The 72,089-nt window shown below is 37.8% G+C and overlaps 1 non-coding gene across 1 annotated transcript; it reads left to right on the top strand.

Annotated features, from left to right (window-relative positions):
* Positions 1 to 23,525: 23,525 nt before the first annotated feature.
* On the top strand, positions 23,526 to 23,633 carry LOC112718981 (small nucleolar RNA R71). Its single transcript, XR_003161306.1, has one exon. It is a non-coding gene; the product is annotated as a small nucleolar RNA R71 (small nucleolar RNA).
* Positions 23,634 to 72,089: the final 48,456 nt, after the last annotated feature.

Below are 72,089 nucleotides of genomic sequence, written 5' to 3'. Positions count from 1 at the left end.
CTGACTTTAATCTGTGTTTCTGGGCCGAAAACTGGGTTAAAATGTAGCCCAGAATCTCTGCCAGCGACTTTTGTAATTCTGCAGATGGCGCCCGTCACGCGTCTGCGTTGTCCACGCGATCACGTCACTCAGGGTTTTTCGTACCACGCATGCGCGTCGTCCACGCATTCGCGTCGTTCATGCAGCTTCCAATCCGCGCGGTCGCGTCAAGCACGCGAACGCGTCCCTCTGATTTCTTCCATTTCGCGCGGTCGCGTGAGCCATGCGACCGCGTGACTTCTCGCTGGTCATCTCCTCAATTCCTTGTGTTCCTTCCATTTTTGCACGCTTCCTCTTCATTCTCTAAGCCATTCCTGCCCTATGAAGCCTGAAACACTTAACACACAGATCAAGGTATCGAATGGTAATAAGAGAGGGTTAAGATTAGCTAAATTAAGACCAAAGAAGCATGTTTTCAATCATAGAACTAAACTAGGAAGGAATTGTAAAGTCATGCAAATCCTATGAATAAGTGGGTGAAAAGCTTGATAAAACCACTCAATTAAATACAATATAAACTATAAAATAGTGGTTTATCACTCCGTTCCAAAATTGTTTCGATAAACTTGAATTCTAAGCAATTTATACACTTTCTTTAATTTATTCTTCAGTATCTGAATTGGACTTTTGGCCTTAATTGAATTGGGTTAAAGTTGCTCCGATGGGTTTCCTTGCTGTTGAGAGGAGCTTTGCTTGAGTGTGCCGAGTGCTGGTTCTTCACGTTGGAGTCCACGTTTGATAACCAACGTTGAATCAAATGTTTCTATTAAAATTCAGTTCTGCTTGCTGTCATCGATGTTTGACTCAACGTTGGAGTGCCAACGTTCTTCTACCCACGCGCACGCGTGCTTTGCGCGTCCGCGCACTTGGGGTAAAAATGCTCATCCACATGTACGCGTCATGTACGCGTGTGCGTGGATGCAGAGATCCTAAATTCCATTTTCAAAGCTTTAGATGAACGTTTCCATCAGTGTTGGACTGGCAATGTTCCCTCCAACGTTGGCTGATCCATGCGTGCGCGTGCTGTGCGCGTGCGCGTGCATGCTCGAAAAGCTAACTCGCGTGTGCGCGTCATTGCGCATTTTCAAAATCACAATTTTGAGCTCAGTATTGCACACGTTGGCCACTACATTAGAGGTGACGTTGTTGGTCCAATGTTACCCATCCACGCGTATGCGTTAGCTGCGCGTGCGCGTGGATTATCAGAATTCCCAATCCACGTGTGCGCGTATAGCACGCATGCGTGTCGTTACAAAGTTTCCAAATCTCCAGAAAGCACATTTAATCACCACGTTAAGGGTAACATTGGCTTGCCAACGTTGCCTCCAACGTATGTATCAGCAAATTATGCAGAGTATTGCTCTGCTCCCCTTTTCAACGTTGGAGGCAATGTTGGTGGTCCAACTTGGCCACCAACGTTGCTTCATGTTCCTCCTCTTCATGACCCTTCTTCAACCTCCTTCTTTGCATTTCCTTACCCGTCATCAGCCAACATATGCATCAAAGCATTGCTAAATCTGTGAGAATTAGCATCCTTCTTAGCACCCAAGTAATTATAGCATAATTCTCATGAAATTGCAGCAAATTAACCATGGTTGGATGAATCTATGCATATATGAATTTCTAACCCACTTTCTTACTTATAATGCAAGAAAGTGCATAAAACCTACTAAAAACAAAGAAAAAGGCTAGTGAAACTAGCCTAAGATGCTTTGGCATCACCAAGATGATAACTCCACCGACGGCAATAGCGATGACCTCCCCACACTTAGAATGAAGCATCGTCCTTGATGCTACTGCTCAGGCTCGAAATGGGGGTCAACAGTCGCATCTGGCTGCTGGGTCTCAGGCTGTGGCTCCTCAGGCGGCTGCTGCGCCTCCAGGGTGGCCTGTATCTATGGAGGTGCCTCTAGCTGAGCCTACTCCTCCTCGTGCTCTTCTTCAGATGAAGAAGGATCGGGAAGAGGGGGTAGCTCAACGCGCAGTGCCATGAACATTTGATCCACTCTATCAAGGTGTCGCATAATGCGGCACTCACTACGCTCCATGAAGCGGAACAGACGTTGTACCAGAAGATAAGTCGGCTGGGGTGCTAGTGGTGGTGCTAATGGTGCTGCTGGTGCTGAGGGTCCTGCTGCAGCTGATGAAGAGGAGGGTCCAGCTGGTGCTGCTCTGGCTTGAGCTCTAGATGCACGCCGGGATGGTGGCTTCTCGTGCACCCACGTACCCCACGGAATAACATCCTCCTTACCGTCGTCAGGGGCTAGTGGTGACACGTCATCGTCTCTCCATGGAGCACTTGCTAGCTCAGCCATCCTAGTGACCAGAGTGGGAAATGGAAGTATGCCACGAACATGTGCTCCCCACACGTATCTCCTGATCAACCGGGGGAAGTATACCTCCTTCCCCTCCATCACACAACTGACCCGGACGAGCATGTCCAGCGGAATTTCAGTAATATTGATAGTAGGCATGACATAGGTGGCAAAGATCTACTACCAAGTCCTAGCCTCTCTCGATAGGTGAGCAAACAATATCCCCTTGGGTTTCTTATTATTAGCATCCATCACCCAAGGGGCATCCGGGGTGGCAATAACACATCTCAGAGCCTCATAGTCAAAAGTCATGCAATACATCTCCATCTCTGCCTGCTCATAAGCATCTGTAGTACCTGTCTTAGGCAGACAATGGAGTGCAACCTCAATGGCAGCCTCTGTAACCAATATTTGTCCGCCTCACAGGTAAACCGAATCAAGGGTCGCTCTGAAGAAGTTACAGTAAAATTCCTTGACCCAAGATGTGTTTATCCAACCTAAATCCCTATTAACGAAACCTAGGCCTAGTCCCTCAATACGGGCCTCAATGGATCGCCTCAGGTCGGTGGGAATGGCCAGTTTCTTCTCAATGTTTAGATTCTTCTTCCGATAGGTCGGGAAGTGGAGCTCATAGTACAGGTTGGGAAACCTGTCTGTGTCAGTGGCAAGTAGCTATTGGTTCTCTTTGTCCTTTTCATTAAGTGGGTTCTTAGCATAATTGGCCAAAGGGAAAAGAGTGGAGGCTTGAGGTTTCTTCCACTTTCTAGAAGTAACATCGGGTTTCCCTCTATTAGCCATCCTGAAAATAGATATTACATTATATAAGCAATTAAGCCAAGTAGAGGAATAGAAAGCAAGGATTGACATATGCATGAAGTGAGTTAAAAGAAAATAACTCTTGGAAACTAGGCAACAAAAATTAGAATTCAAAACAAAGCCATAGACTAAGAATTCTCGCAATAGTAGCACAATGCTTGTTTATTAAGCTCAATAAGCTTCATACCCACAAGAATTGTGAAATGGTTAGTTTGAAAATAAAAAAGAAAAATTAGCATGTTAAGCAAGTTAGAAGTTAGAAAACTAGTTCAAACTTAGTGGTATGACGGTTATTTGCTTAATCAAGATAAATGCAGAGAATAAGGATAACAAGCACACTCACAATCACGAGGAAGATGCAGTCATTAATGATGAAATATGAAATTACAAAAAGAGCAATTAATTGAAAGCAAGTCATCAACAATATCATGGTCAATAACTGTGCAATAATTGGTGTTTGAAATATTGAAATATGCACTAGTGTAACCAAAAGCAAGTTGAACTATAACTTCTATGGTTATTCTAATTCTTGTTTTTCTGTCTCACGTATTTCCATCCAAATTTAGAGTTGCATGATCACTAGAAAAAAAAATTTAAGTCTTTATTTTTATTTTTATTTTTATTTTATGTCTTTTAATTTTTAGGATTACATAAGCATTAGTAGAAATTAATTAATTTTTATTTTTTCAATTAGCTATAAATTATTCCTCTTATCATCATTGAACATAAATAAAATAGTATATTTTTTTAAGAAGAAATAAAGGTACATAGATTTTTGAGCTTTCCAATAAGGAATAGTTACATTAATTTGATTGAGTTACATTGCTTTAGTTTTTCTGAATGAAAGAATAAACAGTGCATATTTGAACTTGAATTTTATGATGCTGGCTCTTGAAAGAATAAGGAAAAAGAAAAAATATTATTGATAATCTGAAAAATCTAAAAATTGATTCTTGAAGCAAGAAAAAGTAGCAAAAAAGAGAGAGAGAATACAGAAAAAGCAAAAAGAAGTAGAAAAAGGCAATAGCTCTTTAAACCAAAAGGTAAGATCAAAAGCCAATAACCCTTTAAACCAAAAGACAAGGGTGAAAAGGCCCAAGGCTTTGAGCATAAGTGGTTAGGAGGGCCCAAAGGAATGAAATCCTAGCCTAAGCGGCTAAACAAAGCTGTCCTTAACCATTTGCTTGTGGCATGAAGGTGTCAAGTGAAAAGCTTGAGACTAAGCGGTTAAAGTCATGGTCCAAAGCAAAAAAAGTGTGCTTAAGAACTCTGGACACCTCTATCTGGGGACTCTAGTAAAACTGAGTCACAATCTGAAAAGGTTCACCCAGTTAAAGTGTCTGTGGCATTATTGTATCCAGTGGTAATATTGGAAAACAAGGTACTTAAGGTCACGGCCAAGACTCTGAAAGCTGTGTTCAAGAATAAAAAAGAACTTAAATAGGAGAGTCAATAATATCATCTTGATTCTAAGTTTCTAAAGATGCCAGCCATTCTGAGCTTCAATGGAAAGTGAGATGCCAAGACTATTCAGAAACAAAAAACTACTGTATCCCGCTCATCTAATTGACTGAGCTTCTTTGGAAACTCAGAAGTTTATTGCATCCTAATCTTATTTTCATCCTATTTTATCTTAGGTTGCTTGAGGACAAGTAACAGTTTCAGTTTGGTGTTGTGATGAGCGGATATTTTATTCGCTTTTTTGCTTAGTTTTCATATAGTTTTTAATAGGTTTTACTTAGTTTTTATTACGCTTACAGGTTTTAGTGTTAAATTAACATTTTTGGATTCCACTTTGAGTTTGTATGTTTTTGTACCTTTTCAGGTATTTTCTGGCTGAATTTGAGGAGAGGGAGCAAAAGTCTGAGTTAGAGACAGAGAAACACTGCAGATGCTGTCCAGATCTGACCTCCCTGCACTCGGAAGAGATTTTCTAGAGCTACAGAAATCTAAATGGATCATTTTTAATGGCTATGGAAAGCTAATTTCTAGAGCTTTTCAGAAATGCATAATAGTTTATATCTTGTTTCGGATTAGAAGGCCCAAAACTGACATCCAATGCTAGCTTCCTGCCATTTTTTGGCATCCAGCGCCCAAGGAAGCATAGCCCAATGTCCAAACGCCCAGAGATGACTTCCAAGCTAGCATTCTACATCCAAGAGAGCTCATAGTACGTGGATCTCATCAAGCTCAACCCAAACACTTACCAAGTGGGCCCCATAAGTGAATTTTATCACTAAAAAGATTGTTGTACCCTTACTAGTTACTAGCTTAGTATTTAAAGTATTTTATTCATGTCATTCGGACAACTTACATCACTTTTTCTCATTATACACATTTATCGTTGTGTTTTACCTCAGTATGAGTTTCTAAACCTCATAGGTTGAGGGGAGGAGCCCTGCTGAGTCCTATGAATTAATAAAATTAATATTGTTTCTTCTTCGATCAGTGTTTGATCTATCTCAAAGATGTATATCCGATCTTCATCATTGTGAATAGGATGATCTAACCAATTAGCTCTCTTCATCACATTAAGATGGACGTGCCTGACAATGACCCGCGTCTACTTGGGTTCGTGTGAGTACTTGGAAGAAAAGCACAAGCCAACAGCTATGCTTATACATCTCTCAGACGGTTAATCCACGGCTTCATTGGAGACTTCTCGAGACACCTATTTAGCCGATTTCTGGGGAGATTAGGGTCTTCGTGATATAGGCTAGAATCCAAGAAGTAGCATTCTCTAATCTCGAAGATTCGACCTTGTTTGTGGCGTTTTGAGTAGGATCACCAAGAGAATGACTTGCTAAGCGCTTCACCCTCCGTTGGAATAAATGACGCGGGCCCTGGCATTCAATTTGTAGCAGAGGAGATCAAAGACCACGGGCAATGGCTTTGAGCACTTACAGCCTGCCATAGAAGAAGATCAATCACAAGCAAAGAAGATAGTAGTACCAGAGTTAATTCAGAAAGACAAAGCAACTCCGACTCTCAACTCTATTCCCAGCATATAATTCCTAATAGCTAATGCAATTGGTTTCGTCCCTTCCAAGCATTTATTACATATAATCAATCAACATACAATCAACAAACTTCTGATTCCACCTGACTAAGACCTGCAAGACAACCATAGCTTGCTTCAAGCTATAATCCTCATGGGATCGACCCTGACTTGCACAGGTATTACTTGGACGACCCAATGCACTTGCTGGTACTGCTGCTGTATGAAATAGTGTAGGTTTTATGTACACGCGCACCAGATATCCACAAAGAAATAGAAAAGAATAACGAGGGAGATTTTGAAAATTAAAGAGGAAAAAGGAATTTAAAAATTAATTTTTTTTTAAATTCAAAAATAATAATAAAAAAAGAATGAAAAAATAAATAAATAAATTTGAAAATAAAATAAAAAATAAAAAGAAAGGGATTTAATTTTTTTTGAAATTCAAAAAAGAAAGACAAACAATTAACTAACAAGATTTAAAAAGAAAGATACAAATTTGATTTTGAACATTTTAAAATTCAAAAAAAAAAGTCAAACAAAAAGGTTTGAACTTTGAATTTGAAAAGAAAGAAAATATTTAAAATTTAAAATTAAAAAAAAAGAGTCAAACTAAATAAACTAAATAAGATAAGATTTAAAAATTTAAAATTTAAAAGAATTGAAATTTAATTTTGAAATTTAAGATTTAAAGATTTGAAATTTAAAATTTAGAAGATTTGAAATTTAAATTTGAGATTTTGAAAATTAAAATTTAAAGATTTGAAATTCAAATTTAAAATTTTATAGATTAAGAATCTAGAAAGATAAGATTTGAAAAAGATTTAATTTTTAAATTTGAAATTAGAAAAGATAAGATAAGAATTTGAAAAGATTTGAAAAAGATTTTAAAAAGATAAGAATTAAAATTTGATTTTTGAAAAAAATTTAATTTTAAAATTTAAATTTTGAAAATTAAAATTGAATTAAGATAATTGTTCTTTTAGCTATTTAAATGCTTCTAATGTGCACGCACGGCGCCTTTGTATTAATTGGCATATGCCTGTATTAAAGGGGTAGTTATGTATAGTAGCTATTTAATCAATTATTCATTATTTACAAAAAAAAAAATTCCTATTTTTTGTGGTTGAAGGAAGCCATAAATTAGAAATGAAGGAGAACGAAATAAAAAAAAGAAAGGAAAAGAAGAATTGAAGATTAAGGAATATCTGATGTAGGTGTCAACTATGGAACCACGTCGTTCTAAAAAGGGACCACTAGTGGTTAAGTATAGCAAGCACCCGTTTCTTCAATTCTTCGTTATTATTATCCACACGAAAAGCTATTTTTGACAACCTGGACCCCCCACTTTCCATTCCTAGTCTCTTCATCTTTGACGTTTGACTCCCCACTATTACCCAACCTAATCATTAATCTTTATACTTGCACTCTGCCCCCTCTTATTTTATTTATTATCCAATTAATCCCCCTCATTCTTTTGTTTCTGTTGATGCTTTCCTTCGTTTAGCTAATCATGTACTAATGTACTATAAACAGCAAAATAATAGGAGAAAGTAAATAAATAAATTCATACATGACCGGACTGCTGGAGTTTTATCTTCTTGATATCATCAATGATATTGATGTTACAGATTTTCATTTTTGTCGTAATTCAAAATAGCTTCTGTATATTGTTTTGGCAGCGAGCTAATTAATTTATCTTCTGAGATCATATTTGGATTTTTCTTAATTTAAACATCTACTAAAGAGTTATTTAATATTGATTTAGATATCTTTATCTTTATAGTAATACAAATGAAAAGCTCATATGCTCATGTGGCGTTTATACGTTGAGTCTGAGAGTTTATTTGCTTAGGTGTCATCATTAAAAATTTTTAAATTTATATTTATAAATTATAAATTATTATTTGTTTAAATTGTTATTTTCAAATTTTAAATTATTTGTTTGGGTTGTTATATTTAGGTTGTTATTTTTTAAATTTTAAATTATTTTATTTGTTTGGATTGTTTTACTTAGGTTGTTATTTTTTAAATTTTAAATTATTTTACTTAAGTTGTTATTTTTTAAATGTTAACACTATTTTACGTTAATTGTACTTCGGTTGTTACATACTAATATTACTATAAAGATTTACGTTAATTTAGAGTTTTAAAAATTGTTAATATATTTATTTATTTTCTTTGCAAATTTAATTCAAATTTAAATTAAAGTCAATCAAATTTAAAAAATTTTAGTTATGAGTCAACTATAAAAATATAAGTTATGAGATATGTATAATATCACAATTTAAAGTACATCAATCCTTTTCTTTACATATATCCAAAATCTCTTAACTTATTCTAATGGCTGGTAATTGGAGCGACGGTAGTGACCGGTAGAAATATTGGAGATAAAGTGTACATTCCAAGAATGAACTTGATTCCTTCAGATTTAGGATTGTCATTTAACTTTCAACGGAGACAATTTTCATTAACAGTATGCTTTGTAATGACTATTAACAAGAGTCAGGATCAATCATTATCACATGTAGGGCTTTACTTGTCAGAATCAGTGTTCACCCATTGACAACTTTATGTTGCTTTGTCAAGAGTTGAGGGTCGCAGTGGCCTCAAGGTTTTAATTCTAGACGAAGATGGCAATCCAAAGTCAGCAATAACAAATGTCGTGTTCAAAGAAGTTTTTAATAATATTTAGGTAAGAATAATATTATTTTCATTTTAATAGCATGTTATGATTTACACATTTGTATAAATATTTACTATAGATATAACTAATTTATCTATAACTCTGTTTTTAGATTTGAGATGAAATGTGTAACAAGGAGCACATCATATGTCAATTGCTTTTCTAACGAAATTAGTAAGATATTAGGTTGTCGTTAAATTTTTATTAGCCTTTTGATATAAAATTTAGTGTAAAATTGACATGCTATTATTATAGTTATATATGTTCTTATTTTTTTTCATGTCTCTCTTTTTATGATTCAAGAATATTATAGACTCTATACTCTTCTATTTGCGTTTTACTTTGAATAAAGATAAAACAGCATATTCAGTACATTTATTATATAATGACGATGATCGTGTTATACTAAACTCAAAAAAATTATAATTTTTTAATTTAATTTGTCAAATTTAAATATAAGCCTATGCATCGCACGGGATAAAATAAAAAGGTTAATTTTTGTGTTTTTTTTTTTCAAATTAAATAGTATTCATGTCATAGTATTATTTTATTTTCCTACCTTGCTAATAAGAAATATACGTTTTTTTCCTTTGGTTCGTATAAAATTCACTTTTTTAAGACTAAAATATATATTTTTAATCAATCATATAAATTTATATCAAGTAACATAATTATATATTATAAAGTTATATTATCTTTTTAACTTTTTGTAAGTCGAACTTGTAACGAACTATTCAAAAAATATATTATCAAAATTTATTAATATTAAATTATTAAAATAATGTATGACTAAAATTTAAAATTTTAAGAAATTATAAAAATATTTGTATTTAGAAACATGTGAATAATAGAACTATAGAAGAGCAATTAGTGTATTTAAAACATATTGAAAATTTGAATTATAAAAAAGTGAGAAAATTTGGTGTAGGAATTAATTTTGTTCATGACATTTAATTTTAGAAATTAAAATAAATTGATTTGTGCAAAGTGAATCCTTTAGTATAAAATAAAAGACTAATTTAATACACCCACAATGATAACATGACAAATAACACGTAAACGATTGATATTATGACATGTGACACAAGTTAATATGTAAAAAAATAGTATTATAAGATATAATGCAACTGTCTATGTACATTTGAGTTTCATGTGTCACAAACTGATTTGTCATTCTATCTTTATATTTGGCCAAACTATAATATAGTACATATTTCTAACTGTTCATACCATCAAACTTCGTTAATATGTGTTAATCGAAAACAACTCAAAAACTAACATAGTACATTTTTGTTAATCTCATAAACAAATCTGTAAAACTCCAAATTTTTAAAAATTAAATAATAAGTTACTTACAATTTATATATTTATTTAAAATTATATTTTTAAATATTTTTATATATAAGTTGGGTAATTTCTTATTTATAATTTAAAATTTAATAATTAAAAAATAATGAGAATTTTATGTACTTTAATTTGAATATTAAACTTTTGAAACTTATTTTATAAATAAAAGAGAATTAATTTAATTATCTTCGATTTTCATTAAATTTGTATTTATTTGAAAATAAATTTACAAGTTGATAATAAAATAGTATTTTAAAGATAATTATTTTGTATTTAATTTGGTTTTAAATTAATACTGTATCTTTTTATTTTTATTAAAATTACTACACTACCTTAATCCCAAAATTTTCAAAACAAACGCTAATTTATACTCACTAACCTAAACCCTAACACACAACACCCACTCACTCTCTTTCTACTCCACACATGTCGTCACTCTCACTCTCCTCACCCCACCTTCACTCACGTCAGTCATCTCACACACACTCAAAGCATAGCGCGCGCACACACACACACAGAACCCATAGGCAGAGGAACAAGAAGAGAGAAGCAAGGGAAGGAGCTGCCGCCACCACGCCTCGCCACCAAGTCATCGTCGCCATTTCCCACGGTGGAGGAGGGAGAGAGAGCCAAATGCGAGGGTAGTGAGAGAGAGAGACAAATGCCAGAGAGAAAGAGACACGAAAGGAGGATCTGCCGTCGCTGTTTGTTGGGCTGTCAACGTAGGTCGCCGTTTTTCGTGTGTCGTCATCACCGCTGCCGCGTCCTCCATCAGCGTTGCTGCACACGAGCTGGAGGAGACGAAGTCGCCACTGCTCGCTGTTTAGAGCTCCTCCTGCTACTGTTGAGCTACAATGTCTTCGTCGTTGTTGTCTGGGTTGTCACTGGCGAAAGCCGTCACTGTTGGAGCTTACCAAAATCACCACCGGAGCTGTAGCTCTTTCATTCTTGGTTTCTTTTTATGCAGTAAGTTGTTTTGTTCCGAAAAACCTTTTAACTGGTATTCCATTATATGTTGTTGTGGTTCTTGTGGCGTTATTGCCATAGAATTGAGTTTTGGTTCTTGCATGTCATGTTTGGAGTCATTGTTGTTGTTGCGGAAGCGTTACGGAGTTGTGGTTGCGGCTGCCGCTATTGCAGACCGATAGGAAGAGAGTTTTGTCGCGTAGTCGAGTCGCAATCGAGGTAGGAATTTTTCTTAAACTCATTTTACTTTTAAGAATTGTTACAAGTCGATATTAGGGTAAAATATATACTTTTATGAATTTGCAAGTCTTATGGATTGAACTGAGTTGCATCGAATGAATGTAGTTACTTGCCTGGTTGGTATATTGATCGAGTGATATTGTTTAGTTGGGTTTTATGTTTGGTTTGAAGTTGTTAAGATAATGGTTGGATTGTGGTTGTTTCTGATTATTGAGATGGAATGTTTGCTGGAATTTTAGTTATGTTGATTCCTTTGATTTGGGCATTGGATTAAAAATAATTTGATATTTGGCAATAGTTTGATTAATGAAAATTATTTGATATTTGGAAATAGTTTAATTAACGAAAATGACTTGATATTTGTCCCTAATTTGATCCTAAATGTGAAAACATGCGATTTTATGCTTGAAATGAGCAATTTAATTCCACTTTTATTTCATTTGATGTCATGACATGTTTGTTGAGTAATCTCAGGTCATAGAGGCAAGAATGGATAGCCAAAAGTGGAAGAAAGCATGTACAAGGGAGAAAACATGAAGAAAATAAGGAAAAGCACACCCAGTAAAGTGTGTGTGTGCACGACCACCTGTGCGTACACACAGGTCAACTTTCAGCCAAGTGTGCGTACCACACATCTGTGCGTACGCATAGGTCCCTGCACGTGGTTGCATTAATGAATCACGTGTTGCGCATTTTTTGAGGGCTTTTGGCCCATTTTGGAAGGCTTGAAGGCTGAATTTGGATGCTATATGAAGGGGAATTTAAGACATATGAAGGCATTAGTTATTATTAGGTTGGCCTTACGTAGTAGTAGTGTAGGAAGCCTCCATAGGAGTTGGAGTAGTGTAGAGTAGAGAGCTCTCCTAGGGTTTATCAATTTCCATTGTAGCATTTTATAACAAGCTTTGATTTTGGATTTTTGCTTCTTTAATTGTAAGTACTCTCAATTTCCTCTTTAATTACATTATATTTACTTTAATTTCATTTCTTTTGGTTCAAGTTACTTTGTTCATATTTGTAATTTTAAGTTCTTGAAGTTTTGATTGATGAATTTCGTATCTTATGCTTCCTTTATGCTTGATTGCTTGCCTCTTATTCATATTGTTGATAGTTGGTTATAGTTTTCTAATTTTCCTTGCAATTTCTCATGTTTTGGTTTTATGCACACAAGGTGTTTGTGAAAATGCCAACTTTAGATTTTGAGTAGATTTTCCCACCTTGGCTTGGGATTTGAGTTCCTATGATACTAGAGCCATAATGTCTGACATTTAGTGGTAATTCTTGGGTAGTTAGTTGACTCTTGTCTCCATTGATGTTAGCTTTTTAACAACTAGTTTGGTAAGTTAGCTAAGACTTATGGATTAAGGTCAATTATGCTTGCTTGACTTACTCCTCGATGTTTGGGATTGACTAGGCGAGATTGACTCATCATAATTATCATAGTTGTGGTTATGGTAATGATAGGATTCCTTGGATCCTCATTTTTCAAGTCAAGGCTCTTTATTACATATCTTGCAATTTCACTATTTTTGACCTTACTTCCTTTTTACTTGCACTAATTACAATTTTGATCATTTCTTTGTTCTTTTAATTTCTTAAGTTCTTTTAATCTTTCGTTCTTTGATTTGGAAACCACCCCTTTTTGCCTCCACAACCAAGAGAGCAACACTTTCAATTGCATTCCAAGGGAGAACGACCCGAGGTTGAATTACTCTTGATCTCGATTTATATGTTTTATACTTGAATTAAACTTTGATGATTTGGGATTAAATTGCCGGGTTGGACTATAATCACAACGGAACTATTTTATCTAATTTCCGAACCGGTGCAAATCCTAAATTATCAAGTTTTTGGCGCCATTGCCGGGGAGTTGCAATGTTGTATATTGTTGGCTATTGTGCATATGTAAATAGTGTAAATAGCTTGTTTTGATTGATTGATTGTTTTTGCTTGTTCTAGAAGTTCATTTTTTTGTTCTTATTACCGTTGGTTTTTATTTTCTTTTTATCCTATGAATTCTCACCCATTGCATTGTGAGTTTTGTTGCTATTGTTCTATAGGAATTGGGAATTTCAAATGCTTGTTACCTAGATGGAATGAAAGGGATTCATAACAAGATTTGGGTGTACAAGCTTTGGAGTCTCAAAAGCCTTGGAAAATACAAGCTTGGGTGGAATTTCAAAGGGGTTTGATGAGAGCTCTCTATAAGTCCAACTTAAGGACATTAAACCAAAGTGTTAGGTGGGAGACACCCCACCATGGTAACACCTTTCTAACCCTCTCTTTGTACATAGTTTTAATTCATTGTATTTTGTCTCTTGTAGATAGCTTAGGCTTAGTTTAAATTCAAGCTTAATTTGATTAGATTTTAGCTTTGATCATGTGTTTTTGATGAATAATATGTTTTGGGGTTGAAAAGTTATTTTGGATATCAAGTTTGGTGCCTTAGAGCACTAAATTTTTTTTAGGAAAACAGAGCATGTGCGTGCGCACACACACAACCCCAATTTTCGAGTTCTGTGCGCGCGCACCCACCTGTGCGCGTGCACACCAGCTTGCACCCTTTCTACTAAGAGCGTTTGCACGCCTTGTGCGTCTACACCCTCTTCTTTTAGCCTCTTGTGCGTGCGCACGGACCTGTGTGCGCACGCACAGGAGGCAAAATAGCTGGCAGTTGTGGCGCTTCAGTTAAAAAAAAAGAAAAAGAAAAAAAAAAGATATGATGATAAGAATGTAAATAAGAGATGCATGTGTGGTTGTATTGAAAAGAAGCATGCATGAGTGAATGTGAGAATAGGGATAAACGGGTAGTTAGGTTGTTTTGTTATGTATATAAGATGATATAGGATTAGGTGGGATACTTGAGCTAATCAAAGATCCAATCTATTAGCCCACTTAACCAGGTTAATCCTACCCTTACCCTAGCCCTATAACAACCCACAAAAGACTTCATGATATTTGCATTTATTCATCAAATATTAGTTGATTGTTAGATGACTTGCAAATTTTTTAGAAACATGATTAAAGGAGGATTGAGTGATTAAGCCCTAAACACTGAGCGATTAGAGTGTAAACACATCCGGTTCAATTGCTCAATTTTATGTTTCCATTTCTTATCTTGTATCTTCTTGCGAGTTGCTTGTTAGTTTTTGAAAATTTCAAATCAAATCTTTGGATATTGATCATATTGCTATATTCTCTTTGCCTTGGCCCTAAAACTTGTTTTGGAATTGATTGAGATTCTTTTATTTATTTTTTTACCAAACTCCATAGGAACCATAGTATAGATAGAGATAGATAGTATTTAGTATATTTGCATTCATATAAGTAGTTGCATTGAATAAATTGTATACCCTTTGATCATTCTCATTTGATCGTGATTAGCATGAGGACATGCTATTATTTAAGTGTAGGAGAATTGATGAATGCATATTTGACGATATATTTTGGTTTGATTTAAGGGGCAAGTGCGGAGCGGATAACTGCTGAAAGCATCTAAGTAGTAAGCGCACCCCAAGATGAGTGCTCTTCTATTCCGACTTCCCCAGAGCCTCCGGTAGCATAGCCGAGACAGCGATGGGTTCTCTGCCCCGGCCGGGGATGGAGCGAAAGAAGCTTTGAGAATTCAAGAGAAGGTCACGGCGAGATGAGCCGTTTCTCATTAACGATAGGTGTTAAGTGGAAGTGCAGTGAGCTTAGTCTTACTTCACCTCCGAGAAACGAAAGAAAACTTCCATCTCCAAATTTAACTCAGACGTAGCTCGCTTCTTTTGGGGTGTGAAGCCATGTCAAACCAAACTACCCAATCATATAAACCCACATTTATTCATTCAAATAGCATACTTTTATATTCTCTCTCTAAATTGAGCTTAACTGTGAAAACATGCTGATTTGTGCTTAATTTAATCAATTTTATCTCACTTTCATCCCATTCGATGCCTTGATGATTTTGATGAGTAGTTTCTTGTGTAATAGGTTGGAATGGCTTGATAAGAGTGGAAGAAAAGCATGGAATTGGGAGAAAACATGAAGAAATCAAAGGAGAAGCACACACTGGCGTGTGCGTACGTACAACCTATTGTGCGTACGCACAAGGACCACAAAGCCATGTGTGCGTACGCACAACATCCTGTGCGTACGCACAAGAAACAAATCAGTAAGAGTGCGTACGCACACACCTATGCGTACGCACAGTTCCCAGCGTGACTCATTTAATGCAAATCGCTGAGGGCGATTTCTGGGCCTCCAGAGCCCAGTTTTTGGACTTTCTGATGCTGATTCTTCCAATATCTAAGAAGGCCTCACTCCATGTGAAGAGGGGGGAGAAATTAGGGTTAGTTTAGCATTATGTAGGTTATTTTCTAGAGAGAGAAACTCCCCCTTCTCTCTAGAAATTAGGGTTCTTAGTTTATTTTCTTTATAATTTTCCTTTTTAATTCTTGTATTAATCTAGTTTCTGCTACCTTTCCTTGTTTTCTTGTCTTAATTTCATTACTTTATCTTGTCGTTTTCTCCATTCTTACCATTTTTATGTATTTTCACTCTTGTTAGTTACTTTAATTTACATTTAATGCAATTTTATGTTTCATGCCTCTTTATTATTTAATTGAGTTGTAATCTTACTTTCCTTGCTTTTGGTAGTTGTAGAATTTATATTCCTTGTTATTTTACCATGTTTTATTTTCATGCCTCCCAAGTGTTCGATAAAATGCTTGGGTTGGTCTTAGGCTAGTTTGTTCTCACTCTTGGTTGGGAAATTGTGTGATTTGGGTGAACTTGAGTGGTGGATGTCCATTCTAAATTGTGTGAGGGTTATTAATTAATTTGGTTTCCCTTGACTCTAAGTGAGCCATAAATAGTGTTGACTTAGGACTTAGGGATTGAGATTAATTATGCCTAGTTGACTTATCCTCGATGTAAGGTTGAGTATTTGGGATTGATCCAAACACAATTACCATGTTTGTGGTCCACAACTATGATAGCAAGCCTTGATTACCGAATTCTCACCAAGAGGTCTTTTTACAATTTAAATTCCATTTTCATTGCCTTTACTTGCTTTTCATTTATTTTCTTGTATGCTTATTTACTTTCTTGTATTTTAATTTCTTGCATTTCCAATCCCACATTTCCCTCATAGCCAATAATAGACACTTAATTGCAACTTCTAGGGAAGATGACCCGAGGTTGTATGACTCTCGATTTATGTTTTGTATTTGAATATTGATGACACGTCATCTTATAACCATTTTTCTTAGCTAATTTCACTTGTTTCACTAGTTTTTATGAACTTTCTTGCTTTATAAGTAAGTAATTTAGAGTGGAATTGCATGTTTTATTTGAATCAATCAACCACCCTTTAATTGATGCTAAATCATGAGGTTCAAGCTAAATTTAATTGATATTTGAATGATTTATAAACCTTGTGAATTTGGTGATACTTTGATTGGTTGTTTTGATTATTTGTAGGTGAAGAAAGGAAGAAAATAAGAAAGCGTGGCCCAAGGAAAAGAAAAATGTGGCAAAGAAAACGAGGAAGCGTGGCGCATGGAAGGAGGAAGCCATAATGCTCTCTCCAAGAGCACAACAATGAACCAAGCATGCAAAGCTTCAATGCTCTGCCCCCCTTGAGAGCGGAGCACAATTTGGAACCAAGAAAACAAGGGAGGGAAGAACACTGCTCTGCTCTCCTTGAGAGCATTATCGGGCTCATCAAAGAAATAAATTCAAGGAAAAAGCTTACCAATGCTTGCCACAAGGTTCGAACTCATGAGCAAGGGGGAGTGGGGGAGCGCTACTTGGTGCGCGAAATTGTGAACAATACTTTTTCACAACTCTCATAATCCCCGGTAATGGCTCCAAGAACGTGGAAGCTCAGTACCATGGCATTACACAACTTCGCACAACTAACCAGCAAGTGCACTGGGTCGTCCAAGTAATAAACCTTACGTGAGTAAGGGTCGATCCCACGGAGATTGTTAGTATTGAAGCAAGCTATGGTCATCTTGTAAATCTTAGTCAGGCAAACTCAAATGATAATGGTGATGAACGAAAATAACACAAGGATAAAGATAGAGATACTTATGTAATTCACTGGTAGGAACTTCAGATAAGCGCATGAAGATGCCTTCCCTTCTGTCTCTCTGCTTTCCTACTGTCTTCATCCAATCCTTCTTACTCCTTTCCATGGCAAGCTTAAGCAAGGGTTTCACCGTTGTCAGTGGCTACCTCCCATCCTCTCAGTGAAAGCGATTGCATATGCTCTGTCACAGCATAGCGGAATTCATCTGTCGGTTCTCAATCAGGCCGGAATAGAATCTAGTGATTCTTTTGCGTCTGTCACTAACGCCCCGCCCTCAGGAGTTTGAAGCACGTCACAGTCATTCAGTCATTGAATCCTACTCAGAATACCACAGACAAGGTTAGACCTTCCGGATTCTCTTGAATGCCGCCATCAATTCTCGCCTATACCACGAAGACTCTGATCTCACAGAATGGTTGGCTCGGTTGTCAGGCGAGCACTCGGTTGTCAGGCGATCAACCATGCATCGTGCAATCAGGAATCCAAGAGATATTCACTATGGCCTTAGTTGCTTGTAGAACAAGAGTGGTTGTCAGTCACTTTGTTCATGGGTGAGAATGGTGATGGGCGTCAATCATCACCTTCATCAGATTGAAGAACAAGTGATATCTTGGACAAAGAACAAGCGGAATTGAATGGAAGAACAATAGTAATTGCATTAATACTCGAGGTACAGCAGAGCTCCACACCTTAATCTATGGTGTGTAGAAACTCCACCGTTGAAAATACATAAGCATAAGGTCTAGGCATGGCCGAATGGCCAGCCTCCCAAGGATCTAAGATAGCATACAAAATGAAGATAGCTACCAAAAAGTCTTCTAATACAATAGTAAAAGGTCCTACTTATAAGAACTAGTAGCCTAAGGTGTACAGAAATGAGTAAATGACATAAAAATCCTCTTCCGGGCCCACTTGGTGTGTGCTTGGGCTGAGCAATGAAGCAAATTTCGTGCAGAGACTCTTCTTGGAGTTAAACGCCAGCTTTAGTGCCAGTTTGGGCGTTTAACTCCCATTTGGGTGCCAGTTCCAGCGTTTAACGCTGGGATTTCTTGAGGTGACTTTGAACGCCGGTTTGGGCCATCAAATCTTGGGCAAAGTATGGACTATCATATATTGCTGGAAAGCCCAGGATGTCTACTTTCCAACGCCGTTGAGAGCGCGTCAATTGGGCTTCTGTAGCTCCAGAAAATCCACTTCGAGTGCAGGGAGGTCAGAATCCAACAGCATCTGCAGTCCTTTTTGGTCTCTAAATCAGATTTTTGCTCAGGTCCCTCAATTTCAGCCAGAAAATACCTGAAATCACAGAAAAACACACAAACTCATAGTAAAGTCCAGAAAAGAGAATTTTAACTAAAAACTAATAAAAATATACTAAAAACTAACTATATCATACCAAAAACATACTAAAAACAATGCCAAAAAGTATACAAATTATCCGCTCATCACAACACCAAACTTAAATTGTTGCTTGTCCCCAAGCAACTGAAAATCAAATAAGATAAAAAGAAGAGAATATGCAATGAATTCCAAAAACATCTATGAAGATCAGTATTAATTAGATGAGCGGGGCTTTTAACTTTTTGCTTCTGAATAGTTTTGGCATCTCACTCTATCCTTTGAAATTCAGAATGATTGGCTTCTTTAGGAACTTAGAATCCAGATAGTGTTAATGATTCTCCTAGTAAAGTATGATGATTCTTGAACATAGCTATTTATTGAGTCTTGGCTGTGGCCCAAAGCACTCTGTCTTCCAGTATTACCACCGGATACATACATGCCACAGACACATAATTGGGTGAACCTTTTCAGATTGTGACTCAGCTTTGCTAAAGTCCCCAATTAGAGGTGTCCAGGGTTCTTAAGCACACTCTTATTTGCCTTGGATCACAACTCTTTATTCTCTATTTTTTTTCGTTTTTCTTTTTCTTTTTCTTTTTTTTTTCGATTTTTTTTTGAATAGCTTTTTCTTGCTTCAAGAATCATTTTTATGATTTTTCAGATCCTCAGTAACATGTCTCCTTTTTCATCATTCTTTCAAGAGCCAACATTCATAAACCACAAATTTAAGATATATATATGCACTGTTTAAGCATACATTCAGAGAACAAAAATATTGCCACCACATCAAAATAATTAAACTGTTATAAAATTCAAAATTCATGCACTTCTTTTTCTTTTTCAATTAAACACATTTTTATTCAAGAAAGGTGATGGATTCATAGGACATTCATAACTTTAAGGCATAGACACTAAGACACTAATGATCACAAGACACAAACATGTATAAACATAAGCATAAAATTCGAAAAACAGAAGAATAAAGAACAAGGAAATCAAAGAACGGGTCCACCTTAGTGATGGCGGCTCTTTCTTGCTCTTGAAGATCCTATGGAGTGCTTGAGCTCCTCAATGTCTCTTCCTTGTCTTTGTTGCTCCTCCCTCATGATTCTTTGATCCTCTCTAATCTCATGAAGGATGATGGAGTGTTCTTGATGCTCCACCCTTAATTGTCCCATATTGGAACTCAACTCTCCTAGGGAGGTGTTTAGTTGCTCCCAATAGTTTTGTGGAGGAAAATTCATCCCTTGAGGAATCTCAGGGATCTCATGATGAGTGGGATCTCTTGTGTACTCCATCCTTTTCTTGGTGATGGGCTTGTCCTCATCAATGGGGATGTCTCCCTCTATGTCAACTCCAACTGAATAACAGAGGTGACAGATGAGATGAGGAAAGGCTAACCTTGCCAAGGTGGAGGTCTTATCCGCCACCTTATAGAGTTCTTGGGCTATAACCTCATGAACCTCTATTTCTTCTCCAATCATGATGCTATGGATCATGATAGCCCGGTCTATGGTAACTTCGGACCGGTTGCTAGTGGGAATGATTGAGCGTTGTATGAACTCTAACCATCCTCTAGCCACGGGCTTGAGGTCATGCCTTCTCAATTGAACCGGCTTTCCTCTTGAATCTTGCTTCCATTGTGCGCCCTCTTCACATATGACTGTGAGGACTTGGTCCAACCTTTGATCAAAGTTGACCCTTCTAGTGTAAGGATGCTCATCTCCTTGCATCATAGGCAAGTTGAACGCCACCCTCACACTCTCCGGACTAAAATCCAAGTATTTCCCCCGAACCATAGTAAGATAATTCTTTGGATTCGGGTTCACACTTTGGTCATGGTTCTTGGTGATCCATGCATTGGCATAGAACTCTTGAACCATCAAGATTCCGACTTGTTGAATGGGGTTGGTAAGAACTTCCCAACCTCTTCTTCGGATCTCATGTCGGATTTCCGGATATTCACCCTTTTTGAGTGAAAAGGGGACCTCGGGGATCACCTTCTTCAAGGCCACAACTTCATAGAAGTGGTCTTGATGCACCCTTGAGATGAATCTATCCATCTCCCATGACTCGGAGGTGGAAGCTTTTGCCTTTCCTTTCCTCTTTCTAGAGGTTTCTCCGGCCTTGGATGCCATAATGGTTATGGAAAAATGAAAAAGCAACGCTTTTACCACACCAAACTTAAAATGTTTGCTCGTCCTCGAGCAAAAGAAGAAAGAAGGGAGTAGAAGAAGAAGAAATGAGGAAGAGGGAGATGGTGGTGTTTTCGGCCAAAGAGGGGGAGAAGTGGTGTTTAGGTTGTGTGAAAATGAAGGGATTGAAGAAGGGTATATATAGGGGAGAGGGGGGTAAAAGGTTCGGCCATTTTGGGTGGGTTTGGGAGGGAAAGTGGTTTGAATTTGAAGGGTGAGGTTGGTGGGGAGTTATGAAGGATGGATGTGAGTGGTGAAGAGAAAGATGGGATTTGATAGGTGAAGGGTTTTTGGGGAAGAGGTGTTGAGGTGATTGGTGAATGGGGGAAGAAGAGAGAGAGTGATGGTAGGGTCCTGTGGGGTCCACAGATCCTGTGGTGTCAAGGAAAAGGCATCCTTGCACCAAATGGCATCAAAATCCACGTTTTGAGCCATTTCTGGCGTTAAACGCCGGGCTGATGCCCATTCCTGGCGTTTAACGCCAGGTTCTTGCCCTTTACTGGCGTTTAACGCCAGTCTGGTGCCCCTTTCTGGCGTTAAACGCCCAGAATGGTGCCAGACTGGGCGTTAAACGCCCAACTGCTAGGCTGACTGGCGTTTAAACGCCAGCAGCATCTTCCTCCAGGGTGTGCTGTTTTTCTTCCTGTTTTTCATTTTGTTTTTGCTTTTTTCATTGTTTTTGTGACTTCTTATGATCATCAACCTACAAAAAAAGGATAAAATAACAAAAGAAAATAATTAATTATAAAACATTGGGTTGCCTCCCAACAAGCGCTTCTTTATTTTCATTAGCTTGACAGAGGACTCTCATGGAGCCTCAGAAATGTTCAGAACCGTGTTGGAACCACCCAACACCAAACTTAGAGTTTGAATGTGGGGGTTCAACACCAAACTTAGAGTTTGGTTGTGGCCTCCCAACACCAAACTTAGAGTTTGACTGTGGGGGCTCTGTTTGGCTCTGTTTTGAGAGAAGCTCTTCATGCTTCCTCTCCATGATGACAGAAGGATATCCTTGGGCCTTAAACACCAAGGATTCTTCATTCACTTGAATGATCAACTCTCCTCTATCAACATCAATCACAGCCTTTGCTGTGGCTAGGAAGGGTCTGCCAAGGATGATGGATTCATCCATGCATTTCCCAGTCTCTAGGATTATGAAGTCAGTAGGGATGTAATGGTCTTCAACCTTAACCAGAACATCCTCTACAAGTCCATAGGCTTGTTTTCTTGAGTTGTCTGCCATCTCTAGTGAGATTTTTGCAGCTTGCACCTCAAAGATTCCTAATTTCTCCATTACAGAGAGGGGCATGAGGTTCACACTTGACCCTAAGTCACACAAGGCCTTCTTGAAGGTCATGGTGCCTATGGTACAAGGTATAGAAAACTTCCCAGGATCCTGCCTCTTTTGAGGCAATTGCTGCCTAGACAAGTTATCCAGTTCTTTGGTGAGCAAAGGGGGTTCATCCTCCCAAGTCTCATTTCCAAATAACTTGTCATTTAGCTTCATGATTGCTCCAAGGTATTTAGCAACTTGCTCCTCAGTGACATACGCATCCTCTTCAGAGGAAGAATACTCATCAGAGCTCATGAATGGCAGAAGTAAGTCCAATGGAATCTCTATGGTCTCATCTTGAGTCTCAGATTCCCATGGTTCCTCATTGAGGAACTCATTGGAGGTCAGTGGGCGTCCAGTGAGGCCTTCCTCAGTGGCGTTCACTGCCTCTCCTTCCTCCCAGAATTCGGCCATATTGATGGCCTTGCACTCTCCTTTTGGATTTTCTTCAGTATTGCTTGGGAGAGTGCTTGGAGGAAGTTCAGTAATTTTCTTGCTCAGCTGACCCACTTGTCCTTCCAAATTCCTAATGGAAGATCTAGTTTCAGTCATGAAACTTTGAGTGGTTTTGATTAGATCAGAGACCATGGTTGCCAAGTCAGAATTATTCTGCTTAGAACTCTCTGTCTGTTGCTGAGAAGATGATGGAAAAGGCTTGCTATTGCTAAACCTATTTCTTCCACCATTATTGTTATTGAAACCTTGTTGAGGTCTCTGTTGATCCTTCCATGAAAGATTTGGATGATTCCTTCATGAAGGATTGTAGGTGTTTCCATAGGATTCTCCCATGTAATTCACCTCTTCCATTGAAGGGTTCTCAGGATCATAAGCTTCTTCCTCAGATGAAGCTTCCTTAGTACTGCTTGGTGCATTTTGCATTCCAGACAGACTTTGAGAAATCATATTGACTTGTTGGGTCAATATTTTGTTCTGAGCCAATATGGCATTCAGAGTGTCAATCTCAAGAACTCCTTTCTTCTGACTAGTCCCATTGTTCACAGGATTTCTTTCAGAAGTGTACATGAATTGGTTATTTGCAACCATTCCAATCAGTTCTTGAGCTTCAGTAGGCGTCTTCTTCAGATGAAGAGATCCTCCAGAAGAGCTATCCAAAGACATCTTGGACAGTTCAGAGAGACCATCATAGAAAATACCTATGATGCTCCATTCAGAAAGCATATCAGTGGGACACTTTCTGATCAATTGTTTGTATCTTTCCCAAGCTTCATAGAGGGATTCTCCTTCCTTCTGTCTGAAGGTTTGGACTTCCACTCTAAGCTTACTCAATTTTTGAGGTGGAAAGAACTTTGCCAAGAAGGCATTGACTAGCTTTTCCCAAGAGTCCAGGCTTTCTTTAGGTTGAGAATCCAACCATGTTCTAGCTCTGTCTCTTACAGCAAAAGGGAATAGCATCAGTCTGTAGACCTCAGGGTCAACCCCATTAGTCTTGACTGTGTTACAGATTTGCAAGAACTCAGCTAAAAACTGATGAGGATCTTCCAGTGGAAGTCCATGGAACTTGCAATTCTGTTGCATTAGAGAAACTAATTGAGGCTTAAGCTCAAAGTTGTTTGCTCCAATGGCAGGGATAGAGATGCTTCTCCCATAGAAGTCGGGAGTAGGTGCAGTAAAGTCACCCAGCACCTTCCTTGCATTGTTGGCATTGTTGTTGTTTTCGGCTGCCATTTGTTCCTCTTCCTTGAAGAGTTCGTTCAAGTGCTCTAAAGAGAGTTGTGCCTTGGCTTCTCTTAGCTTTCTCTTTAAGGTCCTTTCAGGTTCAGGATCAGCCTCAACAAGAATGCCTTTGTCTTTGCTCCTGCTCATAAGAAAGAGAAGAGAACAAGAAAATATGGAATCCTCTATGTCACAGTATAGAGATTCCTTGAGGTGTCAGAGGAAGAAAAATGGAAGACAGAGGTAGAAAATTTGAACTTATCAAAGAAGATGGAGTTCGAATTTTGCATTAAGGAATAGTGTTAGTCCATAATTAGAAGGATGTGAGAAGGAGGGAAGTAATTTTCGAAAATTAAGTGAAAAATTTTGAAAACATTTTTGAAAAACATTACTTAATTTTCGAAAATGAAAATGGAAAAGAAATCAAGTGATTTTTGGAAAAGATTTTGAAATTAGAAATCAAAAGGATTTGATTGAAAACTATTTTGAAAAAGATGTGGTTAAGAAGATATGATTGATTTTTAAAAAAATGTGATTGAGAAGATATGATTTGAAAAACATTTTAAAAAGATTTGATTTGAAAATAATTTGAAAAGATATGATTTTAAAGATTAATGACTTGCCTAACAAGAAAAGATATGATTCAAACATAAAACCTTCCTCAACAGAAAAGGCAAGAAATGTTCAATCAAATCATTAATTGTTAGTAAGTATCTTTGAAAAAGAAAAGAAATTGATTTTGAAAACATTTGATTGAAAAGATATGATTTGAAAAAGATTTGATTTTGAAAAACTTTGAAAACTTAGAAAAAATTTGATTTGAAAACAAAATCTTCCCGTCTAGCCATCCTGGCGTTAAACGCCCAGAATGGTATCCATTCTGGCGTTTAACGCCCAAAATGCTACCCTTTTGGGCGTTAAACGCCCAACCAGGTACCCTGGCTGGCGTTTAAACGCCAGTTTGTCCTTCTTCACTGGGCGTTTTGAACGCCCAGCTTTTTCTGTGCAATTCCTCTGCTGTATGTTCTGAATCTTCAATTATCTGTATTATTGACTTGAAAAGACACAAATTAAAAAATTTTTTGGATTTTTAATAATAAGGAAAAATCAAAATGCAACAAGAATCAAATAACAATGCATGCAAGACACCAAACTTAGCAGTTTGTATACTACTGTCACTAACAAAATGAAAATGCATATGAGACACACAAAACAATCAAGTCAATAGAATTCAAAGATTAGAGCAAGTAAATCCTCAAGAACATCCTGAAGATCACCAAGATACATGAATGAATGCATGCAATTGACACCAAACTTAAGATGAGACACTAGACTCAAACAAGAAATATTTTCGGATTTTATGATTTTGTAAAATTTTTTTTGTGTTTTTCGAAAATTAAGTGGAAAAAGATATCAAAATTCTTAATGAGAATTCCAGGAATCAGTGCAATGCTAGTCTAAGACTCCGGTCCAGGAATTAGACATGGCTTCACAGCCAGCCAAGCTTTCAAAGAAAGCTTCGGTCCAAAACACTAGACATGGCCAGAGGCCAGCCAAGCCTTAGCAGATCACTGCTCCAAAAGCAAGATTGATAAGAATCAACAAGCTCTTGTGGTGATAAGTTGAAACCTCGGTCCAATGAGATTAGACATGGCTTCTCAGCCAGCCAGATTTCAACAAATAATCATGAAACTATAGAATTCATCTTCAAGAATTTCGAAAAAAATAAATACCTAATCTAAGCAACAAGATGAACCGTCAGTTGTCCAAACTTGAACAATCCCTGGCAATAACGCCAAAAAAATTGGTGTTGTTGCCGGATCTTGGCACTGATGTTACCAAAAGCTTGCTCAAAACTTGAACAATCCCCGGCAACGGCGCCAAAAACTTGGTGCGCGAAATTGTGAACTATACTTTTTCACAACTCTCATAATCCCCGGTCATGAACCCCAAAAACTTGGTAGTTCAGTACCATGGCATTACACAACTTCGCACAACTAACTAGCAAGTGCACTGGGTCGTCCAAGTAATAAACCTTACGCGAGTAAGGGTCGATCCCACGGAGATTGTTAGTATTGAAGCAAGCTATGGTCATCTTGTAAATCTTAGTCAGGCAAACTCAAATGGTGATGGTGATGAACGAAAATAACAATAAGATAAAGATAGAGATACTTATGTAATTCATTGGTAGGAACTTCAGATAAGCGCATGAAGATGCCTTCCCTTCTGTCTCTCTGCTTTCCTACTGTCTTCATCCAATCCTTCTTACTCCTTTCCATGGCAAGCTTAAGCAAGGGTTTCACCGTTGTCAGTGGCTACCTCCCATCCTCTCAGTGAAAGCGATTGCATATGCTCTGTCACAGCATAGCGGAATTCATCTGTCGGTTCTCAATCAGGCCGGAATAGAATCTAGTGATTCTTTTGCGTCTGTCACTAACGCCCCGCCCTCAGGAGTTTGAAGCACGTCACAGTCATTCAGTCATTGAATCCTACTCAGAATACCACAGACAAGGTTAGACCTTCCGGATTCTCTTGAATGCCGCCATCAGTTCTCGCCTATACCACGAAGACTCTGATCTCACGGAATGGTTGGCTCGGTTGTCAGGCGAGCACTCGGTTGTCAGGCGATCAACCATGCATCGTGCAATCAGGAATCCAAGAGATATTCACTATGGCCTTAGTTGCTTGTAGAACAAGAGTGGTTGTCAGTCACTTTGTTCATGGGTGAGAATGGTGATGGGCGTCAATCATCACCTTCATCAGATTGAAGAACAAGTGATATCTTGGACAAAGAACAAGCGGAATTGAATGGAAGAACAATAGTAATTGCATTAATACTCGAGGTACAGCAGAGCTCCACACCTTAATCTATGGTGTGTAGAAACTCCACCGTTGAAAATACATAAGCATAAGGTCTAGGCATGGCCGAATCGCCAGCCTCCCAAGGATCTAAGATAGCATACAAAATGAAGATAGCTACCAAAAAGTCTTCTAATACAATAGTAAAAGGTCCTACTTATAAGAACTAGTAGCCTAAGGTGTACAGAAATGAGTAAATGACATAAAAATCCTCTTCCGGGCCCACTTGGTGTGTGCTTGGGCTGAGCAATGAAGCAAATTTCGTGCAGAGACTCTTCTTGGAGTTAAACGCCAGCTTTAGTGCCAGTTTGGGCGTTTAACTCCCATTTGGGTGCCAGTTCCAGCGTTTAACGCTGGGATTTCTTGAGGTGACTTTGAACGCCGGTTTGGGCCATCAAATCTTGGGCAAAGTATGGACTATCATATATTGATGGAAAGCCCAGGATGTCTACTTTCCAACGCCGTTGAGAGCGCGTCAATTGGGCTTCTGTAGCTCCAGAAAATCCACTTCGAGTGCAGGGAGGTCAGAATCCAACAGCATCTGCAGTCCTTTTTGGTCTCTAAATCAGATTTTTGCTCAGGTCCCTCAATTTCAGCCAGAAAATACCTGAAATCACAGAAAAACACACAAACTCATAGTAAAGTCCAGAAAAGAGAATTTTAACTAAAAACTAATAAAAATATACTAAAAACTAACTATATCATACCAAAAACATACTAAAAACAATGCCAAAAAGTATACAAATTATCCGCTCATCACTACTCACAAAGGAAAATAAGCCAAAAATTGGCCAAAATGGTCCCAGCAAGTCTCGAACACGAAGGCTTCACTAACAAAGCAAGGAAGCTGCGCTCTTAGCACCACTTGAGCGCTACCCTAATAATGTCTAAGAATTGGCATGCGAAATATTTCAAGGGCGCAAGACACACACTGCTCCGCTCTCCACAAGAGCAGGGCAATCCCCTGGTGCCTCTCCAAGCCTTGGCACGCAAAAAGATTCCCCACACAAAGCTTCACTGCTCCGCTCTCCACAAGAGCAGAGCAGCCTCCTGGGAACAACATGGGATGAAATTCAATTAAAAATCCAACTTAATTCATTTCTTCACCAAATCAAAAGCCCATCCAAATTCTAAAATCCAAGAATAGAAAGTGTATAAATAGAAGCTAGTTTGATTTAGTTAGGACCTTTTATCTTTACTTTTGAACCTTCATCTTAATTTTCATTTTTTACTCTGAACTTTTTTTTTTTTTTACATTTTGAACTTTTACTCTTGAATTTAGTTCTTAGAGAATTGGGAAGGAGAATTGATCTCTCTTCTTCCTTGTTCTTACTTTCGCACTCTTTACTTTTGCTTTGGATCTTGGGTGGAGAATTGAAGAACTTCTGTTTCACTCTCACCTTGAGACCTCTTGTTTACTTTTCTGCATAATTGAATTCCAATTTCTGTTTACTGCTTCATCTTCTACTCTTTTTGCAATTTACTTCTCTTTATTTCTTTTGCAATTGTTCTTGTTGGATCAAGGAAGGATTTGAGATCTAGACTTGTTTTCTAGTCTTTTCCACTCCTGAGATCTTCAACCATCTTTTAATTTGCTGCAATTAAGCACAATTCAGTTTCTGTTTTACATTCTCAAAGCATTTGACTCTTCTGTTTGAGATCTACTTCAATTTAATTCATCTTTTTCCTTTCCGCTTGTTTCAATTTACTTCTGCTTGTTTAAATCCTACAATCCCAATTCCCAATTTCTTTTATGATTCAAGCAATTTATATTTCTTGCACTTTAAGATTCAGTTATTTACATTTCTTGCAATCTAAGTTTCTGCAATTTATATTTCTTGCACTTTAAGATTCAGCCTCTTTAATTTCTCTGCACTTTAAATTTCAGTCAATTACCCCTCTCCCTTTACATTTCAAGCAATTTAGCTTCTGTCAGCTACAAATCACTCAACCAATACTTGATTCGCTTGACTAAATCAACCACTAAACTAAAATTGCTCAATCCTTCAATCCCTGTGGGATCGACCTCACTCATGTGAGTTATTATTACTTGATGCGACCCGGTACACTTGCCGGTTAGTTTCGTGTTGGATCGTTTTCCACACATCAAATATCTAAATTTTGATGTTGAGAGTTGGTTGTTGATTTAGCTATACTTGCAACGAAGTGATCTTATTTTGAGAAATTCTAGATCAACGCAAATTCTCACTCATCAAAATTTTGTAAGGATCTACTATTTTTTTTGGGTGCAAACATTCTCTTTTGAACACTTTTCATTTCGTTTATTTCAGTTTTTATTATACTTTTTGTGGATATCTTTAGTACTTTGACTTATGCACATTTTACTTTGGTATATATATATATTAGTTGTTTCTAGTTATATTTATTATTGCACTTTCATTTTGGGTATATATATACATATTGCATTTTATATTGCTTGGTATATAGTATAGATCTGGATTGTGATTGGATGATGTGAATAGTATAGGCCTAGTTCATTTTGATCATAATTGTTCATGTTACTTTTTGCTTGTTGAAAATTAGAAAAAGAACTAGAAAATTTTGAAAAATTGGAATCCATCACAACATACATACATACATATAGGAAATAATTTTTGTGAGAAACAACAAAGATTTTCAAGAATTTTGTTTCAGGAGCTTTCTAAAGAATTGGTTTGGAAAATTATTTTTAAACTTGCTTGAATGATTTTTATGGAACACAGAAGAGTAAAGAACAAATACCTTGTGAGTTTTTGAGCTATATTGAGTGGTTACACATTTTAACCACTAATTTTGTTCATTGTGTGCTATTTCTCTTCTATGATTGTAATCTTGGTTTTGCTTGATTCTTTATTTCCAATGATTGATGTTTTGAATTGCATTGAGCATGATTGAGGCTATCTTTGATTAAGCTCACTCACCCATATAGCCTATGATGTGCGGAAAACGATCCAACACAAAACTCACCGGCAAGTGCACCGGGTCGCATCAAGTAATAAAACTCACAGGAGTGAGGTCGATCCCACAGAGATTGAAGGATTGAGCAATTTTAGTTTAGTGGTTGATTTAGTCAAGCGAACAAGAGTTGATTTGAGTGATTTGTATCCGGCAGAAGCTAAATTGCATGAAATTTAAAAGGGAGAGGGATAATTGCAGTAAATTAAAGAGAACAAGAAGTAAAGAAGCTGAATCTTAAAGTGCAAGTAATGTAAATTGCAGAAACTTAAATTGCAAAAAATGTAAATTGCTTGAATCTTAAAGGGGTTAGGGACGTGGGATTGCAGAAATTAAACAAGAGAAAAGTAAATTGCAACAACCAGGAAAGTAAAAGATGAATTTAATTGCAGCAGGTTTCAAACAGAAAATGTAAATTGGCTTGAAGAAGCATTCAACAGAAGAATTGAAAGTGGAAACCGGCAGATCTCAGGACCCAAGAGACTAGATAACTAAGTCTAGATCTCAATGCCTTCCTAGATCCAAATTTAGAGAGCGATTGCAAAATTAAAGAAGAGATCGATGTAGAAAAGTAAATACAAACTTCAATTTCTCAAAATGGTTCGGTAAATCAAACAGTGAGGTGAAATTGAGACAGAATTTCCTCAATTCTTGAACCCAAGATTCAAGACAAGTGTAAATGAAATTGAAAACAAGAAAACTAAGAGGAAGAGAATTCAATTCTCCTTCCCCAAGACTCAGAATCCCAAAATAACTCAAAACCAAAAGCTTTCCAAAACTACCCAGCAAAACTAAAAGAAAAACTCCCAAAAGAAAAGCTCCCCGAAAACTTATATTCTAAGCTATTTATACACTTTCTTCAAATGATCTTCAAGCCTTGAATTGGGCCCTTGCTCTTGATGGAATTGGGTAGACAAAAGCCTCTGTTGATTGCTCTTGGTGTTGGGGAGAAATCCGTTTGCAACTTGGGCCTTGGGGATTTACGTTTGAGTTAACGTTTGAGGCAAACGTTGACTCAAACGCCTTCGTGTGCCAATTATGCAGCTCGGCCTTTCTGCTGTCATCCACGTTTGAGCCAGCGTTTGAGGTCAAACGTGAGCTCAAACGTGGTTCCCTCCAAGCTTCTCTTTTGGCCAACGTTTGGCCTAACGTTTGAGGCAAACGTTGGCACAAACGTGGCTCAACCAAGGCATCAAACAGGGTGCTCTTCCATGCTCTTCCATGCTAAAATGTAGCCAACGTTTGACCTCACGTTTGAGGCAAACGTTGGCGCAAACATTTCTGTGCCCAGGGGTGATCTTTCTTATTTTTTTTGGCGCCAACGTTTGACCTCACGTTTAAGGCAAACATTGACGCAAACATTGCCTTCCTTGAGTGGTGTTCAGGCGCCAGCGTTTGACCTCACGTTTGAGGCAAACGTTGGCGCAAACATTGCCTTCCTTGAGTGGTGTTCAGGCGCCAGCGTTTGACCTCACGTTTGAGGCAAACGTTGGCGCAAACGTTGGCCCTCCCCCTGCTTCATCTTCAACCAATGTTTGCCTCAACGTTTGAGGCAAATGTTGGCGCAAATGTGGGCGACCTCAACAGGGTGTTTTTCAGCTGCTACTCACGTTTGAGTTCACGTTTGAGGCAAACGTGAGCTCAAACGTGAATCCCTTCTTTCCAAGCCCATTCTTGCAACCTTCTTCCAAGCTTTATTCCACCTATCATCAATCAACAATTGTATCAAAGCTATGCCATAATCATGAGAGTTATTCTTCTTCTTGTCATATAAGCAATTATGGCACAAAAACTCATGAAAATGCATCAATTAATCCATGGTTGATTGAATCAAAGGAAACATGAAATTCTACCCAATTGGCTTACTTGTGGCTCAAGAAAGTGCATAAAACCAAATGAAAATCAAAGAAAAAGACTAGTAAAACTAGGCTAAGATGACTTGTCTTCAGCCTACCCTTTGCATCTACCGTTGTTAACCCGTTTGAGCTTTATTTATCCCATTGTTCTTGATATTAGCACATTACAACCTTAATCAGAAAACCATGAATTACCTTGGATTGTATCCTTGATTATCTTAGGTTGAAGAGTGTGTAACATTTAAGTGTGAGAGAATTTTGGGAAACATTGGTAGTGAATGAAAATGTTTAATTTGGGTATTTCATTAAAAATTTTGGAAAATGGGAACAAACATGTATGAACTACTAAACCATATGCATTCCTTTCAAAAAAAAAAAAACTTCATCAATAAAAAGGGAACAAAGGTTACCCCTAACAAAAGTGAATAAGAAATGCATATGGGAATTGAATGAGAAAGCATACATGAGTGTTTGTGAAAAAGAATGATGGAAGGTTAGGATTGCATTTTGTTTTCATTTGGTTGATATAGGTTGAGCGGAAAACTTAAACTAATCAAGGATTCAAATCAAATTAGTCCATTTAGCCATATCTATCCCACCTTAACCCTAACTCTATTTCAACCCTAATAAGTCCTCATGATAATTGCATTCATGCATCACTTGTTTGTTGATTGTTAGATGAAAAGAAAATCCTTGAAAGCATGATTAGGAGGAGATTTGAGTGAATCGACCCATAGGCACCGAGTGATTAGAGCGTATACATACCTAGTGAGGGTTCAATTACTCAGCTCTATATTTCCATACTTCTTATCATGCATTCTTGCAAGTTGCTTCATTTTGAAACTTGAATCAATTCTTTATATCTTGCTTTCATTGTATTATTTCCTTGCTTTGCCCTATTTGTCTATACTTGCTTGGGAATTCGTTTGTTTGTTTTCACCAGTTTCATATAGATACTATAGTATAGATAGATATCTAGGTATCGATAGCATATACATACTTGCATGCATATAGATAGTTACATTTAATAAGTTGATTACCCCTTTTCATCCTTCTCCTTGTTGGTTTAGCATAAGGACATGTTATTGTTTAAGTGTGGGGGAATTGATGAGTCCGTATTTGATGACATATTTTGACTCAATTTGGATGGATTCTAGCACATAAACTCACACTTAAGCACCCAAGTAGCATACTTTTGTGTTTTGTCCCTAATTTGATCCTAAATGTGAAAACATGCGATTTTATGCTTGAAATGAGCAATTTAATTCCACTTTTATTCCATTTGATGCCATGACATGTTTGTTGAGTAATCTCAGGACATAGAGGCAAGAATTGATAGCCAAAAGAGGAAGAAAGCATGTACAAGAAAGAAAACATGAAGAAAACAAGGAAAAGCACACACAGCGAAGTGTGCGTGCGCATAAGCATCTATGCGTGCGTACAAGAAGGAATTTCCATGTGTGCATGTGCACGGCTATCTGTGCGTATGCACAGGTCCCTACACGTGGTTGTATAAATGAATCACGTGCTGCGCATTTTCAGAGGGCTTTTGGCTCATTTTGGAAGGCTTGAAGGCTGAATTTGAATGCTATATGAATGGGAATTAAGACATATGAAGGAATTAGTTATTATTAGGTTGGCATTAGGTAGTACTAGTGTAGGAGGCTTCCATAGGAGTAGGAGTAGTGTAGTGATGAGCGGATATTTTATACGCTTTTGGGGGTAATTTCATGTAGATTTTAGTATGTTTTAATTAGTTTTTAGTATAATATCATTAGTTTTTAGGCAAAAATCATATTTCTGGACTTTACTATGAGTTTGTGTATTTTTCTGTGATTTCAGGTATTTTCTGACTGAAATTGAGGGAGCTGAGCAAAAATCTGATTTAGGCTGAAAAAGGACTGCTGATGCTGTTGGATCCTGACCTCCCTGCACTCGGAATGGATTTTCTGGAGCTACATGAGTCCAATTGATGCGCTCTCAATTGGGTTGGAAAGTAGACATCCAGGAATTTCCAGCAATATATAATAGTCCATACTTTGTTCAAAGATAGATGACGTAAACTGGCGTTCAACGCCAGTTCCATGTTGCAGTCTGGCGTCAAGCGCCAGAAACAGGTTACAAGTTGGAGTTCAACGCCCAAAACACGTTACAACCTGGCGTTCAACTCCAAAAACAGCCCAAACATGTGAGAGGCTTAAGTCTCAGCCCCAGCACACACCAAGTGGGCCCCAGAAGTGGATTTCTGCACCAATTATCTTAGTTTACTCATATTCTGTAAACCTAGGTTACTAGTTTACTATTTAAACAACTTTTAGAGACTTATTTTGTATCTCATGACATTTTTAGATCTGAATTACATAGTCTTTGATGGCATGAGTCTCTAAACTCCATTGTTGGGGGTGAGGAGCTCTACAGCGTCTCGATGAATTAATGCAGTTGTTTCTATTTCCCCATTCAAACGTGTGTGTTCCTATCTAAGATGTTCATTTGCGCTTAATTATGAAGAAGGTGATGATTCGTGACACTCACCTTCCTCAATCCATGAACGTGTGCCTGACAACCACCTCCGTTCTACATCAGATTGAATGAGTTTCTCTTAGATTCCTTAAGCAGAATCTTCGTGGTATAAGCTAGAATTGATGGCGGCCACTCTTGAGGAGCCGGAAAGTCTAAACCTTGTCTGTGGTATTCCGAGTAGGATTCAAGGATTGAATGGCTGTGACGAGCTTTAAACTCGCGATTGCTAGGTGTGATGACAAACGCAAAAGGATCAATGGATTCTATTCCAACATGATCGAGAACCAACAGCTGATTAGCCGTGCTGTGACAGAGCATCTGGACCGTTTTCATTGAGAGGATGTGAGGTAGCCACTGACAATGGTGACACCCTACATACAGCTTGCCATGGAAGGAACTTTGCACTTTGGAATTGAGTTGAATATTACATTACAGGAATTCAGAAGACAAAGCATCTCCAAAACTCCAACATATTCTCCATTATTAAAGTAATAATTATTTATTTCACGCTCTTTTATTTTTCTAATAATTCCAACTGATAATTTTAATTGATATCCTGACTAAGAATAATAAAATAAACATAGCTTGCTTCAAACCAATAATCTCCGTGGGATCGACCCTTACTCACGTAAGGTATTACTTGGACGACCCAGTGCACTTGCTGGTTAGTTGTGCGAATTGTCAAAGAGTGGGATTGCATTTCGTGCACCATGTAGAGTAGAGAGCTCTCCTAGGGTTTATCAATTTCCATTGTAGTATTTTATAGCAAGCTTTGATTTTGGATTTTTGCATCTTCAATTGTAAGTACTCTCAATTTCCTCTTTATTTAAATTATCTTTACTTTCATTGTTCATATTTGCAATATTAAGTTCTTGAATTTTTTGTTGATGAATTTCATATCTTATGCTTCCTTTATGCTTGATTGCTTGTCTCTTGTTGATATTGTTGATAGTTGGTTATAGTTTTCTAATTTTCCTTGCAATTTCTCATGTTTTGGTTTTATGCACACAAGGTGTTTGTGAAAATGCCAACTTTAGATTTTGAGTACATTTTCCCACCTTGGCTTGGGATTTGAGTTCCTAGGATGCTAGGGTCATAGTGTCTAACATTTAGTGGTAATTCTTGGGTAGTTAGTTGATCCTTGTCTCCATTGATGCTAGCTTTTTATCAACTAGTTTGGTAAGTTAGCTAGGACTTGTGGATTAAGGTCAATTATGCTTGCTTGACTTACTCCTCGATGTTTGGGGTTGACTAGGCAAGATTGACTCATCATAATTATCATAATTGTGGTTATGGCACTGATAGGATTCCTTGGATCCTCATTTTCCAAGTCAAGGCTCTTTATTACATATCTTGCAATTTCACTATTTTTGACCTCACTTCCTTTTTACTTGCACTAATTACAATTTTGATAATTTCTTTGTACTTTTAATTTCATAAGTTCTTTTAATCTTTCGTTCTTTGATTTGGAAACCACTCCTTTTTGCCTCTACATCCAAGAGAGTAACACTTTCAATTGCATTCCAAGGGAAAAAGACCCGAGGTTGAATTACTCTTGATCTCGGTTTATATGTTTTATACTTGAATTAAACTTTGATGATTTGGGATTGAATTGTCGGGTTGGACTATACTCACAACGAAACTATTTTATCTAATTTCCAAACCGGTGCAAATCCTAAATTATCAAGTTTTTTTTTTTCATATACAAAGTATGTACACTAATATTTTCTTTTATCATATAAGAGAGATGCATATGTTTTAAGTAATAGATGCATGAGTGTTTACCCATTTTTCCAAATATTCTCAATGAGACCCAAAGCAAACTAACTACCAATATTTCCCACAAATTCCCCCCACACTTGATTAACACACACTCAAACCCAAGTTAATCAAAGATATAATTCAAGGACATAATGATCTTTCACTTAGGGTGAATGATGTGCTTAAAATTAGAACAAAAGGGAAATTAAAGGCTCAAAAAGTGGTTTACAATGGTAGATGTAAGGGTTGGCCATATGGGTTAATTGAGTTCAATTCAAAAATGGCCTCAATCATACTAATTGCATTCAAAACATCAAATATAGGACATATAGAATCAAGCAAATCAAAGATTACAATCATGAAAGGAGTATAACACACAAGAACAAAATTTATGGTTGAAAATGTGCAACCCCACAATTAAAGCTCAAATCTCACTTGGTATTTTTTCAATCTCTCTTCTATGTTCCATATAAAAGATACCTCAAGCAGGTTCAAAAATAATTTTTTTTCAAATTCAATCAATAGAATGCCCAAAAAGATATTTCTTGCAAATTCTTTGTTGTTCTTCCAAACTTATTTACTCTACCATGCGAATGCAAATATTTACCAAAAATAAACTATAACAAGCTAAGATATATACACAAGCAAACCAAGGAAAATGTAATGCAATAAAATATTAATAAATATTCATAAATTATAACTATTAAAAACTAGAAAATAGTGCAAGTACTGAGAAAGAGAATTTTACGCCCCAAAATTGCAGATCCTCCCCCACACTTAAACATTGCACGGTCCTCGGTGCATGAACTCAATCCAGGGGTGAAGAACTATGAGGGTCCACCTTCAGCTGGTGAGCATCGGGGCTCTGGGTTGCTGTAGAAAACAAGAATTGAGGAAATGGTCATAGTAGTGTGGTATGATAAAAGGTAATGTATGTATTCTAAATGCGCACGGTTTAGAACACAATACATTGGTTAGCTAAGAAGGTAACCACATAATCAAAAGAATCAGAATGGTCCTCAATCAAGTGGCTTAGGTTGCAAGTAAAGCATAAGCAAGCGTGAAGGCACAAATAACCCTAGGCAACCACAACTAAAGTGAATTGAATATGTAAGAAGTTGGATATTGAAGTTGTGTAAGTGAAAGCTCAAAATTAACATAAAATGGCACAATTAACAATAACCAATCCAATGATGAAAGCAGACTACTTATTCATCCTTAGGAATAATGAAATAACCACATGTATATGGTGCTTGTTACAAAAAGTGACAAGTCTTGATAAGAATAAAGTCAAGTCGACTCAAAAATATGCAAGACATTAACAAGGAACAAATACCTTATTATGTAATTATATTCACTTAAAAACCATGATGAATAAGTAGTTCCATTAATTTCACTAAAGTGAAAGTTGTAAGAACCGCAATTAATCGAACCGGTTAATTAAGTGATTATGTTGCCCAAATTTGATTCCAAAAAGTTAGAGTAAGAATTTGAGATTTTAAACATCATTTTTGGACTCAGTGGGTCTTTCCGAGTCAAAAAATGTGTTTTCTGTAAAAAATCGTGAAAAACCACGAACCGGTAGTTGAACCGGCTGAACCGGTTCAAGTCTGGTCGGTGTTGCGCGAGAAAAAGTAGAAACAGTCAAAAACCTTAGAAAAAACAGTAGAAATAGAAAATCGGGCATTAATTTTAAAGGTTTGGTACGAAGTTGGGCCAAATGGGCTAAAAAAATGTTGACGGGTTGAACTGGGCCCAAGTTAGGCCCAAGTCCAACATATATAAAGGTTCATTTAATGAACCCTAACCTCATAAACACACACACACATCAGAAATTGAAAGAGGGAGAGGAGAAGAGATTGAACCCTATTCACCTCAATCTTCTCAAGCTCATATCTTGAGCTATAGAGCTCCGATTTTCATGCCATTGGCTGCTACGCATTCCTTGTGAAGAGCTCTACAAAACCCATCCAAGAAACTCTAGAGGTAAGCTCGAAAGTCTCTCAGTTATTCTCTCCAAAATTTATGGTATCTAAGGCTTTTGATTAAGTGAGTTTTTGTGATTCTTGGTGTTTAGGTTCACACTAATCCTTGCTTAGCTTTGGGTTTTGACATCCCAATCCGTTGGGAAAGGTAAGATGTTTTGAATTCTTGTGAACTTTTTATTTATGTTGAGCCCTATGTTGATTTTGTGGTGATTTATATGTATATAGCTTGATTATTGTGAGTTTGGAGCTCGGTGGTGCTTGTTAGAGCTACATTGGTGGTTGGATTTTGGTTGAAAACTCATTTGGTTCATAAAAAGAATTGGCCAAGGTATAGTTTCGGTTTTCTCTATGTAGTATATAATATTCATGGACACTTAGGCTAGTGACCCATAGGATAGGATTGGATTTGAATGGTTGATGAGTTGTTGGATGTTATTGTATGATGATTTTTGAGTTGATATTGATGATTAATTGTGATATAATGAGGATGAATGACTTGTTAAGTTGAGTAGTGGATTTATGTTGATAAATCTGATATTGGTGTTGATCGATTGGTAATGTAGCTGGAAAATTGTTAATGGAGTTTGATATATGAGATATATTGATGTTGATGTATGGATAAGGAAAGGTTTAGGAAAAATGTGGTAATTTTGGGGTAGTATGACGTAGAGGGTTGATTGTGATGAAAAGTGGAGTTTGGAATGGTTTGGTTTGGTTTTCGTTATGTTTTATAAATGAATTGTGGAAATTGTGATTTTGGGAAAAAGTTGAATTTTGGTGAACTTTGTCCGATCATAACCTTTGCCTCGATTTTCAAAATTTGTTGAAATTTATTTAAAATTAAAGATCTTTGAAAACCCTTTAAATTGATATAAAGTTTGCAAAATTTGGAATTTTGTGGAGGGAGTTATGATCATTCAAAGTTGGTGTTGAAAATTTAAAAATTCTGCAAAGTTACAGAATTCTGAGTTTTCTGGTATGTGCATATGCATAGACTTGTGCGCACTCACACTCTGTGAAAATTATGACCTGCGCAGATGCACAAACCTGTGCATTCAGACATGCAGAGGCAGGCAGTCTGCTTGCAGTGCTGGCACAGCTGGTGCGCGCGCACACTAATGGAAAATTGCAACCTGTGCGTATGCACAGACCTGTGCGCACGCACACGTTGGGAAGGCCACTCTGTTGGGGCGCTGGCACAGGTTGTGCAAGTGAACATCTTTTGAAAGTTTTGGTACCTGTGCGTACGCATACCCCTGTGCGTACGCACACTTTAAAAATTTTCCGGGGCGTGCACACGCACACCTCTGTGCAGACGCACATGCCCTGTTTCTCAAATTTTGCTTTTTTTTCAACTATTTCACCTTCCCGACGAGGTTGTAAGCTCCTATAACACCTTTTTGAGACTTTTGGGCATATTTTTGGGTATTCAACATAGGAAAAAGAGATTTAAGGGTATAGTCACTATTATTTGGAAACAGTTAGTAAACGGAGTACTAGGTTTCTATCGTACTGAGGAAGGATTGATGATGTGTGATGAATGGTTGATGGATGAGATGCAAAAATCAAGGAACTGAAATGTGAATTAACAGTGGTTAAACAGAGTCAAGGACTCTGAATGAAGTGATGGATCCATCTTGTACTGAAAATGTTTTTGAAAACCACTGCACTACTTTTCATTGAGACTATGAAATGCTATGCGCCCGGAAGGGGCCGAGGTTGGATCCCGCCTGTCGAGGTAGCGGTGGCGGCGGCGGCATAAGGGCAATGGTTTGTCCCACTTGCGCTTAGATGTTAGGTCGGTGGCAATAGATCCAACTCGCATCCCTTCGGATCATTAGAGCGTGCAGGCGCAAAACCCTGGACAGTGATCCAAGTGCTATATCTCAGGGGTTCCCACACCATGAATCCGAAGGGCAACATCTCCATAGATATATATCGGGTTGGCAATTGAACTGACAATGTGATATCACAGCCAGTAGAGTAGGCATTCATCATATGCATTTTCTACCTGTTTGTCTGCTTTGCCGACTTGATATTGTTTTCCCTATTTGCATAACATGTCTAATTGCAAATTGTATTAATTGCTATATATGCTTCTACTTGTGTTTTACTTGTATTGTATATACTTGTGCTTTTACTGGGATTGAGGAGGTTTGGAAGGCGGTGGCGATGGGATCGCATGGAGGGTCGGTTGGTGAAGGCTGTGGGACAGCTGTGTTTGATTAGAGTAGAAATCCCCTAAGATAGATTACCCTTTGGTGGTGCTATGGCATAAGTTTTGTTGAGGTTTTACATATTATGCGTATTTGTTTTAGAAATGCTTTAAGCTTGAATCTTGTGAGGGATATGGAGTCTAGGATTGCCTTTGGCGTCCCGGGATCTTATATCATACATCACTGGGCACTGTTATCATATTGAAAACCTCCGGTTCTCATACCATATTTCTGATGTGTTTTTCAGATGCAGTTCGCAACCTACCTCGATGAGTTGTCTGATTGGTGACAGGAGCGGAGGATCTGAATGCTCTTTTGGAGTCTTTGGATTTATTATGTATATGTCTCTCACTTTTGTGTTTTGTTTTTCCAAGAGGCTTGTATTTGAGAGAACAAAAATTGTATAAGCTGTTTACTGTCTGGTTCACATATGGTCTGTATATGGCTAGCCAGCATAAACTCCGCGAGCAGTAGCTAGATTCTTATGATATTATACTACTATATTATGTTATATCACGTCTGTTTCATGTGCTTTAAGTTAATAGCTCCACTACTACGTTTTGCACTTTTCAAATTCTTTTTTTGAGCTATATTCTTCCTCGGGCTTCTAGATATTATTAATTCCTTCTATATAAGATATGTATAACCTTAGAACTGTCATAACCTTTGATTAATCTTTGCTTTACGACGCGATGTAAGGCTTAGGCTAATTAGGGTGTTATAAAAGTGCACAATTCATAATTAAGTTGCCAAATAATGATATAGTCTAACACATACGGTCGCGACAACACATGCATCAAACTCACAATTCAACTAGGCAATCTAACAAAGACTAAATGCTATGTGCACATATTCATCAACAATTAAACGAAAATTTAAGCAAGAAGCAACCCAACAATCATCAACTAAACACTTGTAATTTATTCAAAATCAGCAAAAGCAAAACTAATATAATTACTAAAAATAAAAAAGAAATGCACATAAAACTAAGCAAAGCAAGGAGAGAAGAGGGCAAAAGTAAGAGAAGAGAGGGATGGAAGGAGGAAGAAGAGAAGAAGTAGAGAGAAGAGAAGAAAAGAAGAAAAGTGGAAGAAAACAGGGGCGTGCGTATGCACAGGTACGTGTGCGTACACACACTAGGTGGAAAAAGGGAAGGTGTGCGAGCGCTGATGATTAGATTTTTGACGGTTTAGAATTTCACTAATGAAATCTCGTTGTAAAGTATAATTTCTAAACCAGACAATAATCCTTTCATACAAAAAGTTGTTTGTCACTAGTACAAACCCCTAAAATTTATAAACCGAAGTATTGGACCTCGGGTCGTTCTCCCTAGGAATTGTAATGAAGTGTCTTGTTATTAGTTGTGAGTTATATTTGGGGTTTTTAAGATTTTGGACAAGAAATATAAATGGCAAAGAAAATAAACTAACAACTAACAAAGCTCTTGGCAAGATATGAGAACTAGAAGTCCTATCCTAGTTATCCTCCTCAATTGTGATAACAAATTGTCCATTACTCCCACTTAGTTAACCTCTAACCATGGAGGAAAGTCAAGTGGATGAATCAATTTGATTCCTCAAGTCCTAATTAACTCCTAAAGGAAAGACTAGCTTTAGAGGCATTCAAATTAATTAGCAACTTCTAATCGTCAATCAATAAGGGAATTAGATAACTCAAGAGTCACTAATTACTCTACCTAGGCCAAGAGGAACAAAACCTACACTAAAATCCAACCAAGCATTTCATCAAACACTTGGAAGGCATAAAAGGAAAGGATAGTAAATTGATAACAAGAATAGAATCTAACAACAATTATTGAAATGAATTAATAACAACAATCAAGGAAATCACAATTATCATGAATTTCCTCAAATTGCATTATTGAAAGAAATCAAAAAAAATAACAATCTATCCAAAACAAGTGAAGAATTACAATTATTAAAGCTCATAACTAGAAAGAGGAAGAGGAGAAGATTAAGACTTGATAAAAGAGAAGTGAATTAAAACATGAATTAAACCTAGATCTAAGAAGAGAGATTAACCTAAACCTAGTCCTACTTCTAGAGAGAAGTGAGAGCTTCTCTCTCTAAAGAACTAAACTAAAACTATGACTAATGGTAACTAACTTCAATGTCTTCTCCCTTCAATCCTTGATCCTTTTATTCCTTTCTATCAGCAATTGGCGCCAGAATGGGTTCAGAAACCCCTCAAAATCGCCAGGCACGTGCTGCTTTAATGAAGTCATGTGCGGACTTCGACGCGTGCGTGCACGGTACGCGTGCGTATCCCTGGCCGATTCTGCAATGTGCGCGCGAGCGCCTTGTGCGCGTGCACGTGCTTGGCTGATTTCACTTCTTTGACTTTTCATGCTTCTCTCCACTTGTATGCTTCCTTCCTTGCTCCCTGTGATCTATGCCTAGCCTATTTCAATCCTGGAATTACTAGCAAACACATCAAGGCATCTTATGAAATCAAAGAGGAATTAGAATTCATCAAAATAAGGCTTAAAAAGCATGTTTTTACACTTAAGCACAAATACGGGAGAGATTACAAAACCATGCTGATTCATAGGCTAAATGCGAGAAAAAGTCATCAAAATACTCTAAATTCAATACAAGATAAACCCTAAAAATGGGGTTTATCAAGCGCACACTATATGCGAACGCTCTGGGCAAAAGAGGAATCAAGATGTGTGCGTGCGCACTAAGATGTGGGCACGCACAGGGGGGGTAAAGAAATGGGGGTGAGCAGACGCACAGGTGTGTGCGAGTGCTCTGAATAGAGAGGACATAAGAGTCTGTGTGCACGCACAGAGGCGTGTCCGGACGCACATAAGGGGAAAGAAGGGGTGTACCCACGCACAAAAGGTGTGTGTGCTGTGAGCAGAGGAGGTTCCAAAGGTTGTGTGTGTGCACATAGCTATGCGCATGCACAGGAAGGGGTCTTTTTTTCTAAGAAAAGGAAGGAGTGTGCGCGTGCAGGCAAGGTGTGTGGACGCATAGAAAGAAAGGAAGGGGTGTACACACGCACAAGCCGTGCGCGTGCTGTGAACAGATGAAGTGTTTAAGAGAGTGTGTGCGCACGTTGCTGTGCGTACGCACAGGGATGGAAAAACAGGGGAACTGTGCGCGCGCACAAGGCTGTGCATACGCACAGGACTCTATCAAACACAATGGGGAGAGGCTCTTTGGGATCATTGAGGGGATTGACCAAGAAGAACAAAAAATCACCAATGATGGAATCCTCATCTTGATCAATCTCTCTCAATTCCCCTTTTCTTTCCTCCGGTTCACATACTTCCCTTTCTTCCTCTTGTTGCACTTCAAGCTCTAACTCTTCTTCTTTTCCTTGAGCCTTCATGCTATCCTCCTCTCTACACTCCTTCGTTGCTCCTCCACATTCCTCAAGGGAAATGTCTTGATTACTTGAGCATAGCGAGGCTAGGCAGTTTACCGCTTTGGCTATGGTAGCAATGAACTCCCCTTGCTTCCTTCGAAACTCTTCTTGCTCCTAGAAGAATGCTTGAAGGTCTTGTTCCTCTTGGGGCAAGGGTTGGAAACCTTCACATTGAAGTGGAAAAGAAGGTTCAAAGATTGGGAGAAAGGTTGTATATGTAGGAGGTAGTTCATGTGGGTGGGGATATTGAGGTGGTGTATAAGGGGGTGATGGTTCATATGGTTGGTAGCAATGTGTATAGACATTTTGATTCCATGGAGGTGTATGATATGGTACTTGAAGGTTTGGTGGTTGAGGGTTGTGTATGAGGTATTTCTCATATCCTTGGGTTTGATATTCATATAGAGTAGAGTGTGGCTCGTTGTAGTATGAGGGAGATGTTTACCATGAGTGTTGCTCATACACTATTAGTTCCTCCCTAAGTTGATTCTCCCACTCCATGAAACAATCCCAATTTGAATTCATCATGCTCCACAAAATACTCACAACCAAGCTCTAAGCAACAAGGGTGATAACTCATAGAGAAAATAGAAAATAAAAGCAAAAGACATCAACAAAACAAGAAAACGAACACCTAAATGTTAGCAAAAAAACAACCAAATAACAAAAGAGTAAGCTACTTACACTATTGACATATTTACAACAACCTAAGATATAACACCAATTGCGTCCCCGGAAATGGTGCTAAAACACTTGATAATTTAGGATTTGCACCGGTTCGGAAATTAGATAAAATAGTACCGTTGTGAGTATAGTCCAACCCGGCAATTCAATCCCAAAACATCAATGTTTAATTCAATTATAAAACATATAAACCGAGATCAAGAGTAATTCAACCTCGGGTCGTTCTCCCTTGGAATGTAGTTGAAAGTGTTACTCTCTTGGTTGTGGAGGCAAAAAGGGGTGGTTTCCAAATCAAAGAATGAAAGATTAAAAGAACTTAAGAAATTAAAAGAACAAAGAAATTATCAAAATTGTAATTAGTGCAAGTAAAAAGGAAGTAAGGTCAAAAATAGTGAAATTGCAAGATATGTAATAAAGAGCCTTGACATGGAAAATGAGGATCCAAGAAATCCTATCTGTTCATACTCTAGGTCGAGCTATATAACCCGGGTCAGAGTCAAGAAGTGACCGACCTCTTATACAGGTTGGTCAAATATTGACCTCTTCATAAAGAGCTCGGCCAAATTGCCATAGCGGCCCAAGCAGGCCCAAAACAAAGGACACGGCCCACTCTAAAAGGTAAGATAAGGTGACCTCACCCACCAAGGATAAAATAAGATAACAAACTTATCTCAAAGGAAGGTCATCAACACTGCGATAAATACACTAGAGCATCCACATATAACTCATACTCTGATTCTACATAAAATCCTGTCTAAAGCACGTGCTAACTTAAGCATCGGAGTCTTTTGCAGGTACCACCACCCTCCGGTGATAAAGGATCAGCAACGCCTCCAGATTCAACAAGTCGGACATGATAACTCTGGCTACAATAACAGATCTCATCTGAGGTCAACCTTCAGTTTCAGGTAACCCTCGGAACACTATCATTGCCATAACCACAACTATGATAATTATGATAAGTCAATCTTGCCTAGTTAACCCCAAACATCGAGGATTAAGTCAATCAAGCATAATTGACCTTAATCCATAAGTCATAGCTTACTTACCAAACTAGTTGATAAAAAGCTAGTGTCAATGGAGACAAGAGTCAACTAACTACCCAAGAATTACCACTAAATGTCGGACATTATAACTCTAGTATCCTAGGAACTCAAATCCCAAGCCAAGGTGGGAAAATATATTCAAAATCTATTTTCACAAACACCATGTGTGCATGATGATCGGATATTTTATACGCTTTTTGGTGGTATTTTCATGTAGTTTTTAGTATGCTTTAGTTACTTTTTAGTATATTTTTATTAGTTTTTATGCAAAATTCACATTTCTGGACTTTACTATGAGTTTGTGTATTTTTCTGTGATTTCAGGTATTTTTTGGCTGAAATTAAGGGACCTGAGCAAAAATCTGATTCAAAGGCTGAAAAAGGATTGCAGATGCTATTGGATTCTGACCTTCCTGCACGCGAAGTGGATTTTTTGGAGCTACAGAAGCCTAATTGGCGCGCTCTTAATTGCGTTGGAAAGTAGACATCTTGGACTTTCCAGCAATGTATAATAGGCCATACTTTGCCCGATATTTGAAAGTGCAAACTGGCATTTAAACGCCAGCTTTTTACCCTTTTCTGGCGTTAAACGCCAGAACTGGCATAAAAGTTGGAGTTAAACGCCCAAACTGGCACCAAAGCTGGCGTTTAACTCCAGGAATAGCCTATGCACGTGAAAGCTTTAATGCTCAGCCCAAACACAAACCAAGTGGGCCCCAGAAGTGGATTTTTGCACTATCTATCTTAGTTTACCCATTTTCTGTAAACCTAGGTTACTAGCTTAGTATAAAAACTACTTTTAGAGATTCATTTTGTACCTCATGACATTTTACATCTGAATTTATATCTTTTACATCATGAGTCTCTAAACCCCATGGTTGGGTGTGTATCTCTTGGGTTCCTGGTTCACGAGTTTGATTGCCTCTCCTGACAACAGAGTGTTCAAATCCGTGAAATTAGAGTCTTCGTGGCATAAGCTAGAATCAATTGGCAGCACTCTTGAGATCCGAAAAGTCTAAACCTTGTCTGTGGTATTACGAATAGGATATGGGAAGGGGTGACTGTGACGAGCTTCAAACTCACAAATGTTAGGCGTAGTGACACTGTGCAAAAGGATCAATGGATCCTATTCTAGCACAAGTGAGAACCAACAGATGATTAGCCCTACGGAATCCGTAGTTGGACCATTTTCACTGAGAGGATGGATGGTAGCCATTGACAACAGTGATCCACCAACATACAGCTTGCCATGGAAGGAGCCTTGTGTGCGTGAAGAAGACAATAGTAGGAAAGCAGAAATTCAGAAGACAGAGCATCTCCAAAATCTCAACCTGTTCTCGAATACTGCATAACAAGTATTATTCATTTCATGTTCTTTTACTTTTCACAAACAGAACTCTTTTCATTATTGATCTCCTGACTAAGGTTTACAAGATAACCATAGATTGCTTCAAGCCAACAATCTCCGTGGGATCGACCCTTACTCACGTAAGGTATTACTTGGACGACCCAGTGCACTTGTAGGTTAGTGGCACCGGAGTTGTGAAAGGTGTGAATCACAATTTCATGCACCAGTGCATAAAACCAAAACATGAGAAATTGCAAGGATAATTCGAAAACTATAACCAACTATCAATAATATCAACAAGAGACAAGCACTCAAGCATAAAGGAAGCATAAGATATGAAATTCATCAATCAAAACTTCAAGAACTTAAAATTGAAAATATGAACAAAGTAACTTAAACCAAGAGAAAATGAAAGTAAAGATAATGAGATTAAAGAGGAAATTGAGAGTACTTACAATTAAAGAAGCAAAAATCCATAAGTGATGGTCCACCGTTGAAAATACATAAGTGATGGTCCAGGCATGGCCGAGAGGCCAGCCCCCATGAACGCGATCAATAGTCTCCTAAGATGAACAATGGATTAAAACTGAGACCAAAGATGTCTAATACAATAGTAAAATATCCTATTTATACTAGACTAGTTACTAGGGTTTACAGAAATAAGTCTAAATGCAGAAATCCACTTCCAGGGCCCACTTTGGTGTGTGCTTGGGCTGAGCTTGAGCTTTACACGTGCAGAGGATTCTCTTGGAGTTAAACGCCAAGCTGTAACATGTTTTTGCCGTTTAACTCTGGTTTGTGACGTGTTTCTGGCGTTTTACTCAAGAATGCAGTATGGAACTAGCGTTGAACGCTAGTTTGCATCATCTAAACTCGAACAAAGTATAGACTATTATATATTGCTGGAAAGCTCTGGATGTCAACTTTCCAACGCCATTGTAAGCGCGCCATTTAGAGTTCTGTAGCTCCAGAAAATCGATTTCGAGTGCAGGGAGGTCAGAATCCAATAGCATCAGCAGTCCTTTGTCAGCCTGAATCAAATTTTTACTCAGGTCCCTCAATTTCAGCCAGAAAATACCTAAAATCACAAAAAAACACAAAAAACTCATATTAAAGTCCAGAAATGTGAATTTTGCATAAAAACTAATAAAAACATCCCTAAAAGTAGCTAGATCCTACTAAAAACTACCTAAAAACAATGCCAAAAAGCGTATAAATTATCCGCTCATCACAACACCAAACTTAAATTGTTGCTTGTCCCCAAGCAACTGAAAATCAAATAGGATAAAAAGAAGAGAATATACTATAAATTTTAAAATATCAATGAATATTAGTTCTAATTAGATGAGCGGGACTTGTAGCTTTTTGCTTCCGAACAGTTTTGGCATCTCACTTTTTCCTTTGAAGTTCAGAATGATTGGCTTCTATAGGAACTCAGAGTTCGGATAGTGTTATTGATTCTCCTAGTTAAGTATGTTGATTCTTGAACACAGCTACTTTTATGAGTCTTGGTCGTGGCCCTAAGCACTTTGTTTTCCAGTATTACCACCGGATACATAAATGCCACAGACACATGACTAGTGAACCTTTTCAGATTGTGACTCAGCTTTGCTAAAGTTCCCAGTTAGAGGTGTCCAGAGCTCTTAATCACACTCTTTTTGCTTTGGATGATGACTTTAACCACTCAGTCTCAAGCTTTTCACTTGGACCTGCATGCCACAAGCACATGGTTAGGGACAACTTGATTTAGCCGCTTAGGCCTGGATTTATTTCCTTAGGCCCTCCTATCCATTGATGCTCAAAATCTTGGATCCTTTTTACCCTTTCCTTTTGGTTTTAAGGGCTATTGGATTTTTCTGCTTGCTTTTTCTTTTTTTTTTTCCTAATTTTTTTCACCACTTTTTTTTGCAAGCTTTATTCTTCACTGCTTTTTCTTACTTTAAGAATCAATTTTATGATTTTTCAGATCATCAATAATATTTCTCTTGTTCATCATTCTTCCAAGAGCCAACAATTTTAACATTCATAAACAACAAGATAAAAAATATGCACTGTTCAAGCATTCATTCAGAAAATAAAAAGTATTGTCACCACATCAATATAATTAAACTAATTTCAAGGATGAATTTGAAACTCATGTACTTCTGGTTCTTTTGTATTAAAAACATTTTTCATTTAAGAAAGGTGAAGGATTCATGGAATTATTCATAGCCTTAAGACATAGTTACTAAATACTAATGATCATGTAATAAAGACACAAACATAGACAAACATGAAGCTCAAAAATAAAAAAATAGAGAGATAAGAACAAGGAAGTTAAGAAATGAGTCCATCTTAGTGATAGTGGCGCCTTCTCCTTGAAGGACCAATGGTGTTCTTGAGCTCTTCTATCTCTCTTCCTTGCCTCTGTTGCTTGATCCCTAGTGATTTTGGTGCTCCTATCCTTAGTTGCTCCCAATAATTGTGTGGAGGAAAATGTATCCCTTGAGGCATTTCAGGGATTTCTTGATGAGGGAATTTCTCATGCTCTTGTTGAGGTCCATGAGTGGGCTCTCTTGTTGTGCAGTCAAATGCTCTATTACTGAGCTATGGACCCTTGAGATGAATCTCTCCATCTCCCATGACTCAGAGGTGGAAGCAATTGCCTTCCCTTTCCTCTTTCTTGAGGTTTCTCTGGCCTTAGGTGCCATCAATGGTTATGGAAAAACAAAAAAGCTATGCTTTTACCACACCAAACTTAGAATGTTGCTCATCCATGAGCAAAAGAAGAAAGAATAGATGAAGAAGAAGAAGATATGGAGGAGAGGGAGAGATGTGTATTCGGCCAAGGGAGAGAAGAGAGGGTTGTGTTGTGTGAAAAAGAAGAAGGATGGAGGGGTTTATATAGTGGAGGGAGAGGGTAGTAGGTTCGGTCATTTAGGGTGGGTTTGGATGGGAAAGAGATTTTGAATTTGAAGGTAGGTGGGGTTTATGGATGTGAGTGAAGAAGAGAGAAGGTGAGTTGAGGTAGGTGGGGATCCTGTGGGGTCCACAGATCCTAAGGTGATCCTGTGGGTTCCACAGATCCTGAGGTGTCAAAAATTTATCATCCCTGCACCAATTAGGCGTGTAGAACACCCTCTGCATGCAATCCTGGCGTTTAACGCCAGACTGAAGCTTGTTTCTGGCGTTAAACGCCCAGATGTAGCATGTTTCTGGCGTTTAACGCCAGCCTGATGCTTGTTGCTGGCGTTAAACGCCAGCTTTCCTCAGGGTGCAATCCTGGCATTTAAACGCCAGACTGTTGCATGTTTCTGGCGTTCAACGCCAGATTCATGCTCTGTTCTGGCGTTGAACACCAACCAGATGCTCCTTACTGGCGTTTAAATGCCAGTAAGCTCTTCCTCCAAGGTGTGCTGTTTCTTCTACTATTTTTTATTCTATTTTTAATTTTTGCAATTGTTTTGTGACTCCACATGATTATAAACCTAATAAAACCTAAGAGAACAATAGAAATAAAAATTGGGTTGCCTCTCAATAAGCGCTTCTTTAATGCCAATAGCTTGACAGTGAGCTCTCATGGAGCTTCACAGATCATCAGAGCATTATTGGGACCTCCCAACACCAAACTTAGAGTTTGAATGTGGGGGTTCAACACCAAAATTAGAGTTTGGTTGTGGCCTCCCAACACCAAACTTAGAGTTTGATTGTAGGGGCTTTGTTTGACTTTGTATTGAGAGAAGCTTATCGTGCCTCTTTTCCATGTTTACAGAAGGATAACCTTGAGCTTTAAACACAAGGTAGTCCCCATTCAATTGAAGGACTAACTCTCCTCTGCCAACATCATTCATAGCTCCTACTGTGGCTAGGAAGGGTCTTCGAAGAATGATGGATTGATTCTCATCCTTCCTAGTGTCTAAGATTATGAAATCAGCAGGGATGTAAAGGCCTTTAACTTTTACCAACACGTCCTCTACCAATCCTAAGCTTATTTTATTGACTTGTCTGCCATCTCTAATGTGATTTTTGCAGCGTGTACCTCAAAGATCCCCAGCTTCTCCATTACAGAGAGTGGCATAAGATTTATACCTGACCCCAGGTCACACAGAGCCTTCTTAAAGGTCATGGTGCCTATGGTACAGGATATCAAGAATTTACCAGGATCTTATTTCTTTTGAGGTAGAGTTTGCTGAACCCATGTATCTAGTTCACTAATGAGCAAGGGAGGTTCACCTTTCCAAGTCTCATTACCAAACAACTTGGCATTCAGCTTCATGATGGCTCCTAGATATTGAGCAACTTGCTCTTCAGTTACATTTTCATCCTCTTCAGAAGAAGAATAGGTTTCAGAGCTCATGAATGGAAAAAGGAGGTTCAATGGAATCTCTATGGTTTCTAGGTGAGCCTCAGATTTCTTAGGTTCCTCAGTTTGGAACTCCTTTTTGTTCAGAGGACATCCCAGGAGGTCTTCCTCACTGGGATTTACATCCTTCTCCTCCTCTTTGAATTCGGCCATTGTGATTATGTCAATGGCCTTGCACTTTCTTTTTGGATTCTCTTCTGTATTGCTTGGGAGAGTACTAGGAGGGGTTTCAGTGATTTTCTTACTCAGCTGGCCCACTTATGCCTCCAAATTTCTAATGGAGGACCTTGTTTCACTCATGAAACTTAAAGTGGCCTTAGATATATCAGAGATTATGTTTGCTAAGCTAGAGGGACTTTGCTCAGAATTCTCTATCTATTGCTGAGAAGATGATGGAAAAGGCTTGCTATTGCTAAGCCTATTTCTTCCACCATTATTAAAGCCTTATTGAGGCTTTTATTGATCCTTCCATGAGAAATTTGGATGATTTCTCCATGAAGAATTATAGGTGTTCCCATAGGGTTCACCCATGTAATTCGCCTCTGCCATTGTAGGGTTCTCAGGATCATAAGTTTCTTCTTCAGAAGATGCCTCTTTAGTACTATTTGATGCATTTTGCCATCCATTCAGACTCTGAGAAATCATGTTGACTTGCTGAGTCAACATTTTGTTCTGAGCCAATATGACATTCAGAGTATCGATTTCAAGAACTCCCCTCTTCTGAGGTGTCCCATTACTCACAGGATTCCTCTCAGAGGTGTATATAAATTGGTTATTAGCAACCATATCAATGAGTTCCTGAGCTTCTGCAGGCATTTTCTTGAGGTGAATAGATCCACCTGCAGAATGGTCCAATGACATCTTAAACAATTCAGACAGACCATCATAGAATATATCCAGGATGGTCCATTCTGAAAGCATGTCAGAAGGATACTTTTTGGTCAACTGCTTGTATCTTTTCCAAGCTTCATAGAGGGATTCATCATCTTTTTGTTTGAAGGTCTGAACATCCACTCTAAGCTTGCTCAGCTTTTGAGGAGGGAAGAACTTAGCCAAGAAGGCCCTGACCAGCTTATCCCAAGAGTCCAGGCTATCTTTAGGTTGAGAGTCCAACCATGTTCTAGCCCTGTCTCTTACAGTAAAAGGGAAAAGCATGAGCCTGTAGACTTCAGGATCTACTCCATTAGTCTTAACAGCCTCACAGATCTGCAAGAATTCAGTTAAAAACTGATAGGGATCTTCTGATGGAAGTCCATGGAACTTGCAGTTCTATTGCATTAGAGCAACTAGTTGAGGTTTTTCAGCTCAAAATTGTTTGCTCCAATGGCAGGGATTGAGATGCTCCTTCCGTCAAATTTGGAAGTAGGTGTAGTATAATCACCAAGCATCCTCCTTGTATTATTATTTTCGGCTGCCATCTCCTCTTCCTTTTCGAAAATTTCTGTAAGGTTGTCTCTGGATTGTTGTAATTTAGCTTCTCTTAGTTTCCTCTTCAGAGTCCTTTCAGGTTCAGGATCTGCTTCAACAAGAATATTCTTGTCCTTGCTCCTACTCATATGAAAAAGAAGGGAATAGAAAATAATAATAGGGATCCTCTTTACCACAGTAAAAAGATTCCTTTATGTTAGTGGAAGAAGAAAAGAATAGAAGAAGTGAAAAAGTAAGAAACTAAACACAAGGGGGAAGAGTGGGTTCAAATTCTTGAGTGGAAGAGAAGTGTTAGTAGATAAATAAATAGAAGGAGATGAGAGAGATAGAGTTTTTTGTAATTAATTTTGAAAAAAAGGTTAGTGATTTTCAAAAATTAGGAGAAAAATAAAATTAAAAATTAAAATTTGAAACAATTAGTTAATTTAAAAGAATTTTGAAAAGAGGGGGATGATTTTCAAAAATTAGAGAGAGAAGAGTAGTTAGGTGGTTTTGAAAAAGATAAGAATTAGTAAAACAAACAAAAAGTCAATTAGTTAGTTGAAAAAGATTTGAAAATCAATTTTAAAAAGATAAGAAGTTAGAAAAGATATTTTGAAATCAAATTTTTGAAAAAGATATGATTTAAAAAAAAAGATATTTTGAAAAGATATGATTGAAAAAAGATATTTTGAAAAAGATTTAATTTTTAAAATTAAAATTGATTACTTGACTAACAAGAAAATAAAAGATATGATTCTAGAATTTAAAGATTGAATCTTTCTTAACAAGAAAGTAACAAACATCAAATTTTTGAATCAATCACATTAATTGTTAGTAAAGTTTTCGAAATTTTGAAATAAAGATAAGAAAAAGATTTTGAAATTAAATTTTAAAAATTTTCGAAAATCATAAAGGAAAAATGAAAAAGATTTGATTTTTGAAAAAGATTTTGAAAAGAAAGGATTTTTTTAAAAATGAAATCTTGACTTGACTAACAAGAAACAACTAATTTTAAAATTTTTTGACTAAGTCAACCCAAATATTTCGAATTTTTAAGTAAAATAAGGAGAAGGTATTTTTTTATTTTTTTGAATTTTTAATGATGAAAGAGAAAAACACAAAAATGACTCACAACATGAAAATTATGAATCAAAACACAAGATGCATGTAAGAACACTATGAATGTCAAGATGAACACTAAGAACCCTTTGAAGATCAAGATAAACATCAAGACTTATTTTTTTGAAAAATTTTCAAGAAAAGAAAAACACAAAAATGCACATGAGAAACAACAAAAAACACAAAACAAGAAAATATCAAGATCAAACAAGAAGACTTACCAATAAGAACTTGAAGATCATGAAGAACACCATGCATGAAATTTTTGAAAAATGCATAAATTTTTAAAAACATGCAATTGACACCAAACTTAAAAATTGACACTAGACTCAAACAAGAAACACAAAATATTTTTTTATTTTTATAATTTCATTAATTTTTTTGTATTTTTTCTAAAATAATCTTTAGAAAAAACGAAAAAGAAAAAAGAAAAAAAATTTGAAAGATTTTTGAAAACTTTTTGAAAATAAAATTACCTAATCTGAGCAACAAGATAAACCGTCAGTTGTCCAAACTCGAACAATCCCCGGCAACGGTGCCAAAAACTTGGTGCACGAAATTATGATCATTAACAACGGCACCAAAAACTTGGTAGTGCTCTCAAACGTGAATCACACTTTGTCATAACTCCGTACAACTAACCAACAAGTGCATTGGGTCATCCAAGTAATACCTTACGTGAGTAAGGGTCGATCCCACGGAGATTGCCGGCTTGAAGCAAGCTATGGTTATCTTATTATTCTTAGTCAGGATATCAATAGGTATGAAGTAAGCTATGATCATCTTGTAAATCTCAGTTAGGTGTTTAACTCTGGTTTGTGACATGTTTCTTGCGTTTTACTCCAGAATGCAGCATGGAACTGGCGTTGAACGCCAGTTTGCGTCATCTAAAATCGAACAAAGTATTGACCATTATATATTGCTGGAAAGCTCTGGATGTCTACTTTCCAACGCCGTTGAGAGCGAACCATTTGGAGTTCTGTAGCTCCAGAAAATATATTTCGAGTGCAGGGAGGTCAGAATCCAACAGCATCAGCAGTCCTTTTTCAGCCTGAATCAGATTTTTGCTCAGGTCCCTCAATTTCAGCCAGAAAATACCTGAAATCACAGAAAAACACAGAAACTCATAGTAAAGACCAGAAATATGAATTTTGCATAAAAAATAATAAAAACATCCCTAAAAGTAGCTAGATCCTACTAAAAACTACCTAAAAATAATGCCAAAAAGCGTATAAATTATCCGCTCATCAATAAACCCTAAGAGAGCTCTTTACTCTACACTACTCCTACTCCTATGGAAGCTTCCTACACTACTACTACCTAATGCCAAACTAATAATAACTAATGCCTTCATATGTCTTAAATTCCCCTTCATATAGCATCCAAATTCAACCTTCAAGCCTTCCAAAATGGGCCAAAGGCCCTCAGAAAATGCGCAGCACGTGATTCATTAATGCAACCACGTGCAGGGACCTGTGCGTACGCACACTTGGCTGAAAGTTGACCTGTGCGTATGCACAGGTGTTCGTGCACACGCACACATGGAAATTCCTTCTATTGTGCACGCACAGATGCTTGTGCGCATGCACACTTCTCTGTGTGTGCTTTTCCTTGTTTTCTTCATGTTTTCTCCCTTGTACATACTTTCTTCCACTTTTGGCTATCCATTCTTGCCTCTATGACCTAAGATTACTCAACAAACATGTCATGGCATCAAATGGAATAAAAGTGGAATTAAATTGCTCATTTCAAGCATAAAATCGCATGTTTTCACATTTAGGATCAAATTAGAGACAAAACACAAAAGTATGCTACTTGGGTGCTTAAGTGTGAGTTTATATGCTAGAATCCATCAAAATTGAGTCAAAATATGTCATCAAATATGGACTCATCAGAAGGCTTGTGATTTGATAATGATTATGAGTTGAGCTTGATTATGATTTTGGGCCTGGTTGATTGTGAATATTTATGAGATTTGTTCCAGACAAGGATGGTTTGTTAATCCCACTTGTTCGAGGTACCTAGTAAGGATGGAGGTGAATCCCGCTTACTCATGGACTAATGTGATCCAGACAAGGACAGTTGGTTAATCTCGCTTGTTTGAGGTATCCAGTACAGACGATTGGTTAATCCCGCTTACTGTGGGCAAATGTGATAGGCAAGGACAGTGGTTAATCTCACTTGCGTGTTCTGGGCAAGAATGGTTGGTTAATCTCGTTTGCTTGTGGAACATACAGGTAAGGACGGTTGGTTAATCCTTCTTACTCGTGTTTGGTTCTAGCAATAAAACCGACACGTGAAATCATGGCCAGTATGATAGGTATGCATCATATGTATCTATGTGACATTTATTGGATGTGCATATTGTATTTAGTTTGCCTATTTGAAAATTTTTGTATATCTACTAATTGCCATACTTATTGTAATTGCTCTTGATTGTGTTTAAACTTTATTACTTGTGATTGTGACTGGTTGGTTTGAACTTCGGTGGTTTGAGTGGTGATTTGATTATGTTTGGGTCGGAGGCCGAGATTTGATTTGTGTTGGGCTAGAGGCTATGATTTGGTTATGTATGGACCGGAGGGCGTGATTGGATGAATCAGTGGTAAATTTGCTTAGTGGTAGCACGAATCCCCACACTTTCATACTGGTGTACCAGCAAGTGCACTAGGTCGTCCAAGTAGTACCTGAGCGAGTCAGGGTCGATCCTACGAGGATTATGGTTTGAAGCAAGGTATGGTTGTCTTGCAGGTTTTAGTCAGGAAGATCAGAAGGTTGTTGGAATAGTTGTCAAATTTGCATTAAAGGAGTATTGGAATAGAAATCAATAAAATGGTTATAATTAAGGATAGAGTTGAGAGTTGGAGTTGCCTTGTCTTTCTGAATTAACTCTGGTATTACTGTCTTCTCTACTTGTGAATGATCTTCTTTTATGGCAGGCTGTATGTGATCAACACCATGGGCCATGGTCATTGATCTCCTCTACTACAGATTGAATGCCATTGGCCGTGGTCATCCAATGGGACGAAGGGTAAAGCGCTAGCAAGTCATTCTCCTGGCGATCCTACTCAAAGCGCCACAGACAAGGTCGAATCTTCTGGATCAGAGAATGTTGCTTCTTTGGATTCTAGCCTAAAAATCTCCCCAGAAATCAGCTAAACTGGTGTCTCAAGAGGTTCCCAATGAAGTCGTGCATTAACCGTCTGAGAGATGTATAAACATAGCTGTTGGCTCGTACTTTCCAGTCACGTATTCACACGAACCCAAGTAGACGCAGGTGTTTGTCAGGCACGTTCGTCTTAATGTGATGAACAGAGATAATTTGTAAGATCATCCTATTCACCACGATGAAGATCAGATATACATCTTAGAAATAGATCAAACACAGATCAAAGAAGAAATAGTAATACTTTTATTAATTCATAGGACTTAGCAAGGCTCTTCCCCTCAACCTAGGAGGTTTAGAAACTCATACTGAAGTAAAATACAAAGAAAAAATGTATATGATGGATGAAGATGATGCTTTCCCCCGGTCCAAATTACATAAATTAAATCCCTTAAATACTAAATAGATGACTAGTAAGGGTAAAATAGTCTTTTTAATGCTAAAATCCACTTCTAGGGTCCACTTGCTGAGTGTTTGGGCTATGTTTTGATGAGATCCATGTGCTATGAGGTCTTTTGGGCGTGGAACGCCAGCTAGGGGTCCTCATTAGGAGTTTGGACGCCGGTATCTGCTCTTTGGTCGCTGGATGCTAGGAAGGGGGCAGGAAGCCGGCATTGGACGCTAGTTTTGGACCTTCTAATCCGAAGCAAATTATCGACTATTAAATATTTCTGGAAAGCTCTAAAAGTCAGATTTCCATAGCCATTGATATCACTCCATTTGGACTACTGTAGCCCTAGAGATGCTCTTCCGAGTGCAAGGAGGTCAGATCCGGACAGCATCTGCAGTGCTTTCTCTGTCTCTGAATCAGACTTCTGCTCCAACTCCTCAATTTCAGCCAGAAAATACCTAAAATTGTACAAAAACACAAAAATTCATAGTAGAATCTAAAAATGTGAATTTAACAATGAAACCTATAAAAACTCAATAAAAATTAAACAAAAACTACTAAAAACTATATGAAAATGATGTCAAAAAGCGTATAAAATATCCGCTCATGACAACATCAAACTTAAACCGTTGCTTATCCCCAAGAAACTAAAAACACAGTAGGATAAAAACAAAATTATGATACAATAAATTTCTAAGTTTTAATTGAAGCTCAGTTACAATCAGATGAGCGGGACTTAGTAGCTTTTTGTTTCTGAATAGTTTTGGCATCTCACTATCCATTGAAACTTAGATTGGTTGGCATCTTTAGGAACTTAGAATCCAGATGATATTATTTACTCTCCTAGTTAAGCTCTTTTTGATTCTTGAACATAGCTTTTAGAGTCTTGGCTGTGACCCTAAGCAACTTGTTTTCCAGTATTACCACCGGATACAATAATGCCACAGACACTTTGACTGGGTGAACCTTTTCAGATTGTGACTCAGCTTTGCTAGAGTCCCCAAATAGAGGTGTTTAGAGTTCTTAAGTACACTTTTTTTGCTTTGGACCATGACTTTAACTCCTCAGTCTCAAGCTTTTCACTTGACACCTTCACGCCACAAGCACACGGTTGGGACAGCTTGGTTGAGCTGCTTAGGCCAGGATTTTATTCCTTTGTCCCCTCCTAACCACTGATGCTCAAAGACCTGGGTCCTTTTACCCTTGCCTTTTGGTTTAAAGGGTTACTGGCTTTTTCAATCTGCCCTCCTTTTCCTGCATTTTTTGGCAGTAATGGATTTTTCTTTTTTTTATTTTTTTCTTTTTTCTTTTCGTCATTTTTTTTTCGCGTGCGTATAATTTTTTTCTTTTGCAACATGCTTTTTCTTTTGCTTTTGCTGCTTTTTCTTGCTTCAAGAATCAATTTTTAGATTTTTTTAGAATATGAATAATATTTTTCCTTATTCTTTCAAGAGCCAGCATTCTAAAATCACAACTCCAAATATGCATTGTTCATTCATACATTCAGAAAAAAAAGCAAATGACACCACATCAACATAATTAAACTAATCTTATTTTAAACTTAAAATTCATTCATCTCTCAGTTCTTTTTAATGAAAATTTTATTTTAAGCAAGGTGAGAGATATATGGAACATTTTACAACTTTAAGACATCAAATGCAGATAATCATGCAAATAGAACAAGAGAATAGATAAATAAACAGATAGGAAATAGAAAAATTACAACAAATGGGTGTAAAGAGAACGAATCCACCTTTAATGGTGGCGTCTAGTGCTCCTCCTTGAGGATCCAATGTGATTTTTGATCTCTTCTATATCACTCCTTTGCCTTTGTTGCTCTTCCCTCATGGCACTTTGGTCTTCCCTTATGGTTCTCTAATCTTCTCTTATTTCATTGAGAGTGGTAGCATGCTCTTGATGCTTCGTTCTCAATTCGTCCATGTTAGTGCTCAATTCTCCAAGAGAATTTTGCCATTGATCCCAATAGCTTTGGAGAGGAAAATTCATCCGTTGAGGCATCTCAGGGATCTCATGATGAATCGGATGCACAGGCTCTTGTGCATGCTCTCTAGTTTGCTCCATCTGCTTCTTAATGACGGGCTTATCCCCCCATTGGAGATATCTCCATTTATGACAATTCCAGATAAATTGCATAAGTGACAGATGAGGTATGGGAATGCCAACCTCGCATTGGTGTGACGCTTCTCAACTACCTTGTATAATTCTTGAGGAATTACCTCATGTACTTCCACCTGAGTTCCAATCATGATGCAATGGATCATGATGGCTTTGTCAATGGTCACTTCTAATCGATTGTTAGTAGGGATGATGGATCTTTGGATAAATTCCAACCATCCTCTAGTTATGGGCTTAAGGTCAACCCTTCTTAGTTGAAAGGGCTTGCCTTGGGAATCCCTTTTCCACTGTGCGCCTTCTACACAGATGTCTGAGAGCACTTGATCCAATCTTTTATCACAGTTGACTCTCCTAGTGTAAGGATGAGGATCTCCTTGCATTAGAGGCAAATTGAATACCAACCTCACACTTTTCGGGCTGAAATCTATGATTCTTCCTCAAACCATGGTGCTCTAATTCCTTAGATTTGGGTTCACACTAGTGTCATGGTTTTTGGTAACCCATGCATTAGCATAGAACTCTTGCACCATGAGAATCCCAACATCTTGAATGGGATTAGTTAGGACTTCCCAACCTCTTTTCCAGATCTCTTTTTGGATTTTCGGATACTCATTCTTCTTGAGATTGAAAGGGACCTCAGAGATCACTTTCTTCTTAGCCACTACTTCATAGAAGTGGTCTTGGTGGGCTTTGGTGATAAATCTCTCCATCTCCCAAGATTCAGAGGGATTGGCTACTGCCTTTCCTTTCTTCTTTCTAGAAGAGTTTCCAACCTTGGGTGCCATGAATGGTAGTGGAAAGAAAAAAGCTATGCTTTTCCAACACCAAACTTAAAACTTTGCTCGTTATTGAGCAAAAATAAAGAAAGGAGAAGAATGGAGCAGAAGAAGAAGAAAATAGAAGTATAGAGAGGGAAAAAGAGGCCTCGCCCTTGTGGGGTGTATAAAGGTATGAGAGGCGTGTGTATGAAGGGTTATGGAGAGGGGTATTTATAGGATGGGGGTAGGTTAGGTTTCGGCCATAGGGTGGGTTTTGGGTGGGAAATTTGATTTTAAAGTGGGTGGGGGTTGGTGGGAATTATAATGGTCATGGGGAAGTGGTATGGATGTGATTGGGCTAGGGTTTATAGGGAAGTGTGTATGGAGAAGTGTGAAAGTAGATAGGAATAAGTAGGGGTGGGTGAAAGATGCTATGGGATCCACATGTCCTGAGAGAGGCTAGGAAATTTCAGATTCCCTGAATTTCGGCATTGGCGTTTGAACACCCAAGGGCTGCTCCCTCGCTGACGTTCAACAGTAGTAATGCTGCCTATGAGGGTGATGAGGGAAAAACGATTCCACACAAACTCACCGGCAAGTGTACCGGGTCGCATCAAATAGTAATGACTCACATGAGTGAGGTCGATCCCACAGGGATTGATGGATTGAGCAACTTTAGTATGGTGATGAATTTAGTTAAGCGAATATTTGAAGATTTGGGTGAAATTCGACTAATAGAAGTGAAACTTCAAGGAAAATAAAATGCAGAAAGTAAATTGGTAGAATCTTATATTGCTGAAGGAGTAAATTGTAGAAACTTAAAGTGCAAGAAATTAAAAGAGCTGAAACTTAAATTGCAAGAAAATTAAACAACTGAAACTTAAAGTGCAAGTAACTTAAATTGTTGAATCTAAATTGCCAGGAAACTTAAATTGCATGAAAAATAAAAGGATTTGGGTAATTGGAATCAAAAGAAAACTGGAAAATGTAAAGTGCAGTAAACTAAAGAACTCTCAGATGACAGAATTCAAATCAGGACTTCAGTACCAAAATAGAAAAGTGAAATTGCAGAAGAATTAAAACAGAATGAAAACTTAGATCAACTTTAAAATCCTAAGATAAAAATTGACAAGTGCAGAGGAATAACGAAAACAGAAAGAAAATTTACTTCTCAATTTCTCTCTTAACAAAACAGAAAAGAAGAAATTACTGAAGAAAGAAAAACAGAAAGTAAACTATGATCAGATCTCCAACTCATAAAACTATCCAAGGAAAAATAAAAGAAAACTCCACGATGAGGGAATTCAGAAGAATTCTTCAATCCAAAGTCCAAGACCCAAACATAAAAGTAAAAGTTGCAGAAGAGAGAAAACAAAATAGAAAGGAAAACTCAGATTTCCCCTTAATTCTAAAATTCTCAAAAGAAACTAAAAGAGAGCCCCCTATGAAATCAATTCTGCTCCTATTTATAAACTTTCTATTTCAGTCCTTAAGCACTTGGAGTGGGCTTTTCGGCATGTGGAGAAATGGATCAAAATGGCACTTGATTATTGCTTCCTGGGGAACGTTGCGTTGTGAGCGCAGCGTTCATTCATCCACGCGTGCATATCCCTTGCGCGCGCATGTCCCTTTGCGACTTTGCTCATCGACGCATACGCGTCACTTACGCGTACGCGTCACTATCAATCTTCAGCTCCCACCATGCTCGCGCGTCCTTTTCACGCGTACGCGTCTTCAATAGCGTTCTCTTATTGAGCGCTACGTTTGCTTAATGAACGCTGCCCACGTGTGTGCGTGGGTAGCCAAATGTCAGATCCAGGCTTCACCGCCAGTCACGCGTGCGTGTGCTTTGTCCCAGGTGCTCCATCAACGCGTGCGTGTCTGGTGCACAAAATTGTGATCTCAATGGCGCCAACAACTTGGTACGCACAATTGTAATCTCAACTCTTTTTCACAACTTCGCACAACTAACCAGCAAGTGCACTGGGTCGTCTAAGTAATAAACCTTACATGAGTAAGGGTCGATCCCACGGAGATTGTCGGTTTGAAGCAAGCTATGGTCATCTTGTAAAACTCAGTCAGGCGAATTCAATTGGTTATGGAGTTTTGATAATTAAAATATAAATAAACATAAAATAAAGATAGAGATACTTATGTAATTCATTGGTGGGAATTTCAGATAAGCGTATGGGGATGCGTCATTCCTTCTGAATCTCTGCTTTCCTACTGCCTTCGTCCAATCCTTCATACTCCTTTCTATGGCAAGCTGTATGTTCGGGCATCACCGTTGTAAATGCCTACCTCCCGTCCTCTCAGTGAAAATGGTCCGGCTACGGGTTACGTAGGGCTAATCATCTGTCGGTTCTCACTTGTGTTGGAATAGGATCTAGTGATCCTTTTGCGTCTGTCACTACGCCAACCAGTCATGAGTTTGAAGCTCGTCACAGTCATCCCATCCCAGATCCTACTCGGAATACCACAGACAAGGTTTAGACTTTCTGGATTTCAAGAATGCTGCCAATTGATTCTAGCTTATACCACGAAGACTCTGATCTCACGGAATGGAAGGCTCTGTTGTCAGGAGAGGCAACCATGTGTCGCGAACCAGGAATCCAAGAGATATGCATTAAAGCTTATTTTCATGTAGAACAGAAGTGTTTGTCAGGCACGCATTCATAAGTAGAGAATGGTGATGAGTGTCATATAATCATCACATTCATCATGTTCTTGTGTGTGAATGGATATCTTAGAACAAGAATACGCATGAATTGAATAGAAAACAGTAGTAATTGCATTAATACTCGAGGAACAGCAGAGCTCCACACCTTAATCTATGGTGTGTAGAAACTCCACCGTTGAAAATACATAAGTGATGAAGGTCCAGGCATGGCCGTGAGGCCAGCCCCTAATGTCTAAGGACTAAAAATTATCCAAAGATGTCAAAAGTCCCTAAGATCTCCTAGTACAATAGTAAAAAGTTCGATTTATACTAAACTAGTTACTAGGGTTATAGAAATAAGTAAATGATGCAGAAATCCACTTCCGAGCCCACTTGGTGTGTGCTTGGGCTGAGCATTGAAACTTTCATGTGTAGAGACTTTTCTTGGAGTTAAACACCAGTTTACAGCCCGTTTTTGGCGTTTAACTCTAGCTTGTAACCTGTTTCTGGCATTTAACACCAGAATAGGGCAGGAAGTTGGCTTTTGAACGCTAGTTTGCGTCGTCAAAACTCGAGCAAAGTATGAACTATTATATATTGCTGGAAATCCCTGGATGTCTACTTTCCAACACAATTGAGAGCGCACCATTTGGACTTTTGTAGCTCCAAAACATCCTTTTCGAGTGTAGGGAGGTCAGAATCCAACAGCATGAGCAGTCCTTTTTTAGCCTCTGAATCAGATTTTTGCTCAAGTCCCTCAATTTCAGCTAGAAAATACCTGAAATCATAGAAAAACACACAAACTCATAGTAAAGTCCAGAAATGTGAATTTTGTTTAAAAACTAATAAAAATATACTAAAAGGTAGCTAGATCCTTCTAAAAACTATCTAAAAAAATAATGCCAAAAAGCGTATAAATTATCCGCTCTTCACAACACCAAACTTATATTGTTGCTTGTTCCCAAGGAACTGAAAACAAAATAGGATAAAAAAAAGAGAATATACAATGAATCTCACAATATCAATGAAACTTAGTCCAAATTAGATGAGCGGGGCTAGTTGCTTTTTGCTCCTGAACAGTTTTGGTATCTCACTTTATCCTTTGAAATTCAGAATGATTGGCATCTATAGGAACTCAAAATTTTAGATAGTGTTATTGATTCTCCTAGTTCACTATGTTGATTCTTGAACATAGCTACATTATGAGTCTTGGCCGTGACCCTAAGCACTTTGTTTTCCAGTATTAACACCGGATACATAAATGCCACAGACACATAACTGGGTGAACCTTTTCAGATTGTGACTCAGCTTTGCTAAAGTCCCCAATTAGAGGTGTCCAGAGTTCTTAATCACACTCTTTTTGCTTTGGATCACGACTTTAACCACTCGGTCTCAAGCTTTTCACTTGGACCTTCATGCCACAAGCACATGGTTAGGGACAACTTGATTTAACCGCTTAGGCCAGGATTTTATTCCTTTAGGCCCTCCTATCCATTAATTCTCAAAGCCTTGGATCCTCTTTACCCTTGCCTTTTGGTTTAAAAGGCTATTGGCTTTTTCTGCTTGCTTTTTCTTTTTCTTTTTTTTTCACCATATTTTTGTTCGCTACTTTTTTTTCACTGCTTTTTCTTTCTTCAAGAATCAATTTCATGATTTTTCAGATTATCAATAATATTTCTCTTTGTTGATCATTCTTTCAAGAGCCAACAATTTTAACATTCATAAATTTCACTATAAAAAATATGCACTGTTCAAGCATTCATTCAAAAAACAAAAAGTATTGCCACCATATCAAAATAATTAAACTAATTTCAAGATAAAATTTGAAATCCAAGTACTTCATGTTCTTTTGTAATTAGGCACATTTTTCATTTAAGAGAGGTGAAGGATTCATAGAATTATTCATAGCTTTAAGGCATAGACGCTAGACACTAATGATCATGTAGTAAAGACACAAACATAGTGATGGCGGCTAGTTCTTCCTCTTGAAGATCCAATGGAACACCTGAGCTCCTCTATGTCTCTTCCTTGCCTTTGTTGCTCCTCCCTCATAGCTCTTTGATCTTCTCTAATCTCATGGAGAATGATCGAGTGCTCTTGGTGCTCCACCCTTAGTTGGTCCATATTGTAACTCAAGCCTTCCAAAGAAGTGTTGAGTTGCTCCCAATAGTTGTGTGGAGGAAAATACATCTTTTGACGCATCTCAGGGATTTCATGAGGAATTTCTTCATGCTCTTGTTGAGGTCCATGAGTGGGCTCTCTTATTTGCTCCGTCATTTTTCTAGAGATGGGCTTTTTAGATGAATCTCTCCATCTCCCATGACTCAAAGGTGGAAGCTTTTGCCTTCTCTTTCCTTTTTCTAGAGGTTTCTCCGGCCTTAGGTGCCATAAATGGTGATGGAAAAACAAAAAGCAATGCTTTTACCACACCAAAGTTAAAAAGTTTGCTCGTCCTCGAGCAAAAGAAGAAAGAAAGAAGGGGAAGAAGAGGAAAATGGAAGAGATGGAGGGAGAGATATGTTCGGCCAAGGGGGTAGGAGAGGGTTTGTGATGTGCGAAAATGAAGGAGTGAAGAGGGGTATTTATAGGGAAAGAGAGGGAGAGTGGCCGAATGGAATTGGGTGGGTTTGGGAGGGTAAAGTGTTTCAATTTGAAAGTGAGGTAGGTGGGTGTTTCGAGGGTTACCTGAAACTGTAGGTCGATCTCAAACGAGATCTTCTGTGTTGGTCAGAGCTGTTATGTCCGATTTGATGATGGTGGCCGGAGCCGGCGTGTCCGACTTGTTGGACCAGGTGGTGGGACTGATCCTTCATCATCGGAGGGTGGTGGTACCTGCAAGGGACTCCGATGCTTAAGTTAGCAAGGGTATTAAGCAGGTTTTTAGTAGAATCAGAGTATGAGTTATACCTGGGTGCTCCAGTGTATTTATAATGGTGTAGAGTGACATTTTCAGATAAGATAAGTAAGTTATCTTATCTTATCTTATCTTCATGGGAACCGCCCTTATATCTATAGGCTTGGGCTGCCTTTGGATTTGGGTCGTGTTTCTCTATTTGGGCCCTTTATCAGGCTTCCCTGGCAATTTGGCCGAGCTCTTTGAGAAGAGGTCGGGTAGTTTGACCTGAAGAGGTCGGTCGTCTCGTTGTTAAGCATCCCGGGTCGTACAGCTCGACCCAGGGTATGAACAGTGCCCCTGCTCGAGCTCGGTCTTTCTTTTGAGGTCGAGTCTTAATTTTAGGACTTCGATCCTTCTCTGGCGAAGCCAAACTCGAGCATTTTGTCGACTTCATCTTTGTAGAGTTCTCCTTAGAATGCATAACGTTTCTTTTTGAATTTTTATTCTTTTGTAAACGCGTGTCTCCTTGCTTTGGGAATGCGCGAAGGTTTAATAACCTCATTAATTCTTTTAATGCTCCGTTTCTTTGTTCATTTTGATCTTTTCACAAAAATGGTTTCTCTTCTCTGTTTCTTCACTGTAACTTCCCCCTTTTCTTTCTCACTTTCTGTTTTTCCTGGAATTTACATTTTCGCGTTTCTCCCTGCGATGCCATTTGGGGTCTTGTTGGTGTTTTCTCTTGCTCTGAAAGGCGATTTTGGATTCCTTATATCCGTCTTCAATTTCTTTGAAGCTTCCTCTTTTTTCCAGGTTGGTTCTTCTTTCTGTTTCTTTATTTATTTTGCCGCTTTGCATTTGATTCTTGGTGAAGTTTTGATTTTGCTGGAGTTTATGTTGGAAAGCTTGAACCTTTTCATATTACCATGCTTGGTTATTACTGTGATGCATGTTTTCTGGTTTTCTTTCATCCTTATGTATGCTTTTGGGTGGATTTCCTAGCAGTTTGGCGCTTTTAGGGCTTTGTATGTTGCCGCTACTTTCTGAACTGCTGGTAGTTTTTTTCTTGAGGTTTTATGAACTGCTGTTTTGAAAAAGGTTGCTCCTTTGATGACTTTTGTCTAGTTGATAGTTTTCTTTATTGATAGAGATGACAATTTTTTTATGACTTTCCTTTGATTTTCGTCTTTTTCTTCTCGGGACATTGCTTGTTGGGAGAGGGTTATTTTCTTTGCTGAGAGTTTTATTGGGATGTTAGCCTTGGAGATTTTTTCTGAGCCTTTACTCTATCACTGCCTCCAAAGGATTCCCCTGGACTCGGTGTGCGTCTTGGGGTCATCCTTTTACTGTTTGTATGCTCGAAGTCATGTTTGTCCGAGATGTTTTCATGTCGCCCGAGCTATTTTGGTTAGTAATCCATTTTCTTTTTTCTTGCTGTAGGACTAGTTGGCTGTGTCTTCTCGCAAAAATATTATCGAGACGTCTTCCAAGATTCTTGAGGGTATGTCTGACTGGCTGGACTCCCTCGTGTTGATGTGTGTCTCCGTGGTAGATGCTGAGTTCTGTGCAAAGCTGAGAAAACATCATAGGATTTGTAGCAATTGTGCCCAGGAGAAAGATTATGAGCTTGTAGCACCTGATTCTGACAAGAGAGTTTGTTTCCCGACCTCGGTTCAGGGGGAGCGTCCCTTCTTTTGAGCCTATGATTATTTTTTCAGCAAGCTGAATGATGAGCGGATAATTTATACGCTTTTTGGCATTGTTTTTAGGTAGTTTTTAGTAAGTTTGAGCTACTTTTAGGGATGTTTTCATTAGTTTTTATGTTAAATTCACATTTCTGGACTTTACTATGAGTTTGTGTGTTTTTCTGTGATTTCAGGTAAATTCTGGCTGAAATTGAGGGACTTGAGCAAAACTCTGAAAAAGGCTGACAAAAGGACTGCTGATGCTGTTGGAATCTGACCTCCCTGCACTCGAAATGAATTTTCTGGAGCTACAGAACTCCAATTGGCGCGATCTCAACGGCGTTGGAAAGTAGACAATCAAAGCTTTCCAGCAATATATAATAGTCCATACTTTATTCGGAAATTGATGACGTAACTTGACGTTGAACGCCAAGTACATGCTGCTGTCTGGAGTTAAACGCCAGAAAAACGTCATGATCCGGAGTTGAACGCCCAAAACACGTCATAACTTGGAGTTCAACTCCAAGAAAAGCTTCAGCTCGTGGATAGATCAAGCTCAGCCCAAGCATACACCAAGTGGGCCCCAGAAGTGGATTTATGCATCAATTACTTACTCATGTAAACCCTAGTAGCTAGTTTATTATAAATAGAACATTTAACTATTGTATTAGACATCTTTTGACAGTTTAATCTCTTGACTATTTAGCCTTTGATTATTTGGTCTCTTGATCACTCAAGGGGGCTGGCCATTCGGCCATGCCTGAACCTTTTACTTATGTATTTTCAACGGTGGAGTTTCTGCACACCATAGATTAAGGGTGTGGAGCTCTGCTGTACCTCAAGTTTCAATACAATTACTATTACTTTTTATTCAATTCTCTTTTATTCTTATTCCAAGATATACATTGCACTTCAACTTGATGAATGTGATGATCCGTGACACTCATCATCATTCTCACCTATGAACGCAGTGACTGACAACCACTTCCGTTCTACCTTAGGCCGGGCGCATATTTCTTAGATTCCCCAACAGAATCTTTGTGGTATAAGCTAGATAGATGGCGGCATTCATGAGGATCCGGAAAGTCTAACCTTGTCTGTGGTATTCCGAGTAGGATCCTGGGAATCCGGAAAGTCTAACCTTGTCTGTGGTATTCCGAGTAGGATTCCGGTATTGAATGACTGTGACGAGCTTCAAACTCCTGAAGGCTGGGCGTGATGACAAACGCAAAAGAATCAATGGATTCTATTCCAACCTGATTGAGAACCGACAGATGATTAGCCGTGCTGTGACAGCGCATAGGACCATTTTCCCGAGAGGATTGAAAGTAGCCACCGATGATGGTGAAGCCCTACATGCAGCTTGCCATGGAAAGGAATAAGAAGAATTGAAGGAAGAGCGAGTAGTGAAGCAGAGTTTCAAGAGGAACACAGCATCTCCATACACCTATTTGAAATTCCCACTATTAATTTACATAAGTATTTCTATCCCTTTTATTTTCTTTTTATTATTAATTTTCGAAAACCCATAAACCAATTTAATCTGCCTAACTGAGATTTACAAGGTGACCATAGCTTGCTTCATACCAACAATCTCTGTGGGATCGACCCTTACTCGCGTAAGGTTTATTACTTGGACGACCCAGTACACTTGCTGGTTAGTTGAACGGAGTTGTGAATTCAACTGGTGCCATAATAATGATTTCATACAAGTACAAAAGAATATGGATAACAATTTCGTCCACCAAGTTTTTGGCGCCGTTGCCGGGGATTGTTCGAGTATGGACAACTGACGGTTCATCTTGTTGCTCAGATTAGGTAATTTTCTTTTTATTTTCTTTTCAAAAGGTTTTCAAAAATCTTTCAAAAATATTTTTTTATTATTATTTTCGTTTTTCTAAAGTATATTTTCGAAAAAAATAATAAAAATACAAAAAAAATCATAAAATCATAAAAAAACAAAAAATATTTTGTGTTTCTTGTTTGAGTCTTGAGTCAATTTTTAAGTTTGGTGTCAATTGCATGCTTTAAAAAATTTTTTCTTGCATTTTTTGAAAATTCATGCATTCATAGTGTTCTTCATGATCTTCAAGATGTTCTTGGTAAATCCTCTTGTTTGATCTTGATGATTTCTTGTTTTGTATTGTTTGTTGTTTTTCATATGCATTTTTTGTTTGTTAGAGTCCATGCATTAAAGATTTCTAAGTTTGGTGTCTTGCATGTTTTCTTTGCATTAAAATTTTTTCGAAATTATGTTCTTGATGTTCATCATGATCTTCAAAGTGTTCTTGGTGTTCATCTTGACATTCATAGCATTCTTGCATGCATTCATTGTTTTGATCTAAAAATTTCATGCATTGAGTATTTTTGTTGTTTTTCTCTCTCATAGTTAAAATTTCAAAAATCAAAAAAATATCTTTTCCTTATTTCCCTCCAAATTTTCGAAATTTTGGGTTGACTTGGTCAAAAAATTTTTAAAATTAGTTGTTTCTCACAAGTCAAGTCAAAATTTCAATTTTAAAAATCTTATCTTTTCAAAATCTTTTTCAAAAAAATTATATCTTTTTCAATTTTTTTCTATTTTTCGAAAATTTCAAAAATCTTTTTCAAAAATATTTTTAAAATCTTTTTCTTATCTTTATATCAAATTTTCGAAAATTAGCTAACAATTAATGTGATTGGTTCAAAAATTTGAAGTTTGTTACTTTCTTGTTAAGAAAGGTTCAATCTTTAAAGTTCTAGAATCTTATCTTGTAGTTTCTTGTTAGTTAAGTCTATTTTAAAATTAAATCTTTTTATCTTTTATCTTATCTTTTTCAAAAATTTTATCTTTTTCAAAATTTGATTTCAAAATATCTTATCTAATTCCTTATCTTTTTCAAAACCACCTAACTGCTTTTCCCTCTTCAATTTTCGAAAATACCTCTCTTCTTTTCAAAAATTCTTTTTAATTAATTAAGTGTTTCATGTTTTAATTTTAATACCTTTTCATTTTCAAAAAAATACTAACCCCTTTTTCAAAATTATTTTCGAAATTCTCCCTCTCTTTTCTTATTCTATTTAATTATTTATTTACTAACACTTCTCTTCACCTCTCTTCATCTAAACATCCGAACTCATTATATCCCTTGTGTTTGGATTCTTCTCCCCTTTCTTCTTCTACTAACATAAGGGAATCTCTATACTGTAACATATAGGATTCCTCTTTCTTTTCTTGTTTTCTTCTCTTTCATATGAGCAGGAACAGGGAAAAAGGCACTCTTGTTAAAATTGATCCAGAACCTGAAAGGACACTGAAGAGAAAATTAAGAGAAACTAAATTACAACAATCCAGGAACAACCTTTCAGAATTTTCGAACAAGAGAAGGAGATGGCAGCCGAAAATAATAATAATGCAAGGAGAATGCTTGGTGACTTCACAAAGCCAACATCCAAGTTTGATGGAAGAAGCATCTCCATTCCTGCCATTGGAGCCAATAACTTTGAGCTGAAACCTCAGCTAGTTGCATTAATGCAACAAAACTGCAAGTTTTATGGACTTCCATCTGAAGATCCTTACCAGTTTTTAACTGAGTTCTTGCAGATTTGTGAGACTGTAAAGACGAATGGAGTTGATCCTAAAGTCTACAGACTCATGCTTTTCCCTTTTGCTGTAAGAGACAGAGTTAGAATATGGTTGGATTCACAACCTAAGGATAGCCTGGACTCCTGGGATAAGCTGGTCACTGCCTTCTTGGATAAATTCTTTCCTCCTCAAAAGCTGAGCAAGCTGAGAGTGGATGTTCAAACCTTCAAACAAAAAGATGGTGAATCCCTCTATGAAGCTTGGGAAAGATACAAGCAGCTGACCAAAAGATGTCCATCTGACATGTTTTCAGAATGGACCATATTAGATATCTTCTATTATGGTCTCTCTGAATTTTCGAAAATGTCATTGGACCATTCTGCAGGTGGATCTATTCACCTGAAGAAAATGCCTGAAGAGGCTCAAGAACTCATTGACATGGTTGCAAACAACCAATTTATGTACACCTCTGAGAGGAATTCCGTGAATAATGGGATACCTCAGAAGAAAGGAGTTCTTGAAATTGATGCTCTGAATGCCATATTGGCTCAGAACAAAGTGTTGACTCAACAGGTCAACATGATCTCTCAAAATCTGAATGGATGGCAACATGCATCCAACAGTACTAGAGAGGCAGCTTCTGAAGAAGCTTATGATCCTGAAAACCCTGCCATGGCAGAGGTTAATTACATGGGTGAACCTTATGGAAACACCTATAACTCATCATGGAGAAATCATCCAAATTTCTCATGGAAGGATCAACAAAAGCCTCAACAAGGCTTTAACAATGGTGGACGCAATAGGCTGAGCAATAGCAAGCCATATCCATCATCTTCTCAGCAACAGACAGAGAATTCTGAACAAAACACTTCTAATTTAGCCAATATAGTCTCTGATCTGTCAAAGGCCACTTTCAGTTTCATGAATGAAACAAGATCCTCCATTAGAAATTTGGAGGCACAAGTGGGCCAGCTGAGTAAGAAAGTCATTGAAACTCCTCCTATTATTCTCCCAAGTAATACAGAAGAGAATCCAAAAGGAGAGTGCAAGGCCATTGATGTGATCAATGTGGCTGAATGCACAAGGGAGGAAGAGGATGGAAATCCTAGTGAGGAAGACCTCCTGGGACGTCCTTCAAGCAAGAAGGAGTCTCCTATTAAGGATCCAAAGGAATCTGAGGCTCATATAGAGACCATAGAGATTCCATTAAATCTCCTTCTGCCATTCATGAGCTCTAAAGACTATTCTTCCTCTGAAGAAGATGAAGATGTGACTGGAGAGCAAATTGCTCAATACTTAGGAGCTATCATGAAGCTGAATGCCAAGTTGTTTGGTAATGAGACTTGGGAAAGCGAACCTCCCTTGCTCATT

Source organism: Arachis hypogaea, chromosome 10 (genome assembly GCF_003086295.3).
Source record: "Arachis hypogaea cultivar Tifrunner chromosome 10, arahy.Tifrunner.gnm2.J5K5, whole genome shotgun sequence".
In the NCBI taxonomy this organism is placed as follows: Eukaryota; Viridiplantae; Streptophyta; class Magnoliopsida; order Fabales; family Fabaceae; genus Arachis; species Arachis hypogaea.
The sequence above is the reverse complement of the archived record's forward strand: the minus strand, read 5'-3'. Positions and strand labels throughout refer to the sequence as shown.